Source organism: Vanessa tameamea, chromosome 3 (genome assembly GCF_037043105.1).
Source record: "Vanessa tameamea isolate UH-Manoa-2023 chromosome 3, ilVanTame1 primary haplotype, whole genome shotgun sequence".
In the NCBI taxonomy this organism is placed as follows: domain Eukaryota; kingdom Metazoa; phylum Arthropoda; class Insecta; order Lepidoptera; family Nymphalidae; genus Vanessa; species Vanessa tameamea.
Genome location: NC_087311.1, coordinates 478819 through 550907, shown reverse-complemented (window position 1 = coordinate 550907; position 72089 = coordinate 478819). Strand labels below are relative to the sequence as shown.

At 32.6% G+C, this 72089-nt stretch overlaps 6 protein-coding genes across 6 annotated transcripts in view; 4 read left to right on the top strand and 2 right to left on the bottom strand.

Annotated features, from left to right (window-relative positions):
- The window catches only part of LOC113397385 (protein O-mannosyl-transferase TMTC1-like), a 169153-nt gene extending 146463 nt beyond the window's left edge, over positions 1 to 22690 (top strand). The window contains exons 4-15 of the mRNA XM_026635701.2: positions 15349 to 15422; positions 16137 to 16271; positions 16449 to 16619; positions 16803 to 16992; positions 17219 to 17340; positions 18059 to 18223; positions 18298 to 18411; positions 18890 to 19033; positions 20615 to 20814; positions 21261 to 21414; positions 21839 to 21956; positions 22333 to 22690. Of these exons, the coding sequence (XP_026491486.1) occupies positions 15349 to 15422; positions 16137 to 16271; positions 16449 to 16619; positions 16803 to 16992; positions 17219 to 17340; positions 18059 to 18223; positions 18298 to 18411; positions 18890 to 19033; positions 20615 to 20814; positions 21261 to 21414; positions 21839 to 21956; positions 22333 to 22632 (1887 nt within the window). The 3' untranslated portion in view covers positions 22633 to 22690. The remainder of the gene's footprint in view (positions 1 to 15348; positions 15423 to 16136; positions 16272 to 16448; positions 16620 to 16802; positions 16993 to 17218; positions 17341 to 18058; positions 18224 to 18297; positions 18412 to 18889; positions 19034 to 20614; positions 20815 to 21260; positions 21415 to 21838; positions 21957 to 22332) is intronic.
- A 7380-nt stretch (positions 22691 to 30070) lies between these two features.
- On the top strand, positions 30071 to 38452 carry LOC113397214 (uncharacterized). Its single transcript, XM_026635456.2, has 4 exons — positions 30071 to 31134; positions 34432 to 34651; positions 37061 to 37253; positions 38218 to 38452. Exons 1-4 carry the CDS (start codon positions 30412 to 30414, stop codon positions 38351 to 38353), a joined length of 1272 nt encoding a protein of 423 aa, XP_026491241.2. The 5' UTR covers positions 30071 to 30411; the 3' UTR covers positions 38354 to 38452.
- A 1172-nt stretch (positions 38453 to 39624) lies between these two features.
- LOC113397108 (uncharacterized) lies at positions 39625 to 42201 on the bottom strand. Its single transcript, XM_026635260.2, has 5 exons — positions 41933 to 42201; positions 41412 to 41583; positions 40728 to 40948; positions 40027 to 40157; positions 39625 to 39899 (listed from the first exon to the last, which is right to left on the bottom strand). Exons 1-5 carry the CDS (start codon positions 42062 to 42064, stop codon positions 39716 to 39718), a joined length of 840 nt encoding a protein of 279 aa, XP_026491045.2. The 5' UTR covers positions 42065 to 42201; the 3' UTR covers positions 39625 to 39715.
- Positions 42202 to 42481: 280 nt separating this feature from the next.
- LOC113397109 (uncharacterized) lies at positions 42482 to 44858 on the top strand. The gene is made up of 5 exons (XM_026635261.2): positions 42482 to 42761; positions 43205 to 43391; positions 43833 to 44053; positions 44231 to 44364; positions 44598 to 44858. Exons 1-5 carry the CDS (start codon positions 42609 to 42611, stop codon positions 44770 to 44772), a joined length of 870 nt encoding a protein of 289 aa, XP_026491046.2. The 5' UTR covers positions 42482 to 42608; the 3' UTR covers positions 44773 to 44858.
- Positions 44859 to 47186: 2328 nt separating this feature from the next.
- Positions 47187 to 48629, top strand: LOC113397216 (uncharacterized). The gene is made up of 4 exons (XM_026635459.2): positions 47187 to 47356; positions 47716 to 47926; positions 48176 to 48257; positions 48463 to 48629. The coding sequence occupies exons 1-4, from the start codon at positions 47222 to 47224 to the stop codon at positions 48572 to 48574; spliced, it is 540 nt and encodes a 179-aa protein (XP_026491244.1). The 5' UTR covers positions 47187 to 47221; the 3' UTR covers positions 48575 to 48629.
- A 3678-nt stretch (positions 48630 to 52307) lies between these two features.
- On the bottom strand, positions 52308 to 56443 carry LOC113397215 (protein ARV1). The gene is made up of 7 exons (XM_064217807.1): positions 56287 to 56443; positions 55956 to 56075; positions 55665 to 55798; positions 54931 to 55067; positions 54492 to 54563; positions 53537 to 53704; positions 52308 to 52680 (listed from the first exon to the last, which is right to left on the bottom strand). The coding sequence occupies exons 1-7, from the start codon at positions 56374 to 56376 to the stop codon at positions 52568 to 52570; spliced, it is 834 nt and encodes a 277-aa protein (XP_064073877.1). The 5' UTR covers positions 56377 to 56443; the 3' UTR covers positions 52308 to 52567.
- Positions 56444 to 72089: the final 15646 nt, after the last annotated feature.

The window sequence follows — 72089 nt, the reverse complement described above, 5'->3', positions numbered from 1 at the left end:
GATAACCTGGTAGCCATCCGGATGGGAAGTCAGCAGAAGGTCCACCAGGGAAGGTGTATGACCCTCCAAGTCTGATATTCGCGTTGGCGAGGTGACCAGTTGTGTCAAATCATATGCTAAAGCGAAGTCGAGAACAGATCTACCCGCATGATCAGTAGTGCGTGATCCAAGCCATTCGGCATTAAAATCGCCAAGAATTACTATCTCTGCGAATGGGATCTGCTGCAGCAAGGAATTTGTAGCCATTTGGACGTGCTCAACCAGTCGGTCGGTTTCGGGATTACCGCTATGGGGCCTATAAAGGCACGCGTAGATTGAGTGCGGATGGTCGTCGCAGTCAACACGCAACCAGATAATCGATAGGTCCTGCCCTTCAAGGCTGCCGAGGCGTCGAGAGCAGATATAATCTCTGACGTAAACGCACACCCCAGCTCGTGGTACAAAGGAATGTTCCAATTTGTACCCGGGGTAAGAGAGAAAAGTTGTATCGGCAGGAGAGGATATCTGGGTCTCGGTAAGAAAGAGCAAGGCTGGCTTCGCCGTCTCAAGGTGAAAGTGAACGGCGTTCAAGTTGGAGTTGAGTCCCCTTATGTTGCAGAAGTCCACAGTAAGGGTGGTATGGGTTGCCTTATAATGCCTGCTCCGCTTGCCCCGAACAGTGGCGAGCGCAAAATTGCCCAAGAATTCGGAGGGCAGCCTGGGCATCCCTGCTCAGGTGGTGTACGTCCTGAGCATGGATGCCCAGAGAGGGATTCTCCACCGCAGTCGCTGATGGTACCTTCCTGGGGTAATAAAACCAAATTCTGCACAACCATTATGTTTTGGGGGGAGGGGGATTGGGCCTCCGGGACTCTCACATACCGGACGAAACGCGGTAGCATAGCTACCACTTTACGCCGATTTTAAGTGAGAGAGTGGTACTTCCGGGCGTGCCGGCCCACTCAGCTGCAACCCGAAGGTATGCAGTGTGGCACTACCATTATAAATGCACACTGTTAGTATAAATACCAATAATGGCAACCTTAAGAAGAGAATGGAAATCACCGCGATGGCCATCTTTTCAAATATTACTATTACAAGCTAGTTATAGTGTTATAAGATCTTAGCGCCAATCACTATCATGGTGGTGGGAAACTAACTCACCAGCAGAGTATTTTTAATGGGTACCAGAACAAAAAGTTCCCTGATTCCCGCTTACTGTAGTAATATAAAAAACACAGCGCAGATAGAACGAACTGTAATTATTAAAGCCATCTAATTATACCAAATACCTACTACAACAGCAATTTGTACAAAATATAATAACTTACAACGGTCCAAAAATTAGAAAAATCAACTCTATGAAATGAACAAAAATATATTAAAACGATCTCAAACCGTGGTAGCATTTTAGCGGTTCAGGGAATGCGCTTTCGTAATAAAAAACAACGTATTAAAAAATTCAAGTATAATGCGACTTGCCTGGCGCGCGGTCAGTGCAGCGGGCCAAGTGCCATGCTGGAGCAATAGTGCTCTCACCGCTGAGGACCGGCACAATAACGCGATTTGTAAGTTTGTTTTTGATACTACTCGTACTTTAATCTCACAAAAATATACAGTGGGTGCTTCGAAAAAATATTTTATTAATAACGTATCAGTCGTCGAGAATAATTTTAGTTTTTGCTTTGACTACCAATGGAAGCTGATTGTTTCCCAAGTAGTGGGGAGTATTTTTTTATTTTTGAATAAATAATAATAGCAATGGCCCACTATACGGAATTACTAATATTCCTATGTAGCCCAAAGTATGTGTTAAGAGTGGGGGTGACGATAGCCCAAGGGGTAAGGATCGAACGTGCAACTTTTTTCATCGCTAGGCGGTCATAAACCATTGCGCTATTGACGCTTTCATTTTAAGGTGGTAATGGAGGATAATATATATATAAATAACAGACACAATAGAATAAAATAACAACGTATCAAAATAATTAAATGATAATGAAAAAATCTAATTAGAAATCCCGCGTGAATTAAAAGCATAAGTTGAAATTATCTTATACAACCGTATGCAAGAGAGATAGAGGGAGCAAAGGTCGCCTGGAACATGGGCGTCCTGGACATAACGTTTATGCTTATGACGATTTCTACCAGTTCACCCAATGCCGCGTAAAAGAACTTCGCTCCAAAAATTAATGATATGTTTTTGTGTCATATCTAATAAATAGAAATATATGATACTACATAAAACTTATTCCAAAAGACGCAGCGTGTTCTGTAGTCAATTTTAGTACATGTATATATTCTTTTATAATATACGTAACTGCGCTTTTTAGTTTCACCCACTTTGAATTTTATGTTTTTGTCATTTTATATACCTTAAGGTTAATAAGTAAAAGTTAGTAAACACTTATTCGACAGATCGGCTCGTCCGCCTTCTTTAAATAATTTTGAAATATCTACCCTTACTCGAGAAAACTTGCATGTGTCGTGTGTAACTTTGTAAAATGTGTATCAAAGTGGCGTAGTGGAATTATGAATTAGCTACAACTATTCTGGGGTACTATATTTACGTGACATTTATAGCCTGTTAGCGAAATATCCCAGTGACTTTAATCCATGAATCATAACCGAAGATTACGGATTCGAACCAAGGCAGGCACCGTGTTCATGTGCTTGATTTGTTTCGATAATTCATCTCGTGCTGAGCGGTGAAGGTAAACATTATTAAGAAACCTGCAAAATGAAAAAACCAACACCATTGGGGCAGTATGTTGGAATGAGCTCAGAACCATCTTAAAAGTGGAGAAGGCGTTAGGCAGTGGACATTAACAGGTTTTAGTTACGTTTTTATTTACTTTTTGACCATCCCCTTGATATAATTTACCAATAGTGAATAGTTCAACTGATCGCTACTATGGTATTGAAACAATCATTTTACACTCGAGTCTAGTTGTAGGATGAAACTAGTTAAAATGCGAAAAAAGAACTTCATTGCAGTTAAGGCTAGTGCCATTGTTGGCTCAACAATCGTGCACTTTACCTATTGAGCTGGGCTGGATTAAAAATTTTATTCCAATACATTACGCAACTTTATAGCGGAAGGTACTCTTTGCATAATTTGTTGAAAGTGAAATTAAAATCCAACTGCATTTTAGATATAAGATTTTATTGTTTGTTTTACTGTTTTATTTTAAATATTGTATTTTATTAGTTTTATTTAATCGAAAATCCAAATAAGAAATCTTTGCGCAGTAATTATGTGTCTCGTAAGTTGGTCTCCTAGTTCCTATCTCTTGAAATCATATAAAGACGTATCAATATGGACACTTCTTACAAAGTATATCCAAGTTAAATGAAAAATGTTTTACTAATAGAACCGTAAGCATTAATCGCATAAAAAATGTATTGATAATATAAAATTCATAACTTACAGCGACCTCGTTGACTCAAGGACTGTACTGAGTACTGCCTATGGGGCATATACCTGAGTCCTGGGATTAAATTCAATATCGGGACTGTAACTTGTAAGGATTTGTGTATCGTTCAAATTGTAAGCATGCAGCAGAATAGAGTTCATCTGTATTTACACACATTTAGAAATGGAGTATTTTCACATTTCGAGGAAAAATTCTGTTAGGATGACATTGCCATCGACATTTGACATATTTCAATGTCATATTACGTCAAAAGAGTTCAGACGCGAAACTGGCAAAGTTTCACACAAAATGTTTGATTATATTAATCTTCTTCTTGCGTAAGACATACTTCATCTTTCGATAAATTAGCTCATAGTTTACGAGTAATTTAAGATCACCTTGAAAATTTAAACGGGGGTTGATAAGTTTTCCTTGTAATTTCTTGAAATATTCTTGCAGACTTTGTTTTCAAGTTGAAATAAGTAATTCATAGTGATTAATTTTATGATTGAAATTATTATATTGCTTATTATAATCAATATTCTTTAGGATATTTGATGTTTGTGGTACCGTCGTTACGTCTGATTTGCCATAACACAAGTGCTTTAGCTACTTACATTGGGATCAGAGTAATATATGTGATGTTTTCCAGTATTTATATTTATTTATTTATTCAATGTTAAAGTATTACTCATTTATTTACATGCGAACTTAATGTACAGCAAATCTATTATTACTAGAATTTTAGTTCATATTTTGATTGTTTTTTTGCGATATTTTAATTAATTAATAAACCTAAGCCGATATTGTATGGAACAGAAGACGTGAGGAGCAGCTCGGAGTCTTTTCAAGCACCACTGAATTTTCTTGTGCTCAATTAGTGGTTTTAATTCATCTCGTGCTCGTTGGTGATGAAACCTACCCGTATCGGGTTAACTTCTGAAACATGTGTATCTTAAGAAGACGGTGTCTCAAAGTGGGGTACTTTTAACTGGCTGTTACTATTTTTGCTCATTAGTACGCTCAGTTCTTATTTTCCCACCACACGATCAAAATTACCACTTAAAATAACATCATCATAAATACGTGTTCGAGATGATCGAGGTGATATTCAAAGCCTTCCTCCAACATGTAAATAAAGAGATCAACTTCGAGGTAAAACAAAATTAATGATATTTCTGTAAAAAGTAACAAAGCTTCAACACAACCATCAATCATTCCCGACGCAAATAGAACGAAGAAACGAAGCCCCGCTGATGAGTTTCACGCAATTTCTTCAGAGGCATTTAACGCCTGGCGTATAACAATCGAAATAAACGTTTGTTAGTTTTTTGTTATTATAACAATAACGACTTACGAGATGATGCAACAGATAATTAAGGAGATTTCCAATGAAACTTTTTTTGTTAAATACGTCACCACATTTTAGTTGGTCACTTCTGCTCATTACAGTTCCTATATATTTATACTAGTTCCCCGTCGCGGCGTCTCCTACGAGTACGATTAGTAGCAATTCGTTCCCTATGTTCTTTTTGGATCCCTGTTAACTATCTGTAAAATTTCATGACAAAAATTCTTACTCTCTCATATATAATTTTAGCTGGGATTGTAAAAAATATAGTACATGGTCTATATTTATATATGTATATATATGTAAATGTAATGCCAATCATGACACTTATAATATTATATAGCGTGATCTTAACCGATGATTGCGGATTCAAACCCAGGCAAGCACAACTGAATATGTGTTTATAATTCATCTCTTGCTCGGTGATGACGGAAATAATAGGGAGAAAACCTATATGTGTCTAATTTCAACGAAATTATGCCACATGTGGATCCACCAAACCGCATTGGAGCAGCGTTGTGGAATATGCTTTCCTTATCCTCAAAGGGAGAGAGAGTGTGACTCATGTTCTACGGCGAGATTCGAGTTCCTTTTTAGAGAACAGCCCTACTGGTCTTTTTACACAATGTTTATTTCATAACGATTTTAAATTGAGAATTTTTAAATTTATGAGTGAATATTGTAGTAGTAGTGAAACAAAAATAAATTAAACATATAATAATATTAATTATTATTTTTGATTTTATTGTAATTAAGTATTTTCATGCAATTAAAAGCTTAAATTTCGCCCTAGGATTAGAATCTCTTAGTCGCGTACATAAGGAGGTCCATGAACCTTTTTTGTGTAAAATATGTAGACGGACGGGCAAATGGATCTTTGGGTGGTAAGTGTAACAAGTTAAGTGGTAACAATTGCCCACAGCACCGATTGCTGTAATAAATATTAACCATTCCTTAGATTGCCAATGTACCGCCAACATCGGGAACTAAGATCTCCTTGTGCCTGTTACCCTGACTCGCTTGATCGGAACAGAACGATTCTGAATATTGCAATTTGGCTTTAAAATATGAGATGAGTAGGTGGTACAGAGAAGGGCTTGCACATAGCCCTATCACCAAGTGCTGCAACTAGGCTAATAAATCTAATGATCCACAGTAATCCCTGATTGATACAAACTATATATAACTAATGATCACAAATAAAACTGTTACGACTTCAGTAGTCAATGTTGTGACGTAGTCTACGTCCCAATATTACATAAATTCCCGTCACCGCTATAAGAGATTATTCTACTACATAGCGTGATACAGCTCGAGACGCATTATCTCGATTGCTTCTAGGTCATTGGCGATATTTCATAATGTCCGCCATCAAAACTTTATGTCTCCGTCCTCTTGAAATAAAGCCTCGATACAAATCGTAAACTATTTTACAGCCTCCCTTTATATATTGTTAAGGCGGGATTAGTTGGCTCGGCGACCATTCGGTTTCGAGATTTCATAAAATGTCTTTATGTCTTTTATCATTGTATGAGACCAATTCTTTCAGATTGTATTTTACATTTTGTGTAAATATTTGGTATGAAACATCTTGTCGTCGTGGAAAATATAAAAGATTTAATTTAAGTGGAGTTTAATTACCTATTTTTCTGTGTTATCAATCATATCGATTACAAATATAAGTATGAATATTAGTAGTAACCGTGCAAGGCTCAATTGCTGTGATGTGAAGTCACAAAAAACGCTTTTTCAATATAAAAGTCGAGTAAGATTGTAGCAACTTTTTTGTCCAGTGTCCTTATTCCAAGCATTTTGGTCTAATTCAAAATTTTTTTCATGTGTAATTTTTTGACTAAAGAAAATAAATTGTCTAACCTAACTTCATCTCAGTAGATTCAGTGTATGTACTGATAGAAAGCGGCTTTTTCCCATTTTGATTTAAAAAAATTGTAATGTTAGACAATTTAATAATACAAAATAATACCGATTCTAACAAACATTGCATAAAAATAAAAATAAGCTATTTCAGCGTTACTCCAGTATAATAGTAGTAGTCAAATTATTATACAAGAAACATTATCAACTTACCCATGTAAGAGTTCAATTCCCGAAGTGTTCGATTCTATAATAAAATCTTATGTGTTACTAACTCACTGTTTTACTCGAACACGGCAACAATCACTGTAAACTTTATCTTTCACGTACGTAGCGGACGTCGTTTCGGTGGAGCTCCAAGTTTACTGGTAACCAATTTCTAAAGAGTCATAAAAAGGCGGTACGATCGCAACTGAACCCCAAATAATTGTTTTGAAAATGTAGGTAGCACCAATGATTTCAACTTAAATATGACTATTTTCAGACTTGAAAAAATGGTCAGTCAGGAATTTACTAAAATTATTTTCTCTATTTAATACTACAGGTATTACAACAAATGAACTTCAAAATCCGTGCAAAGAAATAAGCAAGAGAGCATGTTAAAAAAGAAATATTCAGGCAAACATTGGCGGGCTTAATAAATGTCGGCTACAGATTAAGTACGCCATATTTCACATTTCTTTGTGTGGATATACCTTCGACGAATTTAAACGTAGCCTCCTAGCTTTATTGCGGCATATTTATCTAATTAATAGCTGAGCCCACGGAAATTTGTACTAATTTGTTTGACCCTTATTTGTCTTATTCATAGAATTATACGTTTGGTCACTGTTTCTTTAGTGTAGCCAACACGTTTTGTGATCAAATAGAACTACCTACATGGCTCGTAATGATAATTACTATTATTGTATAATACATGAATAATATATGTAAATATACGGCTATGTAATTTGACTAAAGTGTGTATATACCCTAATATAATCAAATAATATATTGTATTTAATAACAACAACTTGGACTTTCTATGGTAGGCAAAAATTAAATTTATTTCAAATATAGAAAAAATAACGTTAGGTTTTTTAATAAAATAAAATGGGAATATTTCGTATGCCAATATTTGATTTAGTAACATTATTTATATTATTAAATTAATAAATAACAATGATAGGAATATATAATTAGTGGTAAATACTTTAATCTTTATTATAATTAATGAATTTAAACTTCTAGTTATAAAATTTTTATTCTTCAGTTTGACTTTCTGAGTGCGCGTCTTATGTCTGTAAATACACATAACTTTTATTCTACTTGTCGTGGCTGGATTTTAATCGCGACCTTAAGGACTAGTAAACTACTTAAATAAATCATTGTGCACAAGCGTGTACTAAAATCAGATGTATTCTCAATTCCCTGACTCTCGTTTTGAAAAAGCAATCAGAGGCGTCTGAATCAACGGCTATGAGAACAACTTCTTCCTGCTACTGGAATTTCTTCATGGAAACAGTAATGACTTTTTAATATTGGAATTCAGAACCTCCGGGGTATCCTTGCAGACTAGCGACTACACTAATATTCGATATTTGACATACTCGTGTATTCGTATATGTTGGAGGAAGATATGAGTCGGGTTGATTGATGTTTGCATGTATAACACACAATATTATTTGTCTACATTATAATATCTTTTAAAATTTTTGAGTTAATTATATTTGATTTGTTATATTTTTTTAAGAAGTTATAAACCATATTAATTTTATAAAAGTTATGAATATTGTATTTCTTGTAACGACCAATCAGAGCGAAGCATTTGCCTCGAGCGGGGTCGAGGCGCCATCTGGTTGACAGAGGTTGAGACAGTTTTGACAGATACATTTTGTTTGATTAGAAAAAGGGACAGATCGAGTTGGATCTTGAAAAGTGTAGACGACTGCCTATAAAAGGTCAGATCGGTGCCCTGAACCCGCTGCTCGGTGTGGTTACTCGTTAAAGTGTTAATTTGTTGACTTTATATTAATTAAAATACTGTAATTACGTGATAGTTGTGTTTTGTGCTTGTTCTTTATCCTAATGACGCCCACTAAGCCCGTAACCATTGACGACGATGTCAACAAGAATGATGTTCCCCGACATATATATACTTTGTTTTACCTCACAATTATATCGCAATATAATTGAATCGAAATATTCATAATTTAGCAAAGTTTATCCGGTGTGAAATCCTAGTAAACAAGATTAGCGACTCCATCGCAGTTTCAAAACTAAGTTAATTAACTGTGTCTGAACGTTTATTGTTTTTAGCGTCACGGTTTGTGAAAGGATGAAAGCAGCATTTAAGGGTTTCTGAAGATTAAATCAAATATGCGGTTCGAATTTCTATTTGTGTTAGATGTTCTACGGTTTCTTTTGTTAATATGTTTTTTGTTTATTTTTCAGCAATTTTGTAATTCGTTGTGTGTTGTTTTTGAATTTAAATTTGGAAGGATAATTATGTTACATATAAAGAAGAGAACTGCTATATAAAAAACTGTCATAAAATATAATAACAAAACTTAATATTGTTAAAGAAAACGACGCAACTTAAATTGATTATTATGCTCTCTAATTAAGCAGATACCAATAAGAAAAATAATAACCTTTAATATAATATTATAATTATAACCAATCATAACTTTTAATGGTTATAATTGATTGTTTATTTTATAAATATTTTATCACTACTAATCTATATCTAAACAGATAATAAAATTGGAGTGTCTGTTCGTAATATTAAAATTATCGCTTTTTACTAAATGGATATGTATGTATACACGATAGATATATCAAAATATTTTTTTTTTCAATTTTTGCCTATCTGTCTGTTTGTCTATTTGTTCCGTCTAATCTCTGGAACGGCTGGACCGATTTTGACGGGACTTTCACTGACAGATAGCTGGTGTAATAAGGAGTAACTTAGGCAATTTTTAGAATTATGTATAAAATTAAAATAAAGTTACGCTGCAATGCCCAAATAAGTTAAATTCAAACGCGCACGAAATCGCGGGCACAGCTAGTATTATATATGTGAAAATACGAGTAACACTGTCTGTCTCCTCTTCATGTTTAAAACGCTGATCCGATTTAGATTAAATTAGGTACGGAGATAGCTTGAGACCCGGAGTTCATTTTTAACACGGAAATCGTAACTTAAGGGTGTAAAAAGGGGATAGGGGACTTGTATGGGGAATTTATCAATGTTTCTATGAGGGTAAAATAGGTTTTGAAGGTTTGTGTGCTATATAGTTTTCGCGCGGGTAAGGCCTAGAGCTTGGCTAGTTATTTTTATAAATGTCTGTAATGTTTCTGATTATTTAGAAAGCCTACTCATCGCCCTAATTTATTTTAACGTCCAATATGTTCTCTGGTTGGGTAATGTTTACTATAGATACTATAACGAAGCTATACGAAACTAGTTCCCGTGTAAGTTAGAGATACGATCTTGAATCTTCTTATATTTACTTAATTTTGTGAATATGCTGATATTGTATCTTAAATTAATAAATGGTATAGAACACGACGTCGAAGCTGCTGGATAGTAGTAAAGAGGAAACAATTTATAAAGCAGTAATTACAAAAAGCTGCTATCTCTTTCACTTTTAAAATTTCAAGTAACTTTTCTAGAGCGAGACAAAGACAAATAGAGGAAGCGAACAAACAATCTTAATGTGAACTATTGGAAGGCAATATTCTTAAACTTTTCCTATTAGTCGGCTGATTGCAGGACTTGTCTCTAGCTGGGCTTAATTTGAAAAGTTGCCACCGCTATGCAATTTATATCGGAACTCGAAGCGAGTAGCCTTCATTTTTCACTTGATTACTTGGCGTTCTTACAGACATAATAACTTTTGATAGAGATATATGCGAGTCATTTATTGATTAGGCTGAAACACGCTAAGATTATATCTTACTACCTTTTTTAATTTGATTATCAGCTTTATATAATAGGGCTTATTGTTCAGGTAGACGCATATGCGAATACAACCTTGAAATAAGCATAGCATGCTTAAAGGAAACTATAATGATTATGTGGGTAGTATGTGCCTGGAAAAAGAAGACATGCTGCTGCTAAAATTGGGATAAGGGCAGGAGGATGACGATGCTTAAATAAAACTATGAATAAGAGCAAGAATTACAAAATAAAAAAATTATAATTTTTGAGTAACGATTTTCTAGTACAATCTACTTAGCATTCACGAGAAAAAAGTGAAACCAGAACGCGTATTCGTTTCAGTATGAAAAACAAGAAAATGAAATGTTTTCATAAAGTATTTGGCAACACAGACGTTAATGAAAAAAACTTAAGGGGCGCAATTCAAAGGAATTAGATCAAAGCCATTATCCTTATTGGCGTCAATAGTAAGCTGGTATTTGTACACTTCTAAACTCACAGCAACGAAATGCTGATACTGCAAATGCAGCTCAATTGAAAATCGTACTACGTACGAAACATTTGGGGAGATTAAGGCCGCTCATTGTAAATCGAATGAAAACATTAAAAAAAATATGTTACATACTGATTATTCGCTGTCGATATACATTTTGTTGAGTTTAGATTATATTCGAGTTTAAAGTAAATGATTTACTTCGAAATGTTATTTTTTTTTAATACTCACGATTAATTCGTGATTGATTCTTTCAAATGTCAGTTTATCTCTTCTATTTTATGCTTCTTTTATATTCATAGTAATAATTAGCTTATAGGGGCCAACTTTAATTGGACTACGTGAAAACTGAACGCGATAATTATCACCTTTGATATCATCTGAGCAATTAATCATAATTGAGTTGAAGTCAATTCCGATTTCGTACCTATGCACACAAACATAAAGATTGTTCGAATGTGTATGTCTTCGCTTTGATGAAAACCTTTTACAAATCATTTTAACGTTTCTCAGATGTACAGAAAATTTCAATTGTATGAACAATACATTTAAATAAATCCTGAAGCGTAAATTAGTCTTTGATTCCGATTCTCTCTATAGAGTGTTTCTAAAATGAGAAGACTACCCTTTCATTAAATTATATATTTGAATAAATCAACCCGTACAGTAATCGCTTAACTCGATTGGAAGATTGAGGAACGAGATGATTAAAATGAGGTATGAAACCCATTACCAGATTTTGGGAGCCACGATGTGGAATATTAATGTCAATTCTAAGTAATAAATACAATTTAATTTAATACAGTATTTTGAAATTTACTTATTCTAACAAAACTACAGTCATATATTTAAAATCCACTAAAGCAACAAAACCCTGGTTTTAAATAACAAGTGTACAAATGTTGCTTTCAATTATGAAAGAAACTCATAATTATTCACATAACATAATATTTTTCTTTGGCGTCGCTTTCATTAACATCGGTAGTGCTGCAGAAACAGCTCGATGGATTAATTGTATTTATGGCACTGGTGTCGCAAAAGAAAGCACGATACGTTTTTGGGTTCAACGTTCTCGTTCTGGAAATTTCGACCTTCAGAACCAACCCCGTGGGCAGCCGGAGACCAAAGTGAAAAATGAAGAATTAAAGGCTATTGCGGAAGCGGATCCATCACAAAGCAATTAAGAGACAGCTACAGACTTCGGGGTAAGTGGTAAAACTGTATTAATCCAAATCTAAAATATACTTTATTCAAGTAGGCTTTTACAAGCACTTTTGAATCGTCATTTAACAAACTTTTTAAAGTAAAGCTACCACCGGGTCGGAATGTAGATTCTACCGAGAAGAACCGGCAAGAAACTTAGTAGATACTCTTTTTTTAATATCCACTTGAAGCAAATCGGGAAAGTGAAAAAATTTAACGATGGGTACCTCATGAATTGAGTGAATCGAACTTGCAAACACGCGTCGACTGCTGTGTTACTTTGCTCAACCGACACAATAATGAAGGGATTTTAAATCGAATCATTACTTGTGATGAAAGGTGGATACTGTACGATAATACGAAGTGCTCGTCGCAATGGCTGAACCCTGGAGACCCAGCCAAATCCTGCCCTAAACGAAAATTGACTCAGAAAACGTTACTTTTGAGCGTTTAGTTGACTACCGGTGTCGCCAAACGATTACGGCAGATATCTATTGTCAGCAACTGCAAACCATGAAGGAAGAACTAGCTTCTAAACAACCGAGATCCGTCAATCGCTCTAGGCCACTGCTGCTTGATGACAACGCAATACCACACATATCACAACAAACAACCACTAAGGTAGATAAGCTACAATTGGAATGTCTCTGACATCCAACCTTGCTCCAGCAGATTACCATTTTTTCCGGAATTTGGACTACTCTTACAAGGAAAAAATTCAACTCCGATGCGGCAGTCCAAATCGCCTTCAAAGAGTTTATTGATTCTCGTCCCGATGGCTTTTTTAGTAAAGGGATCAATTAACTACCCATGAGATGGCAAAAGTGCATAGATAACAACGGTGGATACTTTGATGAATTCAATATATTTTACAAAAGAAAAAAAACTTTACATTCCTCCCGTACAAAACGCCAATTTCATATGTAAGGACCTAATATTATATTAATCCTGACACGTTCTCATCTAATTAATCTTAATCCGATTCACGAATTGCTAATCGTCAACAATATATTTGACATAATATATAATATTGTGATTTATAGCAATTGCTCTTACCATAATAGACATTATAATCATAGAACAACTAAAGATTACGGTAGCTTATATGAATAGATTAGGAGACGAGCAGAATCAGAAACCAAAACCAGAGCTACGCTATCGTAGTTTACTTGGTGGTAGAACTTTGTGCAAGACTATCTGGGTAAGTGCCACCCACTCATCATTTGTTTTACCACCAAGCCGCAATACTTAGTATTGTTGTGTTCCGGTTTGAAGGTTTGACACTGTAACTACAGGCACAAGTCGTAAAATATCAGTTCTAAACGCTGGTGGCGATTTGGTTTTGTAAGAAATGGTTAAAATTTCAAATGTCGGTAATGTCTATGGGCGGTCCGCCTACCGATGCCATAAACAAACAAATCGTTCACGAAGGATGACATATATTATGTACTTAGTTTTTGTGTATCGATGACTTAACGTCGAAATGAACAATGTCGTTTGTATGTTACAGAACTGCTAGTTATACGAGTATGTAAGTGCGTATCGTTTTCGTGACTTACTGTGGGGGGTGGGTGTTGTGACGTTGAGGTGATGTTGATGGGGTATATTATGCTTTAATCTTAATTCAATTATTAATATACATATAACCAAGAGAAAACTTATATGTATATTGTAACAATGATAGTGTTCGTTAATTGCAACATTATTTGACAAAAACACCTTGTATTTGTGTACAGAAAAACGTTGCTGATGATAAAAAATACTCACCAAGGTCACTGTTTACAAATGCTGTTACCTTACACTTACCTAAGTGTCCTCATAGTAGATCTTATTAGAGAGTGTATAATAATATATATATATAAATGTTGAAAATTTATAATTAAAAATTGTCTATAGACAGAACTATAAACTACGGTTAAAACAAAATAATTGATCTGCAACAAAGGGCCGGGTAACGAGCGGTTCCGGCTCGCAATTAATTCGCCTGATTGTACTAATTGACGTCGCCGACTGTACATTATCGTTCGCTGAAATTATTCTCACGCCTACAGTCTGTCAGCCTGTACGTAATTAAAGGGATCGGATTAATGGCTATACAAAAATTTATCATTTCTTTTGTTTTATTATTTAATGTATATACATCCAGGCATAGGCATATTTACCTTATAAGTATGGAATTTGGCGTGACTTTATTTGGAAAAGGCACAATTACGAATGAAACGTCATAAGCTCTAAATTCGAAGGTCGTGGCGATTGACTCAATGAGAGGCTAGAATGTAAATTGAAGCTTAAGTTTTCGAGTTACCAAGTAAATATAATAATATAATAATTTCGAATTAAAAAAAATTTTTTTTTTTAGTTCGATAACCGAATATAATTTTTTCATTAAATAATTTAGAAGATTTGAAGCCTATTTAATACTAAGTCCAAAGGTGGGACTCTTACAGGCATTCTCTTAGATTTTAATTTCTACAGCATGAGCTTGAATTTTTTTTTTCAAATATCTACAATTGAATTAAAAATGACTGTTCAAGTTCAAGTTGGTCAAGTCGTAATTTTGATTGTTTGGACGTAAAATTAACTCGTCTCCTGTTCTCGACTTTCTTGGAATAGAAAGACCGTGCAAGCTGAAAAAGTCCGAAATTAATCATGTCTGTACCACAAAACGGTATAGACTTTATATTCGCCGGTAAGACACAGACGACCGGCTTAAATTAATAAAACCTTATACATAGGATATATCTTAATATATCCACATCTTATATAGAAATTCAAAAATAATAAACGAAATGGCCTGGACGTTAAGAAAGGCAATTCTTGACAATAAAGTAAATAAACTTTTATTGTATCTCGTTGGCCGTATTTTGGGCAATATTTAAATGCCTCTAGTTATATTCCTAATGGCCTTTTACAGATAAACTGTCCCGTTTGGAACGGATAAACGAAATCCTAATGCAGTTAGGGCCTCCTTAATTGCGCAGCAGGCGCTACGGGCTTAAATTAAATGTTTAGAGGCATTTACGTGGGTGTGTTGGCAGATATGTTGCCTAAGTGTAGATTAAGGAATTGGTTTTAAAAATTATGGTCTCATTTTTTTCTCTTTCAGGTTGCTGGAGTGGTGGGTCGTGCTGATGTTTTGGCTTGTGTTTTCTTCCTCTTGTCTCTTCTACTTTATCATGGGTCAGTATTTTGTATTTTCTTTATAAAATAGTATTTCGACTGAAAATTCAGAAAAATTATAAGAGAATATATTACAATACACATAAACTATTGCTACAGTTTCGTTCGCATGAATATGGCGATAGCGCGATTCACTATATTTTATTTTTCCCACACTAAAATATACTACGTATTCAGGGAATAAGCAATCACCATCCACTGTCTAGTGAAATTTACTATTTATTTTTTATTTTTACACAATGTTCCTTTATTGTAGTTTCTTTTTAAAAGAAATATTACATATTTATAAAAAGTTTAAATTATTTAATTTGTTTTTATATTGTTCCAGTGCAACTAACCAAGATACATTTTTTGGCCCAAGAATTCCCTCGTGATATTTAAAGACCTCATGCAAATAGACTTTTAATGTCGTACGAATAGTTTGCACAGTTACGACGACTTCCATAATATTGTTACCGACTTTGTCCCTTGTTTTCGAAACTTGTCAGGCAAAGGCGAAAGAATGTCAGGCATGGTGAAGGTTTATAAACTTTACTGACGCATTATATTAAGCCTCCCTAAAGGTTACAAATTACCAGTAATTGTATTACGAATTGGAACATTATGTCACGAAATCTTAATTACACCAAATAATATATGTTTTATGTTAATAAGATTATTACATTACATATAGGATTAAAAGTTAGCTAGTTATATAAAATGTAATAATTGCAGGTCGTCAAGCAGGAGAAGAGTTTGGTCAAGCGTAGTCTTGGCTGCTCTTAGTATGCTGGCTAAAGAGACAGGACTAACAGCACTCTTGTTCAACTTAGCTTTTGATATATATCGTAGTTGGAGCTCATTAACGAGGTATCCTTAGCTAAGATTTTAATTAAAAAATATGATATTATATTATATATTTTAAAGCTACTTAAGTTTTTTAATCATCAATTTACGTACAAATGAAAAAGTTCTTTTAAATTCACACTATCGTCAATTTTATCTCTGTTTTACCTTTAAGACATAATTAGATTTTCCCTCTTCCAGGTCACCGACGAAATGTCGCTGGAAAAGTGAGAATGTTTGGGGGAGAGTAGGAAAGGGCTTATTAGTTCTTCTGCTGTTGGCAATAGCTAGGTTAGCTTTGCTGCAAGGATCACTACCAGCTTTCTCCGCACAGGATAATCCTCCTGCTTTTCATCCTTCGATTACAATCAGGTAATTCAAGTATATAATGAGAAAATGATGAACAATTATATTATTGGTTAGAATGTTCAATGTTTTATGCAATTGCAGTATATCTATATAATTGTAAGTTTTAATGCAACGTTTAAAACTGAAAGAAGATAAGAAAAATTATCGAAAAATGAGTTGAATTAATTATTAAATATTTTGTTTCAGATTGATGACCTTCTGCTATTTAGCGGCGTTCAATTGGTGGTTGCTGCTTTGTCCGTGGACTCTTAGCCATGACTGGCAAATGGGATCAATACCATTGATTACTAGTGGGTGGGATCCAAGGAATTTGGTGACATGCGCAGCATTGATAGCACTGCTTGCTCTGTCTTATAGATGCCTAATGGACTTAGAGGTGATTTTAATGACAAATATATAGGAGATTGTTAAACCGTGTTCTCCTAATTAATTAATTTTTCAGAAGTATTTTTTTAATTCTTATGTTCAATTATTGTCTTTTTGTTTTTAATTAAGAGTAAATTAAACGCAGCACCAAAACTTTGTCTCCACGACTTACTATTTTTAATGACAATTCAAATTAATTTGGACAGTAAATTATGTTTTGATAATGTGTTTTTTAGCTTCAGCGTCACACGCCTCTGGTGGTTGGTCTGATGCTCTTAGTCATTCCTTACCTTCCTGCTTCCAATATGTTGGTTACCGTCGGCTTCGTAGTAGCTGAACGAGTACTCTATATACCAAGGTAATGCGGTTTTTAAAGTAATAATTTTGTAATTTGTTATCCATCAATTTTGTCTTAAATTTGAGTATAGCGTAATATACATTGTACTCAATGTCGCCTATGTAATAATGCGAATGTATTAAAGTGGAACTAGTTTTCTTATTGCTATATATATATTATTTTAAATGCAAAATATTCCTTTAATTATAAATAATCATAGATGATTACTATATTTACGAAACGATTCAATGTCAAAAGTCATGCCAGATATTTAGTGTATCAATAGATAAATGTAAATATTCATATAGTATCTGGGATTTAAATAAAAATTTCACGGATCGTGTTTTGATTAAAAATGTGGTGCCCATTTATTTTTCACTTCTTTTCTAACATAGAAAAGAGTAGAGTATCATTGTTATCATCTAGGATAGATAAACGATTTAAAAGAAAAGTAATAAAGATATACCTAATTGTTTAATACGAGTACCTTCACGTTACTACTGGACCAACGACCTGACTTATGGAATTTAATTCTATAAAGATTTTTAGCAATGTTAATTGAAACATCCAACATAATCTCAAATACTGTTTAACGTTGTTTTTAAAATCAATATTTATAAACCCTCTTAAATATACAAAGTAAACGATAGTGGTTTGAAGGCATTTTCATCAGACATCAAATTCTATCCGGCTTTTTTTGGTTTCAACTTTACCTAATATTATATCTGTCAAATTTCAGTTTTGGTTCAGTGGTCATCACGGTCTATGGAGTTCAGCTGATCTGGAAGCGAGGAGCGGGAGGTCGCAGGTTGCTGGTACTAAGTTTCGTGGTGCTCGTTGCTGCGAGTGCTGCAAGGACCTATCTGAGAAATCGAGATTGGAGAACCAGGGAAACTTTACTTAAGTAAGCTATTTTACAAATACCAAACTATAATTTATAAAATACACATTTAAATCACAATTCAATATTTCTTGCAGAGCTGATCTTGCGGTCCTGCCACATAACGCGAAATTACATTATAATTTCGCTAATTTCTTAAAAGACGTCGAACAGCAAGAAAATGCCATCCATCACTATAAGGAAGCACTCAAGTACGTTGAAAAGTTCTATAAGTAACATTACAAAATAGTTTTCACTAATATCCATACATATGACTGTGGGTACTTCTTTTTTTAAACTATCATTAAACCTCTTTCTATTATGTGCTTCATATAAGACTATATATAACAAAATAAACAATACCTATAGTGACAGTTTTAGGTGACAGTGACTTGTTTATATGTTTTACAGTAGCAGAGTTTGGCCGGTGACTTATAATAATGACTTATAATAATCATCTACCATATTACATTGGGGATATTTTATTACATGATTAGATAAACTGATCCACAATCTCTCCACCAAGTAGCTCATTTTATCTCGTATTATCTTATAATTATATATCTTATTATTAAGAGTGTTATTATTGTTAATAAAATGAGACAGTTGATTGATAAATAATAAACAATAAAATATTCTGCTAAGATGGTATTGACCGTTAATAATAAATCAGATCTTATCGAATTTCAGATTATGGCCAAGCTACGCAAGCGCTCACAATAATCTTGGCACGCTGGTGCTAGCTTCGGGGCGAGCTGAACACCATTTCCTACAAGCGTTAAAGTATAACAGAGACCACGTCAATGCTCATTATAATTTGGCTAAGCTTTACAGGTAAATAAGATTTTTTATTAGGTGAATAAGTCTAGGCATACACCTTATATGGTAAATTTAAAGCTTTTAATGCTATAGAAGTAAAAAAAAACATTCATAAAACATAAGTACGATTCTGTCAATGAAAGTCAGGAAAACGAATTATTTTTTTGGTCTGGAAAAAAAATATTAGTAGCTATTAGCGTCATAAGCTGTTATGAAACAACAAAGTAAGTATGTAACAGTCTGTTAATGTTGTATTGCTTGGCTAAGGCCTTTTCTTCCTTTGAGGTAAAGGGGTTTTAGCTATTTCCACAACGCTGCTCCAATACCTGTGGGTGGATGTGGCAGAATTTCATTCAAATTAGACCCATGCAGGTTTCTTTTTGCAGCTTGCTTTCCCACAATTTTTTCCTTAACCACCAAACGTATTATTATTCCTATATTCCAAAAACGATGATAAATTATTTTATGCACACAAATGCATTTCGTACAGTATATTATCGTACGACAAAAGCCACACGTTCTATTTACATTACATTGACGTCATTGAATTAACATTTATATTTATTTTCACTATAGTTGCAGGACATGACTGATAAAGGGAGCTCATTATCCTTGTTATCTGAACACTATAAAGGATTGTTATCTTATTCAATTTAAATTTCTTGCTCAATGATGGATATGTTTATGCTCAAAATTAAAACCAAGTTTAAAAATTTATGATATCTTCATAGATAATAAATATGTATTATCTAGTATATATTTTTCGACATGATGATTGTCTAAATAAAACAAGAAATAATCGGTCACTATCGAATTAAATTTTACACAAACGAGACTAATTAAACACACGTTATGAATTTGAGGTAGCCTTGTGACGTAATTGATCAGAAAAAAATATATTTCACGTGAAGTAAGTCTCAAAGAACATCTAGTCTTATCAAGTCTATCTAATGTTATAATTGCGAAAGTTTGGATGGATGGATGTTTGTACTCAATGAGCAGAACGGCAAAACGAATCTGAATGAAATTTGGCACAGAGATGAATTATTGTTTGCAATAGCAAATAGAATACTTTCACAAGCGAGCGAAGCCGCGTCCATAAGTTAGTTTGTAATAAATATGACGTTTATTTCAATTCTACCGGATATTATCTACTCGAATTAATTTGCAATTTTTCTGCAGGTGTGAAATTGCCTGTTTATTTTTAAACCACACTGATAGTTGATGAGAGATAAATCACTTTATTTTTTTTTTTTTATGTGAATGATTGAATTACGCTGTTGGCTCTGCTGGTCTATTCAACTTCAACAGTCGTGAGGACGAGTACTAGACTCCACCTTGAAAATCTTTATTTAAATCCGCTTTAACGTTAATACTATTCGAAAAGGTACAACAACAGCGCGATTCAGAGTACAATCTCTGTTGCTTTTTATATATTCGGAGAATTAAATTAACATGGAATAATTATTTTACATGCTATTAAACAGGCTGCCAATAATAATAATAATACATTTATTGAATGAATACATTCTTAAACTAAGAGACCTAAGATGAAATTTAAGGTTTCTGACAATGACGAAGTTTTTATTTTTTCAGGAAGAAGAATCGTATAGCGGAATGTTTGAAAATGCTAGAAAGATGCATATCATTAGAACCTCGTTTCGTACAAGCACATTTAGAGTTGTTGCACATCACTCCTGAAAGTGAAAAAAAAACGACTTTGGAAAAATTATTGGATTTGGAACCGAAAAATTGGGAACATTATCATCTTTATGGAAACTGGTTAAAAGGGAGAGGTAACTTATTCAAAAAAACATGTTCGTATGTAGATTAGTTCACGCTCGATTTTTATTTATTTTTATTCATCAATAACAGCTTGTCCTTTCAAGCAGAAAGCTTGGAACGAATTCCACCACGCTCTTAGCTCCAATGCGGGTTGGTTGTGCATGCAGGTTTCCTCACGATGTGTTCCTTTACCGCCGACCATGAGATGAATAAAACATATGAAAATTCAGTGATATATATAGATGAAAACATCAGTTAAGACGTACGCGTCGGCTCTCTTTTTATTTCTGCGCCAATTAAATTCATAGACGTATGAATTATGAGTGACTTATAAGGACAATGATGACCAACAACTGGATCTAAGATAATATATTCCTTGTATCTGTAATGATAACTTTAACTGACTCAGCATTCCAAGTATATTTTATAATGAAATATATTAAATTCATACTTTCAGGTCTCTGGCCACTATCACTCGCCTATTATACATCAGGTATACGGCTGTCCCTTGACAGAGATGGCGGGCGTGGTGCGCTGCCTTCTTTACGCGCAGCGTGCTTAATATTGAGGAGTGCGGGCCAAAGAGCTAGACTGTTGCAACTTCTTACGAGGTACGTATGAAAGAATACTTTCTGTGCGAGCACAGATAAGCAGAAACATGGGTGTACGAATAGATACTATACTTAAATTAACAACGTTTCAGAATTAAATGAAAACAAAAATAACTGTCATTAAAAATCTCGAATTAAAACAACAACATAAAATAACTTTATATAAAGCCATAATATATAAAAAAATGAGACAAAGAGAAAGAGAGGGAAACATCGTCTGAAAGGGCCGTAACGCTTTTTCCTTAAGTAACGATTTCTGACAGTTCACTCTACGAAACAACTTCCTTCCATAAATATGTTCCGAAATATATTATAAATACGCTAGTAAAATTATGTAAATATTATTTAGATTTGGATAATTTCTTCTCAATAATTCACTCAGTTCTGGCCAATTGAATGCTTCTATTCTACTTGCACGTTACAGATGGCAAGGCGCCGGCGGCGGCGCGGCGGCAGCGGAGAGGCGGCGCGCGGCGGCCGCGGCGTGGCGTCTGCGCACCGAGCTCGAAGGACGGGCTGCGAAATACGCACGCGCGCCGTTGGTATGTTTGCATTTATTATGTTGTAATTATCCTATTTCTACCCATAGACTTTATTCAATTTAATAGACCCGAGTTAGCTGGCGGTAAATGGGTTATATTATTTTTTCATTGATAATTTTGACTGACAATAATACCATTATATTTTATCCGATGGGCCGGAGACGATCGGTTTAGTCTTAAGGTGGTTTATCAACTAAATAATAGACTAGTTTTGTAATATCCTTTAACATACCAGGCTCCCGAATCGATATTTTTTAATTTTACGATTAAAAATTGCTGGTCTTGTTATAAAACTCATTGTCCCACAAAAGAGTTACTATTTCTGCGTGTTTCTGGGTTATATTTATTTACTTGAAGCATACACTTAATCTTTCAGGTAACATCGACTTGCCTTCATCACAGCCAGCTCGAAGTCCACGAGCCAGATGCTAAGCATCCGATAGTGAACGAACATTCCAGAACAATTGTTTCTACTCTAGACGATAAATTAAGAGCAAGTTGCCAAAAAAATGCTTATAATAAGAAAAGTGTATCCATATCTGCTCAGTATAAACCTATTCATAATAAATCGGAGGCTGGTATCAAACAGAAGAGTTGCCCTTTGCATAAGAAGAAGAAAATAAAAGATTCAGATACTCTGCCCTACGTGTCCGATCATTTGATAAAGACTTATTAATGTAAGATTTAAGTTATATGCAAGTATCAAATAGAAAAAACAGCTTAGTAAATAACATTAAAAATAATGTACATCAAACCGAAAATCCATCACCAATATATCAGGTAAAGAGTGAGGTGATAGATAATAAAAATTCATAAACAATCTGGGGGTACATATTACAAATCACAGCACAGAGTGCGCCTGTTTTCGCGAGTACGTTTATTTATTTTACATCTTATTCCAGTGAATGTAAAATAATAATTATCGCAGTTAATGTAATATCATAATATATCATTGATAGTATTAAATGCGTCGCGGTGTTTTGTAGCTGAGCGCGTGGCCTAATTCAGTTTCTGAACAAGAACCCCTCACCTTACAAGGCTCGGGTGCATCACATTGTTAATTTTGACTTTGTCCGAATAATTCGTTCCTATTAGTTGGAGCATCATTTTTAATTTTCCTTTTTACTTACTTTTTATACTGTTACATTGTTTAGTCTTAAAAAGACTTAGCTAGTCATTACATAGTATAAAACAAAGTCGCTTACCGCTGTCTGTCCATATGTATGCTTAGATCTTTAAAATTACATAACGGATTATAATGCAGTTTATGTAATAGATAGATCGATTCAAGAGGAAGGTTATTATGTGTAATACATGCTCAATATAGTAGAGAAACAGACAAATTTAGAGGTTTCTAAAGTGATGTCGTAAATAAACACATTTTTTGCGCTTTCTTTGCAAACGTTGGCTGAACCCTCCGAGATAGATTATAATAATGTACTACAGTATTGTACACCTTAAAAAGGTTTTCAAAAAAGTCCGTGCTGGTATATGTCTATCTTTTAGGGATAGCCCACAAAAAACATTTTTTATCCTTTACTTTTTACGAGAAATAATGGCTTATTTTCGAAGCGATTTTAAGCAATACAGCATTAATCGTTATCTAATTAAGTACCTTAAATACATTGTACATTTAGTGTAGATCATTATAACCCTTAACAGCAATTAATTTAAATGAATATTTTCGAAGATGTTACAGATTTAAAACGCAGGGACATAGCGGTTTGTATTGTCTAACGACTGAAAAACTGAACGCATTACACCCGTTTGCGAAGCCGGGGCGGATTATTAGTTTATTTATAAAACCAGTATTATTCTACCAAAATTGTAATATTAAATATTTTTTCAGTTTTGTATATAATATCTAAACACGAGCAAACATTTGGTTTAAAGCTATATTAATAAATTAATAACGAATTATTGCATCGCCGAAACAATATTCTTAATTATAATTTTTACTTGTAATATTGTAAATAAAAATATCGACTGCGTGCCATTCAGGAATTGTATAAACTGTTATGTATATATTATACCTATTTCAAGTGGTAGATCATATGATCATACAATTTATAGAAAATATATTTTACGAATAATCAGTTAGTAATAAATCCACCGCTTTTATTAATAATAATAATTATAATATCACGGTCGATACAGTTTATAAATTGTAAAGCGTTTATAAATTTCGTTTAGTCAAACTCTTTAGTTCTACGCAAAGTCGTTACGAAATTCTCCCACGGTCAGAAATTGTTATATTAAGATCGGGGGATCACCAGTATAAATTTGTTCAAGAAATTCTGGTTTTAAATGACTTAAATTGGTTTACCATGTGGTTAGCTGAGAATGGAAATATTGCTAGAGAACCTGCTCTTATCTCTCCAATCAAAGGATTTCTCCATCGTTTACCGAAGGAGGAAATATTTGCCCAACATATCACTGCTTCTGTACAGTCTGCACAAAGTGAGTGCCCAAAAAAAAAAAAACAAACGCACTTTTGGATTTCTGAGTAAAGTAAAACGTATCATCTATTTTACTGTTTGCTTCATTGCGCAAACCGATTTGGACATCTTTTACGAACGAATAAATAAATCGTAAGCTTATGCCTACCAATGATTCACTAATAATAAAAAGTAAAATTTTATGAAACGTTTTGAAATACCGGTACCGTTGCCTCAACAGCTAACTCACTCGAGTTATGCTTTGTTTTATTAAATAAAATAGGTGGATTTTTCTGATTAACTGTATAGTCACAACGTATATTCAATTAGTTAATAACTATATCTGTATGCAACGAAAATTAAAAAAAAAAAATCTACTTAAGACACATAGGAGACACTTTTGTTGATACTTGAATTTAGTCAAATTATTGTTCAGTTTAAAGTATTCTAAACCATTTCAACTATAGCTATTGTAAATATTGTAGAAAACTATATGTAAGGATTACAATGTAATTGATAAAAGTATTGATATGCGAAGCCTATCGTTGTAATGATAAGATTATTGTACTTCCATTGGACAAACTATTGGCTCGGATTATTTCATACTTTACTTTTTACTGGTCAGACCTCGGGTGTAATAGTGACAGCAAACGTAAGTATCTACTGTAAAATAAGATATTAAGTTAAAAATTAATTCATTTTATAAGCAAGCTTTTATTTAGTTAATGAACTAAAACGAATGCAATATAATTTTAATTAATTTTATATAAAATAGGTGTAACGGGAAAATGGGCAACCTGGTGGAAACTGATCACCACCACCCATGAATATTGGCATAAAAAATTAGTATACATTTATAAACAGTTAGTTGAAATTAAATAAAAGCTTGTGAATATCATGGATTATTAAATAAAATCAGGCACATATGAATTCAACTAACATGACCTTGTTCTAAGGAAACCTAACATTACTATAATAATTATGAATTACAAATTATAATGCTGAATTGACTAACACATAATTGCGCATGAGTTCGATATTCTGATTGAGGGCCAAAAATAAAATTCATGTGTTGCAGTTTATGTGCACGCGAGGTTTTCGTGGACTTTGAATAGTATACTGTCACCTTCTACTGAAAGCCTCTTCGTTCCATATAAATTATTTTTTTAGTAAAGTGGCGGAGTAGTCTGATCAAAATGTCCAACATTACCGTTTCTCGAGATGGTATGACCATCATCGCGGAACTGTTCACGTTAGCTCGAAACACTTTAAAAACGTAATAGATTTTGCTTAACGAGATTTTATTTCAGGATGATCATAATTTATTACTAAAGAACTTGTAACGCGTGCCAATAGCTCGTGCGTAGATATGGGTTAGCGATTCAAATATAAATTGACGAATAAGCATTTATTGCTGTAAATGTAAAGAATTGTTTACGTATTTGAAATAAACAGATGTTTGAGGATATTTGGTTTTTATTAGAGTTTAATCCTGTCGTGTCATAATGATGAAGAAGTTCTTCTGAACGAATTATAACAAAGAGTCGAGATGGCCCAGTGGTTAGAACGTACACTTAACCGTTGATGGGTTCAAACACAGGCACCACTAAAAAAATTCATGTGCTTAATTTGTGTTTATAAATCGTGCTAGGCGATGAAGCAAAACATCGTGAGGAAACCTGCATGTGTCTAATTTCAACGAAATTCTGCCACATTTGACACAAATATCCACCAACCCGCATTGAAGCGTGGTGGAATATGCTTCTAACCTTCTCCTAAGGGACAGGAGGCCTTAGCCCAGCAGTGAGAAATTTACAGGCTGTACATGTTGTTGTTGATTGTAACACTGCTGACTTATTATCTTCGAACTGCTACTGATAATTTTATAGCAGACTAACTCAACAAGCTTTTCCCACATATTTACATAATATGGATAGACACGCTCGACTACCGAGGCACTATGATCTGGCTTATAAAAAATCAATCAGTGCCTGTCTTTGGTAAACTTTCGAGGTCGATTGTATTGTCACCCATCTTGTGTAAATGAATTTATTTCAACTAAAACCGTTAATAGATTTTCGAAATATATAATCGCAATTAATTAATAATTCTCTTTGCGGCAACATAAAACAAAAAAAAATATAAGCGAGAGTTGCTCAAAGATCGACGTTATGACAAATCCCGGAGATAATTTAATAGTTTGAACTTTCTAATTTGTTTTTAATTTGGTAAAAGTGTTATTACGTATTGTTATTTTATGCTATTGTGTTATTATTGTTTTCTATGTCATATTTACATTTATCTCATTTACTGTTCCTTGTTCGGAAATATAAACGTTTTTGTTCAATATCGTATCGCAATGTTTATTTCATGCACAGTATTGTATGTTGATCACAAAAGAAAATTGTTTTTTTTTTTGCATTTTTTGTCTCTGTATGACTTATACGTATATGTTTTTCTATGATTATCATCGATTTTATTAATTATTACTTTGACGACCGCCGTGGTCGAGTAGTGTGTACACCGGTTTTCATGGGTACGCCACTCCGAGGTCCCGGGCTTAATTCCCGGCCGAGGCGATGTAGAAAAAGTTCATTAATTTTCTATGTTGTCTTGGTTATGGCCGTTTGTGGTACCGTCGTTACTTCTGATCTTCCATAACACAAGTGCTTTAGCTACTTACATTGGGATCGGAGTAATGTATGTGATGTTGTCCAATATTTATTTATTTATATTTATAAAGAACACTCGTGCGTCATTATCTTAAAGTTTTAAGACATTAATATATTAAGCAGTTTTTGTGTAAATATCAATTAAAGCTTATGATAAATATTCATTTATTTAATCTTAATGAGGTGATACCCATATAATACTCAAAAATATCTATCATTACAATGATTACTAAAGTACACATATAGCACTAACGTAATCTAATAAACCAAGTTTGACATTGCGAAAGTTTAACTCTGAAATAACTTATCAATCTCAACAATAGATCTAAAACTTTACAAAATATTATATTAATTACAATTGTAAAATTTAATTTGCACCATTCGAAATAAATGAATTCTTGTTGTAATATAATTGTTGATAAAAGTTACGTCAACATTCTTATGGATACTCTAAAGATAAATCGGAATTCGTAACGTACAGTCTTTCTTTAACTCATCATTCATCATCTATCCTTTTCTGTCAGATGTCATCTATTTATGAGAAAGTAGGACAGCATTAAATTTAAATCGATTTCTAAGTCCGTGACCCTTGACAATACACAATTTATTTAAATACAAAACCTCATTACGATATTATTATTGTGGTCAAGGATTATTACGGAATATCGAATAAATATTTTAATTAATTTCTTATCATTCGAAACATTTAAAAGAAACAAATTATTTTCATAACATTGTTAGGATTTTTTTTAAATTAATTATTTATATTTCAATGAAAATAACAAAAGTAACAAAACTTACGCTATTGATCGGCGTTTTGTCGGCTAAGTTAGTGTTGTCATCACAAGGCATTTAATAGGCTCATCACAATGGGTTTGAATATTTATCATAGTAATAGACCTTACCAACTATTCTAATAAAAAAAAAATATATACACACTCGATAATAGCACTCTAATTTTAAGCGTTATATATTTAAACGAATGTAGTACACAATCAACACGGAAATAGCATACTGATAAAAAGCACATTATTTAATCAGGTGGTATTAAACTGTATCATGATGCAGCTGTGTTTTCTTTATAGTAGAGTAGGTCGGCGGACGTGCACATGGGTTATATGGCATTGGACCTGTAAAAAATGTTAAACATTCCTCACATATTCACTGCGCCACCAACCTTGGGAACTAAGTTGTTATGTCCCTTGTACCTGTAGTTACATCAGTATGAGTTTAGGTGAAGCCCTACCAAGTAAGGTGTAATTGCAAGTTAGGTGCCAGCAAGCCATTTCATTAAAAGTAAAGTAATATTTAGCTTCTCACAAATCGAAATAGCAAAGCACTTCTCAAATCGAATAAGCAAATAATTATTGCAATTCAATTATATTTATAAAAACGAGTAAATCCTCAGTTTATCGTCGGTTATTTCGAGTTAGTTAGAATCTGAATTGAATATTATAATATTATGACTTAAAAAGTGCTCGTAAGAGTCATATTGAATAAAAAATATTTTCGATTATGTTAAAGATTGATATATTAAAAGATTTAGTTAATTAGCAGATTGAGTAACAGATATTTTGAGCTGAAAAGAATAGCACCGATCGGAGATAGTATTCCATTAAATAATAACGTAACCGAAACGTTATTACAGATTAAATAATTACTAGTGAAATACAGTTTACCTATGCGTTCACTCGACTGGTAAACTGGTATTATAATATAGAAAAGCAGAGACTATTTTTGATAGAACAAAATAGATTATCCTTCAACACAACAATGAAAATTGTTAAATTATAATAACGATTGGTATCAATATTATGTATATTTATTCAAACTATCCTCTAGTGCTGGGCAAAGACCTATCTTCTCAAAACTAGGGGTTGTCGTTTATTCCAACACACTATGCAATTGGCAGAATATCTTGCTAAACGTGCAAGTATTTAAAAAATTTTTTCAACATTGCACTAAGAAGCGAAAAGCAATTGCATGGTGCAATCAAAGTCATCCAAAGACATACTCACGCATATACGAATATCTTTGATTTATTTAGATTAAATATAGTTCAGATCTTGTTTTGTAATATTTACTTATATGTTATTTTTTCTTATTTTACTCGTTTCGAACGCACGGTTCATACTAGTTCGGAAGTCAGGGCTGTACTATTTTAATACTGGTTATTATTATTTATTATTAGGCAAAGATGATTTGATCCCTTTATCTTCGGTTAACAAATAAGTCTTCAGTCCATTGGGCTACCAAGCCTTATTATTGCCAACAAATCCAAAATATTTAAATGGAAAACAATTTTAAACGAATTGGAAACGGTTAACCTAAAAATTAAATACGGTCGTATCTTAAATAATAAAAATCACTTTGGATATTTAATTTTTTTTGCCGTGTATATATTGTATATATTTAAATGATATTCTGTGTATTTATAAACAAAATTATCTCATTTATTAAAAAAAAAGAAAAATATTCCTTTTTTGTTTGAGCGCGCTTCTCGTAGCGACCGCTCAATATTTTGACATGACAATTTTACGTGTTTCTGAAAAGGTTTTTAGCTAAATATTATCATAGGTATAATTCAACGTGTAACGTAGTCACAGCAACGCGTTGCCGCGTCTGCTAGTATTAATATAATATATGAAGTGACTCATCATCGCGCCACTTTAAAGCAAATAAAGTAGGTAATCTCAAGTTTGTAAAGAGTAAAGATTGTTTCATACGGATAATTCTCAAAGCGTCTGCATGTTTTATGTACGTAAATAGTATTTTTATTCCGCATCTTGAACAATATTGAAGTAGTCTCATTGTAAATAAAAGGGAAATGAAGTCACTTAAAAACAATACAGCTGTTTAAATGCCTTGTATGCCATTCATTATAATAAATCGTAAAACAAAACATATACCTACATACTGACACACATGTTTTTTTAAATTAAAAAATCATGACGGTACTTTTGAAATTGTGAAGAACCGAAGCTAAACTGTAGAAACTGGCCAAAAATTAGAATTACATCACTTTCGTCACAAGTAAAAGTCGTAAGATTCACGGTCATCGTTTTTACTTATCGTAAAATCGCGAAAATAATCAAGAGGGGAAGCGATTTGTGCCGAGTTATGAACGCTTTCTATGCCGGCGAGTGCGCGCAGTTCCTCCAACGCGCTTATCCCGTACGAACGTAATTCTGTAAACATTACGGACAAAATGTTAGCACACCCCGCGATATAAAGTCACGACGCTTCTGTTCACGAGCAATACTAAAGTTAGCAACGATTTGCCAACAGTGAAAGGCTTCGTTAGAACTATATAACAAAAAACGTTTCGAAGTAGCTCAGTCCGAGATGAGAACAGCCATCTGGGTGTTGACCCTCGCGGCGATCGCGGCCGCCGAAATCGCTGATGAACCCTGGGTTGAAGAGGAGGACTTAGAAGAACCATACTCGAATGACAGAGAGTACGACCATGATAGAAGAAAGCGAGAAGCGTATGTCGAAGGTCCTTTTGAAGAACACGTTAGGGTTAAGAGAGGTTGCAATGACGAACCAAAATATAGAGTACGGCGTTCGGCTGATCACCTAAGGAAACCACGTCAGGTTCATCAGTATGAAGTACACGAGTTCAATGATGAAGCATCATTCCCTTTGCCTCCTTACGAGGAAATGTTAGCAGCCAGTGCTGAGCATTACCACAGAGTATACGCTCCAGCTCCCCAAGCTCGTAGTTTGAATAGAGAAGTGAGTGCCGGTCCACTTACCTTTGGCGTCCCTAGGGCGTATGAACCTGTACAAGTTGTCGCTGCACCAGATCTTGGACCGTTACCTGTGTCTAACATTGCTCATGCTAATCCTAATCCTAATCAGGCAGACAGTCTTGCTTCTGTTTCTTTACCGAATGCGGAACCTGTCGCTTTTGTCCCGTTATCTTCAGAGCCTTTAAGAGTAGCGGATGATTTGTCAACGGCAGCTGGTCACCACAAGGAGAAACATCATCCTAAGTCTCGAGGGCATTCTAGAGGTGGTGGTCACCAGCAGCATGGTATCTACAATGCCGAACACGGTGTAAAGGTAATAAAATAATATTGTATATTTTTTACCCTTTAGAATTCAAATTTGACTAATTTAACAAAATTGAATTGAATAGTACTTATTTCAGCATATGCATAATATGGTATAAACCTAACAAATTTAAAACCATAGTAAATAGTGTAATTTACATCGTTTGTTCGGTAAATATATTTGAAGAAATAGCTATATATCTGGATAAGCTGGAATTTTCGAAGTCGATTATCGATTTTCGAACGAACGCTTGATTATACTAGGTTAGTCAATTAAAAAAGACTAAATACGATTCATTTAAGTATGCCCAGCACTTCGGCACTTCTGACTAAAAATAAAACAATATATTATATAAATAAAAAAATGTAATTTACATAAATCTGTTATTCTCTAAATAATTTTCGTAATAAACTTTTGGTTTATGAATAATATATATAATAATATATTCAAATAATATTCATTGTTTTGCTTCGACGTCGGACTTTTTGCTGTGGTTAATAATAATTATACACTTTACGTCTTTGCTTCCTATTAAGCTAAAGACGTTTCTAAGATAAGGTCAAGTTCAAGTTGAACGTCTTTATTATGAGAAATGTTGAAAACATTTTAATAATATTGTTATTCATATGTATTTTTTCAAAGTCTAGTTAGGCAGATAGACAAATTAGCCACTTGATGGTAAATGGTCACCAGCACCCATAGACATTAGCATTGTAAAAAATATTAAACATTCCTTATATCGCCAATGCACTACCAACTTTGGAAACGAAGGTACTATCTCCCTGGTGTCTGTAGTTATACTGCCTCACTCCTATGACTTGAAGGGTTTCAAACAAAAAAATATTAAATATTACTGTTTTCCGGTAGAGTATGAATATCTAATAAGTGGTTGGTACGTATCCATACGGGTTTACACAAAGACCTACCACCAAGTACATTTATAATTAGCTTATAAAATCTTCCTTAGAAGATAACCTTAACGTAGAAAGCAATAGGTACTTACCTAAACAGCACAGCGTAACTTTTGTACGAATTGTTGCAAAGTTAGTATTTCGCATAAAGTGACTGTTTATTTTTATCATAATATTTTATAATTAAAAAAATATAGTTACAATGATAATAATAATCTTCATAACAAATTTATCAATTGTTTTTTTACATCAAAGAAGTAAACTGGAATTGGACCGTCGGATGTTTTGTTATCACCTCCGCTCTTAATATAGACAATATAGCTCTATACAATCTATTATTTTCGACAAATTCAGTATCAACTTTTGATAACTAAAATGCTATGTCTTAGTGTCTTTAATTACACTGACTCACCTTTCAAAACTTTACACCGAATATAATATCAATCCAAACCATAACTGACTAACCAGACTGATTATCATTAAAAGGTCTATGTATTAATATTTTAAACAAATTACTATAGGTATTTAAATAAACAAATAAAATAATATATGAAACTATATTTTAAGAACATGTATCAATCTGTAATTGTTGGGCACTACTGGGCTAAGGGTCTTCTTGATAGGTCAGGAGCTCAATCCACTAAACTTTACTTTACCACCGAGCAATAAATGATTTAAATATACAAATGAAGTAAAGGAAAGTTTAAATCCTAACCAAATATAACTAATCCAATCTATTTAACATTAACAGCCTGTAAATTTCCCACTTGCTGAGCTAAGGCCTCTTCTCTCTTTGAGGATAAGTTTTGAAGCATGTTCTATAACGCTGCTCCAATGCGGGTTATAAACACAAATTAAGCATATGAAAATTGCTCAAAAAGGTGCTCGCCTGGGTTTGAACTCGCAATCATCGGTTAAGATGCACGCGTTATAACCACTGGGCCATCTCGGCTCAATCCAATCTATTTGTTATCCACATTTAAGCCATTTTCCAGAACTAACATATCGATAATATGAAGAATAATTGTCCGGTGAAAAAAGACTAAAATTTTTGTAAATCATCCATACTAATGTTATAATAAGGTAAAATTTGTTTGTATGTAGCGGTAATCTCCGGAACTAAGGATCCAATTCTAAAATCTAATTCATTGACGCAAAAAAGAAAGCTACTTTATTCCTAAGTACTGTAAGGTTTAAATTATATGTCTATCTTAATATTTTCTTTATTAAAAATTGCACGCATGGAAAGTTGGGGCGGGTCGCTAGTATTTAATTATGTGAGTAATTCTTAATTAATAATTAGTATATAATATCTTAATTTTTCATGGTAGGGCTTTGTGCAAGCCCGTCTGGGTAGGTACCACCCACTCATTAGATATTCTACCGTCAAACAGCAGTACTCAGTATTGTTGTGCCCCGGTTTGAAGGGTGAGTGATCCAGTGTAACTACAGGCACAAGGGACATAACAACTTAGTTCCCAAGGTTGGTGGCGCATTTGTGATGTAAGGAATGGTTAATATGTCTTATAGTGCAATTGTCTATGGGCGGTGGTAACTTACCATCAGAAGGTCGTCCACCTACTGATACCATAAAAAAAAAAAACATAAAAATGAGTGTAATCATTATATATAAAAAAGAAACCCAATTATAAAAGTGACGTCATATATTTAATCATACAGTTATATATTAATAATCAATTATTTATTTTATACTAAACAATGGCATACCTTTCTATGAATTATAAATTCGTAATACGTTTATAATATACCAAAGATAATTAATTAGGTACTTTGTTTAATTCATAATTATATTCGGTAATTGCGTGGCTTAATTTATTAAGTGCATTTATATAATATCAATGATAACAATTATTTGATGACGTAAAATGCCTTCATATATGTCTGCTTTTAGTAAATCTCATTAGGTAACACCATTCTCAATAACCGAATTAAAACCTCATTTAAAATTTGGTTAATTTAATTAATCATACCGTTGATGTAAGTTGACCATATTTTTAATTAATAAATGAATTGATTTGAAAAAAAAATAAATTTCGTTTCGTCGATTTTTTTAATCATAAAATCGAACAATGTTCTTGAAATATTAATCATTCTAAAAACAATATTTATATAATCGTTTCGAAATTTCATTTGTATTTTCCCAATCATTATTTTCTATTGATTGTCCAGTGAAAACAATATGTAGGTAGTAGAAATGACGTTTAATTAAAACACAAGTTTTTTTGTTTCCAATAAGTATTTCAATTAATAATTAACTTTTTATTCAAACGACGTTCCAGTCCAGAACGTATCACTGTCTAGTGACACTTTATCGTATGAGTAAAAGAATTTCTTTTATAACATTTATATAATGAATTATTTCAAACAATTTCAGAGCACAAAGAAATCGAACTCGGATCATCATTTAGATAAGGGCGCTAAAGGCTTCAAGACAGACGAACTTCATCGCAAGGAATACGAAGAAGCTGGTGGTCAGAAGAAGAAACACCACGACAGAGCCGATCACAAAGGTGATCATGAAGAAGAGGCCTTCGGTTCCAGAGGAGCACATTTCGGCGAAAAGAAGGGACACAAAAAGGGTCACAAAACTAAAGGTATGATATATGCTTAAATGAAACACTAGGCGGTGTCCATATGTATGTACAGATTTTTAATTAATGAACTATCAGATCCATGTCTATGATATGCTACTTACACTAGCACTTACTCTGCAAGCCGAAACATAGCAATGAAGTACCCATCTATTGTCTTTACTCAAACGAGCAAACGAGCAACTAAAAATATAATAATGGTATTTTTATAAACTGCTCATTTAGTCTCAAGATGTGGCCCTAGCTTTACATTAAGTCACTTCAACTTTGGTAAGCTAGCTTAGATGTTTAGCCCGTTGAGTTCATAACATTCTTATCATTGCATTTTAAATAAATGCTACACGAAATACCGATGCCAAAATACAACGAAGCCAATGATTTACAAAGAATAGAATATGTGGTTAATAATTTTCCATTTTTAAATATATTTTTTTCTATAAGATGATAACCCTCACTAATATTATAAATAAGATTTGTTAGTTTTTCACATTTTAACTAATCAAGCGATCATCGTGTAATTTTGCATACACGTATCCGTGGTACAAAAAAAGACGTAGCGTACCTAACATCCGAAACCCTCATGCGAGGGCGAAACCGTTGGCAGAAACTATTTGTTGATATTATTTACCTCATTTCACAAAACACAAGTTTTATCATTGAGATGGCCTATATGGCCCAATGGTTAGAATGCGTACATTTTAACCAATGATTGCGGGTTCAAACCCAGGCAAGCACTACTGAATTTTCATATTCTTAATAATTTGTGTTTATTAAACATCGTTAGGAAATCTGCATGTGTCTATCGCAATGAAGCAGCGTAGTGGAATATATTTCCTAACCTTCTCCTCAAAGGGAGACGAGCTCTTAGCCCAGTAGTGGGAAATTTACAGTCTGTTACTATTATTATTTATATAAGCATTATCATAATTGATAAAGATATTCCAATTTAAATAATTCACGTTACGCGTAATATGAAAAACAAGAGAATATAGAAATCACTTTTGATTAATAGACAGCATAGCGAAGATAATTTATTTAAAATTACGATAAGGTCAAGTGATCAATAGCAAACGAATAACTTTATGTAACAAATCTAACGACGTTCGCTTTCACTTGACCGCAAAATACTTATTTTTTCTCGAACAATAGCCAGTGACGGACGTATTGAGACATACTAACAATCAATTCAACATTAGTAATTTCGTCATTTAATTTACCTTTATCTGTAACAAGTTAAATTCCTAGTCACTGTTGTTTTTCTTTTCGTTTTTATGTTAAGCAAACAAACGGTTTTGACTTATGAAATTTTTTATGCAAATATTTATGAATGTAATTAATATATTCCTAGGTTATGTTTACTAGTAGTTACTTAAACGGTATAGAATTTGTGTATAGTTTGAAGTTAGTTTCTTTGATATGTTATCGTTGAGTTGTTGTCACTTGAATTGTAATTAAATGGTAACTCAATTATTGGTGAAATATCACCTATATAAACCCCTATAATTGATACCTCTCAGACTGTCTTTGCATGCCCATCATTGTCGTATTTTGTTGGTGATTTTAATAAAAAAATAAGATAGTTAATAGACAATGCGTATTATCCCACACAAGATAAAAAAATTCAGACATAATACATGAAATATTTCATCTAGTATAATTAAATGATACTATAATATTATTACTTGGTTTTAGAGCTTTGTGCTAGCCCGTCTGGGTAGGTATCACGTAATCACATTGTTGTCTTCCGGTTTGAAGGGTGAGTGAGCCAGTGTAACTACAGGTCCCAAGTTTGGTTGCGAATTGCTGATGAAAGGAATGGTTAATATTTTTTACAGCGCCGATGTCTAGCCCGCCTACCTATATAATAAACACAAATCAAAAGGATTAATTATTTAACAGTTTATAATATTTTATAATTGATATTTAAAATAGATATAACACGTGCATATTGAAGGCAGTAGGTTCAAATCTGAGAATCATCGAGATTGTATGTGCTTAGTTCTTATTTATAATAATTCATCTCGTGCTCAACGTTGAAGGAAAGCATCGTGAGGTAGCTTACATGACGTATTGTTTCTGTCAACAGGCGAGAACAACTAATGGCTATCAATTGCAAAAAATAAATATAACAAAATCCAAAAATGCTTTTCGAGTAAGCTTACTCGAATAAAATAAATGTTGTTTTGAACTGTCGGTTTTTTTTCGTACATAATGAAAATCTGAAATCATTTGCACATACGTCCATAAAGTTAGGGAACAGTAAGCGCGCATGTGTTAGCACGCACACTTGAACAATATGTTAGCTATTCTCTGTGACAATGGACACAATATTATACTAAAAATAAAAATAAAGCCCTATATAATAATGATCAATAACATCATTAAGTAACAGCTATACTATTTATGTTTAAGGATTCCACAATAAATATCACAAGGATGAATTACATAAAGAGCACAAATTCTACGACGACTTCCACAAGGGTGGTGAACACCACCGATATGGCAAGTTCAATGCCAAGCACGCCAGCAACGAGAGCGGTAAGAAGAAAGTGCACCACGTCAACGCTGGACATGACTTCTTAGAACATGGCAAGAAGGGCTACAGGTAGAGAATTATATCATTATTACTTTAATAACCCATTTAGCCCATTGAGCCGAGATGGCCCAGTGGTTATAACGCGTGCTTCTTAACCGATAATTTCCGGTTCAAACCCAGGCAGGCACCACTGAATTTTCATGTGCTTAGTTTGTGTTTATGATTCATCTCGTGCTCGGCGGTGAAGGAAAACATCGTGAGGAAACCTGCATGTGTCTAATTTCAACGAAATTCTGCCACATATGTATTCTACCAACCCGCATTGGAGCAGTGTGGTGGAATATGCTCCGAACCTTCTCCTCAAAGAGAGAGGAGGCCTTAGCCCAGCAGTGGGAAATTTACAGGCTGTTAATGTAAAAATGTAATGTAATGTAACCCATTTAGCATGTTATACTGACTTACATAGCCCAAAGAACGGAAAACATGGATCTTGATTAAAAGTCCTGTAGTTAGTCACTAGACCGAACCTATGTTACACTGAAATAAGTGTAACATTTGTGTCTATGGTTAATCTGTGTTCGGAGTTAAACTTCGTGACAAAACTTAAACGTTTAAAAGGTTACACGTAAACAGTGTTATGGAAAAAATCTGTGAAATAATCTACATAAAAGAAAAAAGCTTTTGTCCAAACAGAACATAGAGTTTTTATTATAATTTTATCTGACTAAAAGTTCTACAGCTTAACTTTAAAAGATTGCCAAAAACATCTTCAAATTATATTTCCATTTCATGATCATGAATTAACTAGAACCTACCTTTGATACTGAATCAAATTTGGTATTTTCTATTTGTATTCGTTTCCAATTATTTAGTCTTGAACGTTGAAGCTAAGGACAATAATTCCATAAATATTTATACTCTTTTCAAATAATTATATGCATCGTATTTAAAAATCATAACTGACAATACATCCAAAATAAAATAAGTAAACAATATTTAGACGCCAAACTTATAATATTTTGTGATTTTTCAGCAACAAAGGGCATTTAGACGCTGATCACAAAGGTCACAAGGGAAAATCAGGTCATGAAGAACACAATCAGCATTATGCCCAGCATGGAAAGAAGGGTGGCAAGGAAGGCGGGTCCCATTGGGCATATGCAAACTAATCCTAAGGAACGTTAATATAAGAGCCATAGTTGTGCTTGGGGCGTTTTAAAGTTATAAATATTGTTAAATGGTACTGAATTGTTATAACCTTAGCTTTACTGTATTTTGTTTTATTTACGATTTTGCTGATACTAAAATATTATACCATCGCAATTATGTTCTATTCATGTAAGATATATTTATAAGTATTATTCGAAATCTAAATAAAATAGTCTCTAAGTGAGCTCAAGCACTTTTGATTTGTCATTTAAAAGCAATAAACTAAACGTAAAGCTAACTCTGCCAACCGGTTCCGATAGTAGAATCTAAGAAAAAACTTTCTTAGAATCATTGATAAGTAAGTTTATTGATGATTTTGATGAATTATAATCTTAATGGAGACAAGATATTCCGTCAAACACAGCAATATGTGTTGCATTGCCAGATATGAAAAAACTAATTTCACAGTGAATTGTGAATTAAACAGTAATTTATGTAAAAAGTTCTCTCTATCAGTTCTTTTCACAATCATCGGAACAAATCAGTAAGTTGTTGTAACCGTTTTAAGGTCGTTTGGACTTTTCATTTGAGCTCGCGTTTTAACATAAATTCCTTATTTGATGTGGACTGTTTAGCTTCTATTGAATTCAATTTATGTTTACTATTATACACTAATAAATATCAGCAAAATCCATTTATAGATTTGTAATTTTTTTAAACCGTTGTACAATTCCAACTTTAAAATTTCTTAAAAATCTTATCTGTCGTTTAATTCAATTTGTGGTGTTTATTTTTCCGTCCTGAATTCTATTATCTTCGTTGCGATTACTAATATCATACTGTAATGAATACATCAACAATTTTTTTATTGTTTGAGATGGTAAGAAATTCTTACTTATAGAAATAAAAATTGTTACATGGGTTATTATAACTTTATAATGTTTGTAATAAATGTACATATTAATCGTGTTTTTTTAAACAGAGTAACATGCTCTGAGATTTTGCAATGATGCAGTTAAGTTTGCAGTATGTGTAAGACAAATTTTCCAACTATATTATAAACGTATTTGTTTATTTTGCACACACTTGTTGGTTAGTGCTGGTGACAATACAATCTTGAATATAAAATTTGATTCATTTCATGATATCCATTTAATTAAACCTTGTTAGTTAAAATTGACAAAATATTTTAAATAGAAAAGACCAAACTCATTAATAAGAATATTATATCTAAGATTTTCAAATTTATATGTTCAACCAAATTATAAGTCAATTGTACATTTTTTAAAGATTTTTATTTCCATTTGTTTGTTATCTTAAATAATTTATGACTTTTAAAATTATTACAAAGAGCAGACCATGAGGAAGCTTGGAAGCAAATGCTAAAGATTAAGAGGTTTGCGAGGTTCCCGTCCACCAGCTGCGGGATTAAAATGTTTGGTATAGATGCTCACAGTGTGATGAGGTCTTCGAGGAAAGAATACCCTTTGCCCAGCATCGTCAATAAAGTCACTAAAATCCATCGACCATTCTCGCTTCATTCCACATTTTTCACAGATTTTTGACCTACAAATAAATAAAATATGATACGGAGATAATATTTGATGAAGACATTTTTTGTAAGCTTGGAGAATTATTATCCAATCAAAAATACCTTAAATCCTTGAAAATACTAGCAGTTGAAAATACTTACGTATATTGACTGACTGCTATGACTTGAACGAGAGGATGACGGAGTTCCTCAGCGTGATCGAGAACAGTACGCAATAGAAGTGTTCCTACACCTTGACCAGCTACATCGGAAGCGGTCCCCAGTATCTCCACCTTAATTGAATATAATAATAACAACACATTTGTTAAGTAAGCTATATATTTATTTTTATATATTTCTAGTTCATTGAGCCAAATATCTTGTAACCTTCGGTTGATTCGTCATAGTCTCACCCCGATACGTTCAGTAGTTTTCAAGGGATTGACGCATAAAGAAAACCAAAATCATTATATTTAACTTATATAGATATATTTTGACGATAATATTATTAATTTATATTTTGTAACTTTTTTCGGGTTAAATATTTTTAATTATACCTACATTTTGCTTAAAAATTTTCGACTTAGTTTAAGTTTAGTGATTGTTATTCATTATATATATTACATAATAGCAGGCCGGGTCCCGCATTACAATGTTTAGTCAAAAACCTTATGTAAAACACGCTGAATATAATGGTACAAATATCAGGTGTTTTATTGCGTCATGAGCATTCAAAAAGTAAACCGTTATCTTTTTATAGATATAGATAGAAGACTATTGGGATTTCAAGTAGAATCATATTTATGAAATTAAATATATGAGTAAATCATTATCGTATTTACAGTTTTAAGATGAACACTTACATCATAAAGATAGTTAACATTGTACTTGTTAAACAAATTGGGAGTTTTCAAGCAGTGTGCTATGAAGTACATTCGGTTCCTCTCAGGTCTAGACGATGTAAAATGCGCCCACTCCTCTAACTCATTTACCATCCAAGGGTATGTTTTGTTAGCAACGCTTACACCAACCAGCTTTCTCTCTTTTGTGCGTTGAATGTATTCATATGCCAAAAGTCGGTCACCTACGACAAAGCAATAAAACCTTTTTTGAAAGATTTCAGAGAAGAAGAGTTTTTTTTTATAATATGGTTTAATATGCTGGTACTTTTTGTTTAAAACTGGCAAAAAGCCCATATTTTGGTAAGTGGCAATTAGCACTGAAAAAAATATGTATCATCTCTTAAATATGTCCCTTGTGCCTTTTGTGAAACTGGTTCACTTACTCTTCAAACCGTAACACAACTATTCTATGTATTGCTGTTTGACGTTGAAATAGGTGATGAGTTTTTAACTGACAAGGAATTCCCTCTTTTTAAGTTCATTTTGATTTTAATACGCTTTATTGATTGATTGATAGATTGATTGAGTCTAAGAATTTATTTCAATAAAGTGCAGTATTTTTTCAGAAACCTTAGATTAAACTATGTTTATTATATTTGCAAGGCCCTCTCGGTATAAAGTATATAAATTTAATAACATAAGTACCAGAATTAGAATACTTGTCTGTAAGGACTTCAAGATAGGAACAGTTGAGACACATCCAGAGACCCACGACGCTCGGTTCCCTCGGCCAGTAATGAGAATAGAGAAATGATTTAATTAATTTCGCATGACTTGCATTACCACGTTCCACCGAGACGGTGTTAATATTAAAACACTGAAAAATTAACTTCATATTATTCCTACTGATAGTTAAAATTTAAGAACATTCCGTCACCAGTCTCCGGAACTTAGAAGCATACTATGCTCAAAATGTTCAATTAAATTTTATGATGAATTAAAATTAAAATACAGATAACATTATATACGTTCTATTAATATTGGTTGTGTCTTAATATGTTGTATTTATCTATCGAACTGTTGTCTTACTGTTTTAAAAATATTCGAATCTTATGTAACGTTAGTAGGTGATGAAAATGAGGTCAAACAGCAGCCTAGTGTGTAATAATTTGACCTAAGGTGATGATGATGGTCAAATCTGATTTGAAAGATTAATTATTTCATACCGGCTTTCTATCGGGGATAAAGCACTCATCACATGCTGACGACTTGGTAAATCGTTTGATTTGTAAATTGATGCGGGGCTTTGCACACCGCTCAGCTAGCATGGCGTACTTTAATATTTTAAAGCAATTCATTGTTGCAAATTTTCGATCATTGCTGGGAGTTCTGTCCTCATTTTTTATGTTAGTTTATGAAATTTTGTTTTTAACTGAATATTTTTGCTAAATCATTTTGTGACTTCTTTCGTCATGTTTAATAATAATTTTTGTCATTATAGTGTCATTTAAAAACTTTGAAAATAGTATCATATTAAGCAAAACATTCTTCATTGACAAATATTATTCTGGAAATATTCTGTATTCAAAGAATACAAACATAACAGTAAGAATATCACAATATTTTTAATAAAAATATATTCAATAGGGACTTCAATTCTAAAGAATTATTTATTAAAAATTTTGATATTACTTAATAAAATTTTATATACAATCTTTAAAGACTGTTTGATAATTTATAGACCCATTCAAATTCATAAAAAAAAATCAGTCAGATCAGCTGTCACCAAGCGGCCATGTCATATTAAATAATTATTTATATCAAACCTAATATTAAAAAAAGCTGAAAATGTTACACCGAAAACATAAATAGTTATAATTAAACCCCCCATCAACACTTACAATGACGTTAATAATCAGTTACCTGAAATTGTTATCAACAAAGAATTTTTTTACAAAGATGCCATCATATAAAGTTAAAACGATCAATTTTTATGAATTCAAGCGAAATTACGCCGATAAGCCCAAAACTGATTCAAAATCGAAGCAAATAATGGTCAGTTGATAATTATTATTCTCCTAACATTTGACAAAATTTACTTAGTAATTTCGGTAGAATAATTGTAACATATTGCCCACTATAGGGATGTAGTAACTCCCTCCACAGCAAATAATAGGCAATATTATATGTATCTCCCCTGTAAGCAACCCAGTTTATTAAATTCGGTATTGAATTTTCTAATAAAGCAACGGGGTTGTGTTAATCCATACTTACATTTACTAAATTTTAAATACTCAATATTAAAAGTAGTGTTAAATACATTTAAAATATACATTTGGATCATGCTATTATGATGAACAAGAAACCAAAAAACTTAAATTTTATATATATTTCCGGAACGATTTATATAACCTTATTCATAAGTCAATAATTTTCTATACGATTTATTATGCCCTCACACTTAATATGTTGTTAAAGTTATGGTATTCTTTGACAAGGTACAAGGTACAGAAGACGAGCCCCGGATGCGAGTACGCCGTGCCCGACCCGCAGATGTGCCTCGTATCCTTCGATTTGTGCGAGAAAACTCTCGGCTGGCATGGCCAGGACTCATTAACAAGACACCTGGCTCCAATAGTTATAATGTCGTGTTATCTGATTACATCGCCAGAACCTTAGCTCAAGGTATTATCTTTCGTTAACCGAAAACAAAAAATAAGAATCAATTTAAAAATTGTATTTTTTTTTTTTGTTTAGGAGGGGTATACTTCCAGTTTGGTCCCGTTAAAATGAAAATGTCGGAATTTTTTGTTAGATTCTCTTATTATATTATCTCTTTTCAATGATGTCTGTAAGTGATAGAGGTGATTTAAAAATGTATATGAGCGGAAGTGACCATCACTATATGAGGCGTCTATTTTTCCATCTTCTTAATTTAAATTATAATAAAAATATTTTAAATAATATTGCAGTCAAATATTTAAAATTTTATGTCCAAACGCTTTGCATCTGCTTTTGTTGATCCTAGCAACGATGAACAATTAACTCAGTAAAATATTAGATTATATGTATATACGAGTAAATTTACATTTGGAACATTCCATCTTACCAAATGCATTATACCAGGTCACTCAATGCTAGCTGAACAACAAGAAGCCAAGCGCGGCTGGTCACAAATCCGAGGTCTCGCAATAAGTACTTCAGTGTGTCCTTGGGACGCGACGATGTTGGAAAAATGGGCTCGCTGTATGCGTTGCTCTCGATCACGAAAACTGATGTTGTTTACAGCTCATTGCTTGAGAGCGCCAGCCTTACATGAGAAATACAGTGTGCATAATATATTACAAGTAAGTTAATTTGCCTACTGTAAAAAATGCTCAAAAGAAAACGAAACAGTATAAAATCGATTTATTTTAAGTGCAAGACTCAATAAACGAATGTTCATCTCAACGCTCGCAGAGCGTTTTTATTGCCGCTTGAAATTGTTGAAACAATAAATCATATTCATTTTATTTTATTTATAGGTAATATTGATGGTACCGCCAGATGTCCCACGAGCGTCTGAGATTATTCATATGCTCGCCAAAAACTCCATTCAGAGAGGACGAGATTCAGGATTTCCAGTGCTACGCTTTGATGTGGCTGACAATAAGCTTATGTTAGTAGCCAAAACACCCATTATGTTTTTTTCTTAAATACAATAAGGTGTCGTAAGATAAAGACATTTTTTTTTGTAATTATGTTTGATCTGGTCTTACGTTCAAAAAAATAAAATTAAAACTTGGCAAATCATACTTCGTTTAAGTCAGACGAATAGCTAATTATTACAATAAGGCACATTCGGGCATATTTAACTCTGCAAGTTACTTTTATAAAGCATTTTCTTTACAGAGCAAAAGTGTTGGATGAACTACGATTAAAAAAAGAATATGAATTAAACCTTGAAGTTCTTCCGAATGCTATAAAATTAGCGTTGAACGATACGCCAAATAGTGAAGAAGCGGTTGAAAACAAAGAAAAAACTATTAAAGTTTATACAGCGTTTCCTAAGACAGGAAAAACATGACACTTAATATGGCAACTTGTTTGAATCTTAATTGGAACTGACGGTTTGGTGATAGCTGAAAATATACAGAATTTACTGAATACAAATACATTTGTTTTATTTCTGTACGAGACTAAACTAAGAAGTACTCATTTAAACAATATACATATCACAATGATATCTATTATCATAATACTGATATCTATTATTAACGTAATCTATTATATATAAGCAATTTAATGACATTATGATAGTTAAATTAAATGATTTTACACAATTTTCATTTATTTTCAATGTAATTAAATAACGTGTTAGGATGCCATTTAAAAATAAATTTAAAATTTAGACTCACCTTTCGTTTGTATCATATTTGTAAATATATTTAATATAAATTAATATTTATTATTCATTTCTTTTTCACATGTTAACACAAATACTTATTAACTTTTTTCTAAGGCAATTCTCAAGAAAATAGGTTCGTTTAAAATACGGCTAATAGAAGATAAATTTCCGCAGAATTCAAATTCGTTGCTTTTTATTGTTATAAAAGGCTACCATAACGGTTGTAGCTAATCTTCAAGCATAATATTGCCTCACACGATTAATAGTTAATTTTTAAAATGATGTTTCATTTGCTTTCACCTAAGTAAATAAAGTGAGTTCAAACTCGATAAGAAATTAACGAAAACGTCCATTTACATGCGTAAGCCTGTCAAAAGTGTTACTCGTACTACCAAAATGTCGAAAACCGCCCGTTATTTCGACTTCAAACTCGATAACGTTAATTATAAAATCTCGTGATTTTAGTTTAAACGCAGAGGGTTTGCGCTTGGGGAACTGATAGGATTTGTATGAAAAGAAAACCGAAAGTAAATTACTTGAAGTTAACTGTCAAACTCGTACTAAGGGTACTGATATCAAATAAGGAAGGCATTCGTTTCATATCGAAATCAAAATATACTTTATTCAAGTATGCTTTTATGACCATTTTTGAATCGTAATTTTAAAGAATATAAATTATAATATGTTAAATTAAACCAGCGTCACAGCTACTGGTTTTCTTCTAAATGGCTGATCCCTTAGATTGTTGTTATACAAAAGTCATTGAAATTGTCGAATAATATTTGAATAAATAAACATGAAAATTTGTGAATATGTACTCTATGCGTTCCTAGACTATTTCATCACATCCGATGGTTATGAAACTGGTGAGGTTTCTGTGTTCGCTAGAGGCCCTGACCCAAAAAATACAAGATTGTTTTCTATGTATTTTTGTCCTTCAATATAAAACCATTTTATGTAGACCCTTATTTATCCGCGCGAAGCCTGGTTTAAAAAGTAAAAAAAAAAAAACAGCATGGCCAAAAATCACGAATGAAGCCGCGAGTTTTATTATAACATCGACGTAAAATATAATCGTTTATATAATACGTAATAAAAACCACATAATTTTTATGCACCGCATTAATCATAGATACAATATTTAAATGGACTACGTAACATGAGACAGTTCACGGATCACTGCACACGGTAAAGAACCACAAGTACGTTTTCAATAAGCTATTTGCGACATATTATCAGTTCGTGCTTTCTGTTCTTTAAATCTTGATTACAAAATTAAATCACGTCTATATTTATGATTTGCCTTTCGCAACAATGGGTATCCGGTGAAATTTTGCCCTCGAAATATTTTGGCAACGGCTATAGATTTTACAACAATTATTGAAATTGTTCATAAAATTGCAAATTATATTTGATAATTAAATAAAAATTCTATTTATATCCTGGTCAATATCCAAATTAAGATTTCGAAAACGAATCTCGAAAAAAAAGATACAAATTCCAACCACGAAAAGTACGTGTAGTATTTAATATATACCAAAGCCCAAACTATACTGACTAATAAACGAGGAGACCTTTTTTTATAAAATACAAAACTAAAACAAAACAACTACACCAATAGAAAAAACTAATATCCGAAGGTGCCGCACGCAATTTTTGAGGTTTTAGTATATTTTAAACGAGATAGGTCTGTATTACCAACCTACTGTAGCAATATTTCAATGCGTTTGAGTAATAAGATTAAAAGAAAATTGTAAATAAAATAGTTAGTCTATAAACAATAGGTAAGAAGTAAGTGAGAAGCATTGTACTAGAGCTGGCGTTATGTTGTGAAAGACTTCGCGGTTGCGATCAACCGTTATATAAAATACAAGAATTGAACTACAATGTGGAGTTCGTAAACGGTGCGCTACGAACGGACGGAACAGTTTTTGTCAATTTTTAAGTAAAAACTCATAAACGTGTCAGAGATTTATGTGGTTAACATCGTTTTTGTTTAAATTTAAAAATTACATAAGTAATTCAAGAACAATTATTTTTAAATCGAGTTTTTGTTGAGGATAAATAAAAACACAAATTTTTAGTAGCGGATAATATTTTTTAGACTTTTAATTATTTTAGAGCAATCATGGAATTAAAGCTACTTGCATTGGGTTTTTTGCACTTGGCTATAGCTATGCCGGCTATAACACTCCATGATTTGGAAATGGTCGATGACACGATGTCAATTGGGTCATATGTCCGGGAAACCAGGGCTGCACCAGTAAGTACCTAATTTTAATTATTTCAACTTAATACTTTTAACTATTATATATATATTTACATTGAAAAGCATTAAAAATAATATGTTATGTCTTATATCTCATAAAAACAGTGTTCTTGTGTGATTGAATGGCTAGATCGTGCGTAGGTATTTGGAGATTAGATGGTACCTAACCGTTCTTTGTAAGAACTATAATTATTATGTTATATTCAACCTACCAAAAAAAACGAAAATAAAATCAAAAATTTTCAACTCGAAAAGCATCTTTTTTATAATTTTATTAGTACCCTAATTTATTAAACAAATAAACTATCTCTTTTGTATTTAATTGTCACAAATATTTTTAAAAAATCTTTCAGCCTGAAAATTTTCACAAAACTTACCAAAGCGAAGGTGACGGAGAGATCGGATATTCCAGAAAGAAGACTGGCGGTGGCAAAAAAGGTTACCAACATTTCGACTCCTACCACAAAAAGGCCGGAGACAACTATGAGCTTGAAACACAAGACTCGTTTGGACTAGATGACGAAGGTCACGATGGAGCCCACAGTCATCCTCAAGAGAAAAGAGGTGAATTGAGCGCAAGATTCGTTTTACGACCATTTAAAATCAATTAAATTCCTGAAGACGATATTTTAGATTATTTTCTTAGTATATTTATAAATAAATATTTGTCTCAGTCCAAAATATGCATCGCATTATGTAGGTATTAGGGGAACGAAAGATACAAGTAGTGTGTTAAAATTAATTAGGTGTCTTAAATGTTTAATGTTTTATTTTCAAAATTAATTTATTCTCTTATAATATATCTAATTCTAGAAAGATATCGCGAAGAGGAACCAGAAGCTGAAGAAGAAGTAGAAAAAGTTGAAAAGTCATCGAATGATCACGAAGAACTAAGGTATAATTAAAAAAATATTTATTATATACGAGATTTTATAATTTTCACTGCATATAACCATAGCTAACGTTTTTTTTATGCGTAGATTATTTAAGAAACTTAGAGTTAATTAATGTCGTTTATAAAATATTAAACGGTTGCAATAAAAATACACTAGTACTGACACTGTAGACTGTTTACTAATTTTTTTTTTTTTTTTAAACAGAGAGGGCCCTCAAGATGGCAATGGCGGAGTGGAAGCTGTAGGTCATGATCCTGCTGACTACGTTCTTCCAGAAAAGTACACCTATGGTACTGGGGATGAATATAATTTCTAAATTAAATAAAAAGTGTATCTAATAAGAGAAGGCAAATAATTTATACACAATCAAATTAACCAAAGACTTAAAATTTGTTATTATTATTTAATATATAAATTAAGTACATTGTTTGAAGGTGAAATTTAATATATTATTTGCTATAATTCAAAATGTGTTTTTTAAAAATTGTAATAGAGTAAAATCAATTTAATATCGTTTATAAATAAAGTATAACGTATATAATATTATTGTTTTATTTTTGCTCAGCAGTAACAAAACGTTATTCCAAATTTAAAAAAAACGCAGACTGAATAACTGTAGATTTAAGCCAGAGAAGAAAAAAAAAAACTTTAGACAGTCAGTTCAGTGACATTTTGATTTTGACAATGTGACAATTGACATTTGTTTTGCTTGCGCGACGAAGTCGAATAAAGATTCACCGAAAGCAAAATAGACAAAAACTGCATAATCCCGTGAAAATTTGTGATGTGAGTCCTCGAGAGACCTATACAGAGAAATATGGGTATCAAAATCGTTGATATTATTGCAACAATAATAATAAATTTCGTATCTTACGCATACACGGGTAAGTACCTACCTAAACAATTATTTAATTGAATCAATTCATTCAGGACGTGATATTCGAGAACTTTATTCTTTTTAACAGAGCATATCCTGTTCTGCAACACAAGCCAGTTGAATAGCTGCCCAGGGAATAATCAAGTATGCAATGGAACTTCACATGAATGCTATTGTTTAGAACAGTATGTCAGGAATGGAGACGACTGCGTAGCTGAATCAGAGTCATCGTCGAATCACGATGCTACAGCCGCCGTTGTTTCAATATTCACAATAGCTCTCGTTGTGTCTGGCCTGGTGTTAGTTATTAGGAAATATAATTTGATCGAATATATTCATCAAAAGATTAATTTAAAAAGAAGTAATGATGTTATGTATGAGGATGTTATGATAGGTCAAGACGATCCACCGTTGGTTCCGTAATCTCTCAGTTGATCGGTCATAATTTATTTGTTTAGATATTAATAGCAACAAAGTTTAAATATTTATTTACCAAGCTTTGTATCGTGTAATATAATTTATTCTATCATTTTCCTGTTTGTTGATATTGAATATAAACTGATTATTATAAATTTAGATTATATTGTTGAAGCTGATTGGGTATTATTTATTTCTATTTCTTTGGAAAGTTGCATTATAATTTATGGCATAAATTTACTAGACAACTTTAACGATATAACAGTAAAACCATAGATTAATTTATAAATTAAATCCTTTGTTACAGTAGTTTTACAAACAATGATATACATTATTGCTCAAATTATGTTTGCTATGCTAATTAATGTAATAATACTTATGCTAACTTTTTTAATAACAAATTTCCAATTCTTATGAAATTGTTATGCCCTATATATTTAAATACAAGACTATCAGAGGAATATAAGTATGTTACAAATTAATATTAAAAAACGAATACTTTATAAATTACAATTGTGTACAACAATTAGAATCACTGTAAGAATGTTAGTAACATTTTCCTGTTGGAAAGCAATTCTGATTATATAGCTGAAAAAATAACCTGAGTGCCCAACACCAGAGGCATACTTGTTATTTGCTTGGTAAATAAATATTTAATCCTTTGTACGTAAGTGTTATGTAAAACAAATGTAATTAAAAAAAGATAAAAAGGGTTGTTCACATTCTTAAATAAATTTAAAATAGATCTGTTGAATCTTTAATAATTTATAAATTATATGATGAAATAAGCTATAATAATTTATAATAATTATACACTTGCCACTTCCTTAACCTTCATTAATGTATTTAGTGTAGTGATTGTAACATTAGCTTCTATTATAATGGTGATTATTATACTTTTTTGCTTGAGCTCAATTTCACCAAAGACTGTTGTGGTAACGATAATCCACTTTGTTCCTTATAATTTTTAGTAAAGAATAATTTTAACATTAAAAACTATTATATGTTTTCCCTTTATCATTTTCAATGAACAGAATTTAACATACTCAAATTACGCATTCATAATTATTCAAGTATTTTCGACAGCTTGTATAGAAGGGCCACCTCTTTCGTTATGAATGATAATAATTTTGGCAAAATCACAAAACTGCCTCAAACATAATGCCTAATCTGATTTTATTTATATGTTGTGAATGATAAGCAGCTAGTTAATTCTTTTAAGACATTTTTTAAAATATATTATGTTATCATACAGTTGTGATTTTTTTTTAATTTAATATAGTCAAACATGCACAAAATATTATGCCAAGCATAGATCTTAGTTGTATAATTTTGTTTTTATCCATCTTTAGGAATACTAAATAACATTTTGATGATGAAACACATATTGAAGGTGACTTGTGACATTGGAAGTGTTAAAAATAGATTCTTTGTCTTACATGTAATGTAATAAAGTCTGCACATTGTTTACGTAGAATGTAAACTCATTTAATACTTTGCTTTGAAATTTAATATTCTTTTATCAACACTTGTCTATATATACATGAATGACTGTCACCTAGTCTAATATTACAATGATTAGTATTGATATTATGAACATTAATGCATGTTTACTATATTTAAGAAACAATAAATTTTACTTATAATTGTCATTTTTATAGCCAATGGTAGCTTCAGTATGTTGCCTAATTGACAATTCTTCTATCTGTAAGGAAAAAAATAGTTTCTTTAATAAAGTATCTTAGCATTGATCTCTTGCATAGTCTGTGATGAGTGAAAATTTTGAGTCATCTTTAACATTTAAACTTGTCATGTGTAAAATTTCAAAAAATATTTAAAAGAAAAACACAGTATAAAATGATAACATTCAACATCATCATTACATAAGTATAATAATAAATTTTATTTTAGGTTTATGGTATTTTAAGTAAAGAACTCAAGGGCAATTTGAAATGTAAAATAAGGTTATTTAACATTCCTTTATTAATGCTAAGCCTTAATTGTATTTGAAAGTTTTTTTTTTTTAAATAGCATGCTTGCAATTCAATTTGAGGTGTCTTCCAGATTTAAAAAAATCCATGACTTTGATTATATTTTGTTTAGCTTTGATAAAAAATAATAATGATCGATATGTATATTTCTATGTTAGTATAAGTACAGTTTTAATAAAGGATATGATTACCAAGATGTAAATTGAATGTCAGATATATTTTGCAAAATAAATACTCTGTGATATTGCAAATATATTTATTTTATTTATGACAATTATGACAATTCTAGTGTTCACTGGTGGCCTTTGTGCAGGTCTGAGTAACACTCACATATCAATTCTAGCAATAAAAATGTAAACAAAGTTGATGTTTTTAAAGTAAGTGAGCCAGTATACTCGAAGGCCTTTTAAAGGTTGGCAAACCACCAGGTGGCAATTTTTCACATCCATAAATAAAATAAAAAAGCTAGTAAAATACACAAATAAGTTTGTTTATTTCGATTTGTACTTATGATAGGATCCTTTAAATAATCTATCCTAATTCCTTATCTATCACAAATAATATGGAGTATATTTAGGGTTTTAGTTTTCTAAACTCATGAGGTACTAATTTGGTTTGAATATTACTTAGGTTAAGATGTGTGTCAGTCGTTATGTAAAGATAATATATTAAAAATGTGTGAAATTTTCATTGTATGCACATTTATTTACGTAATTAAAAGAAAAAACAAACTTATTAGGAAATTCATGTTAGTTTGCTTGTAAGTCACAAATTCATTATTTTTTGACATTGTCTGCTACATGAATAGGCTTTTAGCACAAACATATAATTGATGTTGGAATTATACAGTATATTATTTATTAAACAATCATTTTAGGCTGCATCAAATGCTAAATTTAATTAATACTTTTATTATTTTATTGTCTCTGCTTATTACTGCATTAGGGTTATGGACTAACAGATATGTTCAGATATCTGTGTAGTAACCAATACTTTGTTACACAAGTCTAATTTTCATTTGCTGCTATCTTGTTATTTTTCTTATAAACGGCGTCATATGGAACGTAGTCAAGTATTTGATACAGTAACTGATAGTGAGAACTATTGCAGTCACTATTTTAGGGCTCTCATATAAAACTGAAACGAGATAAGTTTTTATTATGAATTAAACATCAATACATTTCATTTCATAATATTATAATATGCTCATAACTTTTAAAACAATAGGCTATTTGACTGGTTTTTAAAATGCATTTTATATTATTTAGTAGAGGTTAAGGAACCATGTAAAAGTTGTTTTTTTAATTCTAGTACAAATTTGCTGAAAAATATCAAAATAAAAATAACATATTTAAATAGCGCGCGAAAACGCGACTTTGACAATATGGCGCTGCAATGGGGTCGGTGACGTCACTTGCCTGTATTTTAATCTGTGGCACATATAATCCAGAATAATAGAGTAGGCAAACGAAGTTAATAAGCAAGTGACTTCATCATAAGCCCGTCCAATCAGGAGCGTTTTTTGTGACGTGACAAACGTTTAAAAAAACTCATTTTTATTTATGGATTTTTGAATAAATTAATTATTATTTTCAACTTTCGTTGATAAATAACGATTTTTAAACTCATAATATATACTGATTACAATAATTGACACTTTATTTTTCGCATTGTCAAATAGCCTATTGTGAGTTGTTTATGCGCATTGTATAGATTAGCTGAACCCAGTGTGCAAGCCCCTCTTAGTGAAAAGGAGTAGAAACTTTTATACCCTGGTTTCATGCCTCTGAAGGTTGATGGTGAATGTGCCAAATATAATCTAGTGTGTAAATAGTGACTACTTCTAATCAGCTGGCCTATTTGTTATTCAAATAATCGAATTACAAAAACAATAACGAATATCTGAAATAACAATGACATTTCAAAGTTTCACGATATTGTGCTCTATTTTGAAAACGATTTTATATGACAAAATGCACGTAAGTTCTCTCACCTCGGAATGTGTTATAGAAGAAGATGAAGCTGTACAAGAAGACCATCAAGTAATGCAACAGCCTGGTGCCGGGCGGCGTGTCGGAGTTGCCCCACACCAGCATGGGCAACGTGAACAGCAGGCTCATGTTGGCCAACGAAAACGACTTCAGCACTCTTGCTAACGAAACTAGAAACATGCAATTAAATAATTATCATTTTTCTAACTAAATTAAAATAATACTACTTTTTAGAATTTTTATGGGGTCGAATATGTGTGGCACCCTAATATTGCTCCTACAAGTAACAAGAAGTATGATTTAAGTACAATTATTATGTACATTATATGCATTACTTTATAGAAAAAAAAAAACCAAAATCTTTTTATTTGCTCCGTTCTAGCCGGGAACTCGGGATGCGCAGCCGTATAAGCTACTAGTGCAACAAAAGTATCTATTTATAGTATGAGGACTTCCATAGCTATCAAAATTTGCTTTTGAATGACTTATGGAGTGTAGAGTTAAGGTAAAAAACATTTGGCCAAAAATTAAATTAGACAAGGGTTACATAAATTGGTAGGATATGGATACGATACCTACTTGAAATTAGTAGTAAAGCATTTATTGATTTCATTGAAGTAGATGTTTAGACACTTTATAATTCCGTTTTATATAGAAGAATATCCTTACCTGTAAACTCCATAAAATTACTGTAAAACTAATAACTTCTCGGTAAGGCTTTATTTAAGCCTGTCTTGGTAAGTACCGCCATGAGTTGGTGGTACCCAGACAGGTTTACATTTGAGATATTCTACCGCCAATAAGCAATACTTAAAAATTCCGCTGTTTTTTTTTTTAAAACAGTTAGCCTATTTGTACTAACATCTTGTGAAACATACAAAAAAAAGTTAACTTATCTGGTTACACAAGGTAAGTTAATTTGCTTTTACAAAAAAATAGTATAAAAAATCTTATTACCTTCATTTTGAAAACAAAATTTCTTAAATAGCTTCATTAACAAGTGAACTATTGTGATGAATACTATTATACCTGAAACAGATTATGTTAAAATGCATGATGTACACATAGTATCACATTAAGAGATACATAAATCAGTATGGGTCGTTGCTAAATGCTAGGGGATGGCCAAACGGGAGAGGGCACTGGCATAAATAAAATAAACCTGAACTTAGATTACAAATAGCTCTAATATCAACCATGCTGTGTTCCAGTGGGTGAGTGAGTCATTGTAACTACATAAGAAACATAATTTCAGTTCCCAATGTTGATGGCACATTGATGGTGTTAATTTTTTTTTTTTAATTTCTTATAATGTCAGTGTGTATAGGCAAAGGTGACCACTTACCGGTTGGTACATTGGGCAGTCCCTATGCTGTAAAAATATATGTTTACATACCAGTAAATATGGATAAGAATTGAATGTAGAAGTCTTTCTCCCATATAAAGAGATCCAAGGATTCCTTCTCCTCATATGCCCAGCCTTTGCAATCGCTCATCCAAGGCTCTGGTACTGATATATTTATCGGCAAAGTACTGAAAAATATACAGAAACACATTAAAATATTAGACAGTAGTTCTTTATCACTGTTATATAGTGTTTAATAAAGTAATAGTATAACAGCCTATAAATGTCCCACTGCTTGGCTAAGGCCTCTTCCATCCCACTGCTACGATGCAGGTTGGTGGATTACAAATTTCATTGAAATTAGACACAAGCAGGTAACCTCACAATTTTTTCCTTCATTGTACCAGTTGCGCTATTATGGTTAGAGCATAGCAAAATTTATCAATCCACAACCAATATTTGATAGCAACAGTTGCTATGCTATAAACATAATAACCCCACAGATATAATATAATAATATGTATAACACAAATTAAGAGCTACAAAATTAAGTAGTGTGAACCCACTATCATTGGTTAAGTTGCATACTTTCTAACCATTTAGACACATATATATAATGGCTAAATTTTGAGACAACAAATGCAGACATTAAAAACTCTTTTGGAACTACTTCTGCAAATTGTAACAAATGGAAAAAAAAACTATTAAACAGAGTACAAATTGTATATTCAAAAATGTATCAGTATTATAATTATTACTAATATATTGTAAAAAATAATACTTACATATAAGTAGAATTAATTGTACTATTATTTTTGATATTACATACTGTATTAATAGCTATATTAAAGAGACTATCATTTCTCCATACTCCATATGTTTCCAACATTATGAGAATTATAAATAACTTCCAATATGACTGTAAAGGATTAAAAATTATCAAGAAACTTTTATACAATCTTTTTAGTTAAAAATCTAAGTAATTTAGTATACATTTACATAATTTTAGCTTAACTGATTGCTGTAATTTTGACTGAACCTGTTGACCAGTGAAATCAAATATTTTCACTACCCACCTTAAATTCAGTGTTGTAAATAATATGCCGCTGTGCTTCCTTAGACATTAGAACTAGATCAATCATCACAATAACTGGATCATATTCTATGTATTTATCTATCACTCCTTTACAACTATCCTGAAATCAAATTAATATTTTTTTATTTCTTTCCCTATAGATAAAAGTGAGTGTTTTTATAGTCTGTATACAATATCCTTTTTTTAAGCATATTACATGCCAGAATGTCTTTTTTTTTATAGTATACCAACCATCATAAATCTGTTTCAAATATGGGAAAATATTTTACAATTCTATATTAAGTTAAAAAAGAAATGTTGAGAGAACTTACACATTTTGTTAATTTCAAAACAGAAGGCCCATACGTTTTGTATAGGGCACTGGCACCAACGCCACAATTAACACATTTATATGAATTCATCTTAATAACATTAAATATTTTCTTACTTAAATAAGTATTAATCTCTTTGTCTACAATTTAATTCGAAAATGTTCAATTATTAAGTATGTTTTGTACTATCATAAGACAGTGAAAACATCTTTATAAGCTTCTTTTATATGAATTTAGAATTATGAAACAAGGGCTTACGATGAGTTGTTAACACTCATTTTAAACAAATTTTACTTGGTTTGTTGATATTTTCGACCACAGGTTTTTGACAATGACAATACATAATAGAGTTGTCAACATGAAAAAAATCCGATTTTATTCTGATAAGCATAATTATAATATCTAACAATGATATTTTACTTGAACATCATTGATATCTAATTAATGTATGATTTTTTTGTCACAATGTTAATTGCCATAAATTAAAAATATAAATAATTAAAAATATTCTCAAATCAGTCATCAACAGTTTTTAAGAAGTATTATTATTATTATTTTTACAATCGAAGGAAATAAAAAAGTCTATGGTTTTTTATTCGATCGCCTTTTTGGTTAGTTTTATGTAGGTAACCATTTTTTGGTAAATTATGAAGGAATATAACATCTATTTCTATATGTATTATACTAATATTATAAACGGAGAGCGCGAATTTTGTCAGCTTGAAACCTTTGGATTTGGCGAAATAATTTATACTTTTTTTGACACAAATAAAAGCCAAAAAAATAATAATTAAGAAACATCTGGAACCGAACCACGACTTCTATTTTAAAAATTCTTTCATTAATTGAAACGTACATTAGGTATTAAGATAGTATATTATAAATTAGTTATATTCATAACAAAATATTCGTCAGTGGACGAAGTCAGAAAACGTCGTGCATTTTAAAAGCTTTCATGGCGTGCTTTGCGTAAGTATTTAAAGTTACGCGAAACTAATGGCTGAATTTTTCCTCCGTGAAAAGTTCTAAGACAAAGCCCGCAATGGCATATACCTATATTTTATAGAGAACTCAATGTTTTTATTTCTACTGTTACAATAAGGAAAAAAATACAATTGTACCTAGTGAAAATAAATATTATAATACCTATGAAATTTATGCTACCCATACATAAAACGGAGCCATATGTGGTACGACTGGTTATTAAGTACAGTTCTCGATAAAGATTAATTATATAGTCGGTATACAACTGTCGGCCGTCGGACGAATATTTAGAAACCTAGCAACTATTCAGTACTACCAAATCTCACTAATTGGTTTTAGTTATAAGCTGATGAAATAATTTGTTCAAAATGTCGGTAATTTTTTTGCGTTAGCTCAAAAATGTAAATAATAGTGGATTTGATAAAACAATATATATTAAAAATTGATTATATTAAACAGAGGTAAGTTTTTCTTTTTATATATGTATGTTTAATGTTTATTTAATTGTACACGATGCTGATGATTATGTGACCAATGTCACCTGATGGAAAATGACTACCACCACCCGTGAACATTTGCAACACTGGGGGACTTACAGGTGCGTTACGGGCATTTAAGTAATGTGTACGTTTTTTTAAAGAATCCCAAGATGTATCCGTTTGGAAAAACCGCCGGTCAAAACTGCTTCTACAGAGTGGTTGCGCGACGAGAGCAGATATCATCTCTGAGGTAAACGCACACCCCAGCTCATGGTACAAAGGCACGTTTTAATTTCTACTCTGGGTAAGAAAGAAAAGTAGTATCGTCCGGAGAGGACATCTGGGTCTCGGTAAGAAAGAGCAAGGCCGTCCTAAAGATAAAGATTGTCAAATTGTGTTGTTGTGATGAATATCATTAATAATGAATTACATTTCATCTTTATCCTTTATGCAAATCCGTAAAACCGTTGAAACACAACAAATACGTAGTCTATGTAGTGAATAAAACATTCCGTTACAAGTTTATGTTTATTTTTTTATTAAATATAAATAACATTTTGCTTTTAACGACAACCCTATTTAAAAATTTTTTTTTTATAAAATACCACAAGGTTTAATCCATTTGGAGAGGATAAGCCGTGTAAGCCTGTTTTTGTGTAGTTTTAAGGTTTTATAAAACACATCTAGGGAAGTATTTTTTCATTAAAATGCTTTTACTAAAATCTAGGGCTATTCATACCTGTTTTAAGAACAACACGACATATTATTACACTGTTATTAGCTGCGTAGAGCGGACAGGTGCAGTACCTCAGAACATCAAACTAAATGGCAAAATGTTTTATTGTTATCTGATTCGTTTCTTATTTATTATTTATTATTAAATTTTCTTTTAAGCGACCCGTATTTATCATTTTAAAGGCTGACGTAAAGCATAAACCACGTGTTAAGTGAGGTTATCGACATAACTAAGCCACTGATTATTCTTTTGTTTTTGTTTGTGTGTGGTCCAAATCTATCTCTATAGCTATGTAACAAAACAAGCTCTGTTAACTGTTACTGTAGACAGTGTACAGGTTTATTTTAATAGGAATATTAAAACTTTTTAGCAGGCAGGTATTCAAACGTACGCATTAACTGCGCCATCAAGCATCCAACACTTTAATTGCTCTCTCATATCAAATGCATGCCCGTAAACTCTATTAAACTATTCGTAGCAGAATAAACTTCATATAATATAATATAATATGAATTATCAGTAGTAAAAGTTATTTGCTAGCTTGATGAGACTGATGTTTCAAGGACGAATTGAATTAAATGTTTTTATATTCATAAATTTTTTGTCGAAAAAAAAACATCATAATTAATTTATCGAAGGTCCTTATTATTATTAATTTTGATTGAACAACTAGCTCACTCGATCCTAAGGATGCTCCACAACACTAATGTTTTACTATTAAAACTATTAGTTGCCACTGGTTTGCCAACCATGTTTATTCATGAGATGTGAGTCTCGTGAGGATGTACGCTTTGTATACGCACAATTTCACACGGAGTGGTAGGCGTGACGCCAGAAGGGGATGCAGGAGGGTTCTCGCTCTCGTTCTTAACATGGTGTCGCATTGAGAGCTTCCTGTCGATGGTCACGCCCAGGTACTTGGCAATCGGGGACCACTCGACCGGCTCTCCCAGGAGCGACATCAGTAGCCGCGGGGCTAGTGACCGCCCTATGTGTAGCGCCTGAGTCTTCGCAACGTTGACCTTCAGCCTCCAGCGCTCCAGCCAAGAGGGAAGTGCGTCCAGTGCTCGCTACATTTTGGTCGTTGCGTGCGAGGCATTCATGGATGTAGTAACAAAAGCAGCGTCGTCAGCGTACAGTGCTAAGATGGCACCGTCCGCAACTGGAATGTCATCCGTGTATCTGCTGTAGCAGACGGGTGACGGGCAGCTTCCCTGGGGTGCACCGACTCGGATGGAGTGTTCCGTGGACAGGATGTCTTCAACCGCCACTTGAAAGCGCGTCTTCTAGGAAGCTGGCCACAGTCTTAACTACTCGACGGGGAGTAGTAGATGTGGACAGCTTGTATATGAGTCCGGAATGCCAGACACGATCGAACGCTTTCACCATATCAAAGAATACTGCGACGGAGTGCTCTCGCTTGTTATAGTAGACAGCGAGAAGATGCAGTACCCTTGAGACTTGCAGCGTGGTGGAGTTTTCGGCACGGAAACCAAACTGTTCGTCGCGTGGTTGAAGATGGGGTATGATGTGCAGCAGAAGCAGTTTCTCGAAGACTTTCGAGGTCGATGACAGGTGACAGCAGGGTGATGGGGCGACAGTTCCCGGGAAGCATTATATTCTTCCCCTGCATGGGAATGAGGATGACTAGACCGAGTTTCTACGATGTTGGAAAGTGCCCGATACATGTTTATTCAAAAATTTTCAAAGTGCTATATGCTATACAATCAATTAGCGAATCTTGCCATCGCGATTTAGAATTGTCTACAATTTGACATAACGCCATCTAGTATTCATAAGTTGAAATATATACATTAATTAAGTGTACATTTATTTTTGCCGAGATCATTAAAATAGTCGAAGCAACCAATGAAATATTAGGTATGTGTACTATGCTTTCGGTAGATTATAATATAATTATTGAATTATATTATCTACCTTCTGATAATAAGAAAGAATAATTTATGAAGGATAATCCTTTAATAATGGATGTGGAATATATATTCTAGTATACGGTACAGGAGACGTCGGCTTTTGGTAAGAAGTATTTTTTTATTTATATTTTTGGAAGGCAATCAAATGGACCATTAGGTAGTATTTAGCCCTCCTTTCTCTAAAACCTTAGTACTATAAACTGTTTTCACAATCTTCTTTACAGTCATGGCATGCTAAAAAATGTATTTTGCGTAACGTTCTAGCATGCTAGCAATTAAGTTATCCATTTAACTGCTATATTTATAAACTAAAACACTACAATACAAATTATTGTTGTATGGCGAGGTGGTGATACTTAGACGTGCTTAAGCAACGCCCTACCACCAGCTTACCATCGGCAACCCGATATTAAAATAATTTAAGAGATACTTGGCGTTTAGATATAGTGTACTGGACATCAACCTTAACCTCGAACTTGTTAACAAGTTGATAGCTGTCGTAATCCTCAAACTGCAAACACACATTGTACTCAAACTTAGCGCAGTTACCAACAAAGCACTTAACAGCTTTACGTCTTGTTTCGCCAATAAACCCTTTTGTAATTTGACTAACGTTACTTCGGTACTTTGTTTGACAATCCAAATTATAATAGTAAGCTGTGAGCTAAGGGCGATGACCACAGAGTGTTCTTAGTATCAGTATTCAAAGTACCTTTCGTGGTAAGAGACGAAAAAAGTTTATGTTTCGTGATAGCATACATTCCCGACAATGTTGTATACAGAAAGTGAAACTACTAAATAACTAATACTAAAAAGACGAGAACAATTATTTAAAACCAGACAAGACTTACATACATGACATTAAAAAAAATACTTCACAAGCTTGTCCGATAATAAGGGGACCGTAGTCACCGCTCGTAGTTAGACACACAATCTCTCACATTCGGGGACCTCAACTCAGACTTTTTGTTCAATTTTAATGTCATTTTTATTTTCTTCGTTTATGTAGAAGTTACCAAATAATATAATACCAAATGACGATCTAAAATAAATATATTTCTACCAATACATTTGTCTAGACAGTCATTTATTTTTTTGATTTGATTAAATTTACGGTTTGAAAATTTTTATATTGTTAATTATTTCTATTTAGTTTTTTTTTATATAATAAATAATATTAGTAGACTTCATTAAATTGTTATTGGCATTTAAAGAGCATCGAGTAATATGAGTAAGAAATAACCTGTTTTTAAAATGCATCTCGAAGCCGTTATTGGTCGTCGCTGACCGCAATATTAATTTCGTATTTCATGAAAACCATTTTTCAAAAGACCGAGCTTTGCTATTAACTTAAACTATGCTTTATACTTCGCGTTACGATGCCCTGGACGATTTTTTTTATTTTAAAGTGCTGATCGAGACTTAGAAGTTAATATATTTTTTAAGCATAAATTAGGAAAATTCTAGACCTCGTGTTTAACGTTTTTTAAGTCTCTAACTCCAGAAGGGTAGTTACAAGTATGTTGTACAAGTGTATTTACTTATGAACTTATCGCTGGAACGATAATATTTTCAAAATCTATTGAGTTTTGATCATTTTGGATCAAATGTCAATCAATTAAAATGTTCTTTGTTCAAATAAACTCATAAATGCACTTGAATTGTCATGTTACAGTATTGAATTCAATTTAATGCTATCACTGGTTCGGAAAGTAGATTCTACCGAGGAGAACCGGCAAGAAACTCCTTAGTTACTCTATTTAATTACAGAGTATGTCAGTAACAAATAAATTTACCTATGACTTCTATTAGTACAATTATTATTATTATATTGTAAAAAGTATAACTTAATATAATAAACCAGCTGATTCGTTCTTCAAATATCCACACAGTATTATAAAGTGGTAATGCTGTAATTAGCTGGTGAGTATAGTACCAAATATGAGGGGTCTGCCATCGGTACTTATATTACGTAGCATCAAATCAAATGCATATTAATTAACCACGATGTAAAATAGCTAACATGCTTAAATTAAATGAGACCCTGAACGCTCCTACACAGCGTTTTGCCTACTTATTTTTCTTGCGTATCGCGCGCGGGACGTCCTTAAAGCGTCTTTGTTGTATATGTATATTTTGTGTGCTGGGGTTCTCAGACTTAATTAGTAATTATACCATTAGGTAAAAAATATATCGTATAATATAAAAGTCCTTCCAGTATAAGCGCAGGTTATTCCATTAGCGTAGTGCTTGGTTGCGGAGCGACGCAGCGCTCTTTCGGGCCGATTTTAAAATAATTGGACGAATAACTGAATCAGATCGGCGCTACGTGGGCTGCCTGGCTGTCTAGTTAACGGAAAATTGGTTTAATCCGTCAAAGAACGTTCGGTATTATATGTTCAATACAAAGTTTATGTTGTAAATTTTCATTGCTTATAAACATAGTATAGACGCTATGCTAACGTTCTATTTGAGAATTGAAATAATTAATTGGGGAAAATAAAGTATTAATTAATATCAATGTTTCTTTTTTAACTTTATTAACTAACGCTGGTAATATTTTTTTTTACTTATTTACTTGGTACGAAATTTATTGCTTATTCATATTTTCGCTTTTTGTTGGAATTAAAATAATTTCGAATAGATGCAAGAAATATATTATATAGATTATTATTGTAATATTTTATTTTACGTGAGAAGGCTAATAATTGATTTAATTAGACATTCTTTCGACTAATACTTAATTACATCTTAAAATTAATAAAGTAATTACTAAGACTTCAATTTAAGTAATAATCTGATTGAAGCATATTGTTTAATGAATTTCTAAATTGAAAATATTATGACTGATTTTACAGTTTGCCTTGGCGGTATGGCTTTGTGCTGGCCGTTAGGTAGGTTGTGTACTCATCGTGCATTCTGTTGTGTTCCGGTTTAAACCATGAGCGAATCAGTGTAACTACAGGCACAATGGAAATAACATCCTTATTCTTAAAGTTCACAGCGCATTGCTGATATGAGAGATGGCTAATATTTCTGTATCAACGCCTGTGGCCATTTAACCATCGCCATTTAAATAAACCGACCGGACCGGACCGGACAAACTTATCTGAGAACAATAAATAACGCTATCTGATATGACAGCTTCGTGATGTCGTTGCGATCGGCAGTAAAAAGATTTTAACTTGAGGTTGGCACACCTATCTGTTGATTTTTGGAGAATAAATATTGTACGTAGATTATATACTCGTTGTCATTCATCAATGTTTTACTCGTGATATTTAATAAGCGTTAATTAAATCTCTTTCACTGGTTTAAATGTTGGGTCTTTCGTAAAGCCATATTTCAAATAATAACCACCCGTGTATTTTCGACCACATACGCGACGTAGTATATATCACATACATGGTCAACACATCACATATATATTAGAACGAAAGTATATGAAACTGTAAATAAAATAAAGATATAACAAACTTTTAATATGAAATTCAATAATCTTGATTATCTCTTATTTGCAAATAAAAAATTAAACCATTTTGATATATTACGTGTTACTATTATTTTAATTGTTTATCATAATTAATTATTATATAAATTTAATTAAAGCTACGCACTTTAGATGAAATATATTTTATTATAGTCTTAATAAAGTAGACCTAAGCCTTAAGGTGCTTCATTGCGCTCAATATCATTAGAATATTATGCTCCTGAAATAAGGGTAAGGGAAATTAGGTTGCGGTCATATTAATATTTTAAAATATAACTTATTTAAATAATTTTAAATTATTAATTATATACTTCGATTAAATATGATTTATTATGTTTTTTCTAATTTTACAGTGAAAGTAGTAATGTCTGCCCTGTAAATCAACCTGTGAATGACCCATAAGATTATATTCCCCCACGCCGCTCCGTTGTCGGTCTGCGGACACCAATGTGACAAATGTTCGCCTTGCAGGCAAGTTTACTCAGCGAGTAAACTCTAAACAAGCAAAATATACATATGCGACCTTACTGAATACCTAACTGCTCACCGCGAGAAGCAAAACTGAATACTAAACAAGCTAACAATTTACCTAAATGGTTTTAAAATTTTCTATTATTTCTATTCTGAGATACTAACGCAATATTGATAATAATAGCCAATTTCAAGGGAGACCAGTCAATTGCACAGAACATATCATAATGCCCAAGTGTATGCAAATACAGGTACAGAGTGAACCTCTTCCCTCACTTTCATGATGCGATGGGACGAAAAATCCAACGTGACCAGAAATAGTTCAAGGACCAACGGATTTACGTGCTTCCCAAGGCACGGGAGAGTGTACACTTCCACAACCAGACTCTGGTTTGCTATTAAGAATTTTTATCATAACTTTTTATCGACCCGGCTTGGGGTTTGAATCCAGAACCTTAAGATCTAGCCACTGTCAGTCAATGGTATATTACACCACATATTTACCGCCATTCGTGTACGCTAAGTTTGCATAAAAAAATACTCCTGGTTCAACAAAATGTGCCGCAAAAGCCGAGGGACATCGGTGGCGATTGTGATTCAATATATTTTTTTCAACCTGTTACAAGAATAGTGCGGTGGATGACATTTATACATATTCTTCTTAATTCTTGTTGAATTAAAGTCCAATTTTTTTTCTAAAAATCTACCTAATGTAAGGCTCAATGAAATATATTCGCGTATTTCACCATAACAGTAAAATATTTTGTGTAATAGAAAATCGACTTATTAACATTCGCCTTCTCAAGTACTAATTGAAGTAAATCAAGCCTTTTACTCTTAATATTCATTCTGAATACTTCACAGAGGGCCAATGAGAGTTCAGACTAAAGTTACCAAATTAATCTGGGTTGGCCAACATTTTGGAAGATGGAGATAAGTGTATTATAATATTTCAGGTCATTGGATTAAAAAATGAAGCGTAAACCTGCGTAAACCACTGAATATTAGGGTACTATGTCAACGTAATGTTCACAGTTTCTATTCAAATATCGAGTAGATATATTCATAAGCATTAATATTCATAATAGGCCCCTTTCTTACAGCGGTCGCTCCCTAAAGTAGCTTACACCCCATTACTCTCTCACTAACCTAGGATTATGTTAGGTTATCCAGAATTTGTGGCCTAGATAAAGCCGGTGGTTCCGTATAATTAGATTATTCTAAGATTAAACTTGAATAGATTCACACCAAATTGTAATTACTTGGTTATTTTTCATTGACATATTTACGTCATGGTTAAAAATAGAAATTACTAAGTACTGCGATACTAATTTACTAATAATATAACAGAAAAGGAACGAAATTTATATCCAATGTAGATAAAATAATGAAGTGTTAATGAATGTGAATTTTTTTTGTCAAAATTTTTACTTCTTCAAATGGATAAATATGCTTTTTGTAGTTATCTATTTAATATCTTGAAGCGAAGACGGGCGGTAAATTTTAGTCAGGAATTGACTAATCAAGAATCAAGGTGTAGCTCCTAAAGCCGTTGAAGTAAAATATAAATGTTTTATTATAAACGAAAGACTAAGAGACTAAGACAAGGTACTGAAATACAACGATGACATAACATTTCAGGTCAATGATGTGATGACAATGGTAATAGCAAGAATAATAAATAAAATAAGAAGTCACAGTCCCACAGCCAAACATGTTACAATGTTACAATACAGTCTAGTTATAATTTATATTGTGATGTTCAATGAAAGTTAAAGAATGATGAACCCAATGGAATAGATACACCAAAGGCTCCGACAAATCTCCGTTGAAGCTAGCTCTATATTACAGGTATTAAGTTTCATTGTTGATTGTTTTTTGAGTACGTCAATAAACTCTTCATAGATCTGGCTTTGTTCAACAAAATAATTTCTCAGTTAATCAAAGCCCTCTCGAGGTAAAGAGTTACTGTTAATAAATCCGATGGCCCTCCAAACGCTTCTAAGTACCCCATCGTGAACGATTACGAGATTTACTAAATAAATAACACTCATTTAATAGGGCTTAGAGAGAACCATCCACATCCAGTGGCTATTAAAAACATAAACGATTTCAATTATATAGGTATAAATCTCTATTTAAAATTCAACATCATTTTATTTTCGATTTATCATAGTTTAAGGTTGGAAGTGAAGTATTACAAAATATATTAATAATAAATAATAATGAATTAAATTAATTAAAAAAATGTTTTTCTTTTTTTATATAAATGTTGAAGAAACCACAAAGACTAGTCTTATTTTTACTACCTATAAGCTCTTATATCGCCTAGATTTAGTTGTATATTTAGGAATATGCTCCAAACCTTCTCCTCAAAGGAAGAGAAGGCCTTAGCCCAGCAGTGGGAAATTTACAGGCTGCTAATATAATTGTTTTTAATATAATATAGAACCGGTACAGACTGTAGATTCTTCCGAAAACAACCGATAAGATATTTAGTAGTTAACCTTTTCCTTCAATTAAATTACTTAAAGCCTCTGTAAATATTAATAATATTAATTTCCTCTTGGCCAATTAACTTGATCAGGTATTCTGTGTCTTTGAGATTGGCTACGGAAGCTGAAAATAGCTACTATTGATAATAATGTTTTTTTTTTTTAATCATATATTTCGATGATGGTTTTAACTTAGGGGTCGACCACTAGATTCGGCAAAAGATCGACGTAACATGCTTTATGAGGCACGAGATTTTAATAATACCAATTTACTTTTTGCAATCTACTGGATTCCTTATAAGAAAAATATAACTTATAATTGGTCTCAGAATTCGAAGCTATTAGCTCTTAATGGCAGTCAACCTTAATGTATAAACCGACCGCTCTTATATTGAATAGTCATGAATTAAATTTTCTGATAAAGCTAAACCACACAATGTAGAGTAAATTAATTAATGGATTGTAAAACTAACTGTACAGCTGTAACTGTATTCAATTAATTTAATCTAGACCACGTTCAACTTCGTTTTCACTGTTTCATGAGAATATCATGAATTTCAAAGATATTCCTTTTTAATATTGTTCAATCTTTTATTCTTCATTTATAAAATGTTAAAAGTCGGATTTTTATATTGAGATTACTGAAAATGTGCATATACATTTAAATTTCGTTCATAATTGTATGTCTAGGTTGTATTTGACGTACGTGTAACATATATTTCTATGATCGAAGAAGGAATGAAGATAGACAAACCTTAGATCTACGTATTCCACGCGATTTTCTGATCCCTGAGATGTGATCTGATGAAGTTCTTGATTGATATATCTTCATTTTTAAAACAACATTACTCTTCACTACTTATATCCACTTTAATTTCATTTCCTAAGTTCAGATAAAACTTTCGTCAATTTTCAAAACGCCATTTTTCACGCCATAGTGGAATGAGCTTCAAACGTTCTCATTTAAAAGAGAGGAAACCATACCTGAGGAACATTTACAGGCTATTACCTACATACCATGTATTTTGACATAACCATATCATTTCTCAAGGTAAGAAACGCTAAAAAAATATTTTCAGCGCTAATATTTATGGGCAGTGGTGACCACTAACCACCAGGTGATCTTTTTGTCCGTCTGTCTATGCCATAAAAAAAAAATTCATCATCATATAAAATATCATCCTGTTAAAGAATTAATTATTAAGTCTTTGCTCAGAATTGTTTTTTATAATGTTCACTAATTGAATTAAGTTGTAGGTAATAAAGATGGTTGTTTGCGAGGGTCGTTTGATTGATGCATCCCTTATGTATTGCCTGTTAAGAGCGTCTTTATGTACAAACAATACTTACCTCATTTCATGTAAACTAAACCTTACCTTTCCGTTTCTATTGGAAGTATTTATTAATTTATCTGACTGACCTTTATCTGTAAGTAGACACTTGAAACTCGACTTATATAATAATACAATTTATAGGACATACGTATCAGAATGGCATATCACCGAAAGTCGATTGTCGAGTCAGATATGAAGTATTTTTTTACAGAATCGTACTGCTGCTATAAAATTGAGAAGTAATATTTGACAGGATTTTTTTTAACGTAAATATACTTTATTCAAATACGAGGGGAGATTTTAAAGTTCACGGAATCGAAGAGATGGAGTGATGGTAGAAATATTTGCTGTCCATCATTAATTGCGATTAATTTTTGATACACATATTACGTTTCAACTCTATAGTCTCATTCGTTTACGAGTAATCGTTCGACAAACAAGTCAATCTGTGAGAAAATTGCAACTATGCAGAAAGTTTAACATCACACAAAGTTTCTAACTAAACGAGGAAAATCCACTCAAACAATACTAAGCGAAATCGAAGCTGTTTAGGGCGATCGGTATCCTGATTACATAACGATTTGCAAGTGGGACGGTCAGACTAACACGACAGCTTAGTCGTATCTTTAAACCAAAATCAAATAAAACGTCTACTTTGAAGTTAATATGTCATGTATATTCCTAATGTACCACAATTTGCAATTGCATTATTACACTCACCTTTGCCTACATATTCATATCTCTAAGCTAAACAGAGCTTTGTGTCCAAATACACTTCATATTGGCACTACGTGTCGACTAGATTGCTGTTATGAAGTTAGTTCTAGCCGTGCTTTGTGATATTGTACGAAGCTTTTGTTATTGACTGCCTCGTTATTGTAGTGGCTAGCTTTGAAAGCTTTGTTGAATCTGTTCTCCACCGTTATAACTGTCGCCAAGTCTAGGGGTTTTCTTTGTATACCAGGAACCCTCTTAGGGATGGAAGCTCGTAAGGGTGGGAGCTTACCGTCGTGGTGACATGGTTATATGCGCAAGCGATTTTGTGACGCTCTTTCAAGAGATGGAATTGGTACCGCTGGTTTTTTAGTTGGTATTCCATTGCACCCACTGCTGGGCTAAGGCCTCCTCTCCCTTTGAGGAGAAGGTTTGGAGCATATTCCACCAGGCCGCTCCAATGCGGGTTAGTGGAATACATACGTGGCTGAATTTCGTTTAAATTAGATACATGCAGGTTTCCTCACAATGTTCTCGCACGAGATGAATTATAAACACAAATTAAGCACATGAAAATTCAGAGGTGCTTGCCTGGGTTTGAACCCGAAATCATCGGTTAAGATGCATGCGTTCTAACCATTGATATACTTACACGTAATAATATATTATAATGTAATGTAAGTAATTCCATATTATCATAATTGAATATCTGCGTTCTCTCTTACACAATGAATACATTCTGCATTCAAAACTTATTCCAATAATGTCACACCGAAGCACAGATGTTAAAGTTGACACTTCGGGTTAAACCTCGTCTGCAATTTCACCTAAAGTTGGTAACAATTTCGAACTACAGAATTGAACTTTACATCTCTTTGTTAAAACTAGGAAAGTTTTAGATGATATGTGAAATAAGAGAAAAGAAATTTACACGTATAAGGTTACCTTCACTGATACAAGTGAAGTTGTATTAGAATATGTTTGTATATTTAAAGTAAGTAACAATGTAAATATTCCCCTGCTGGTTTAAGGCCGTTGGAGAAGGTGAGAAGGTTAATCTACCACGTTTCTCCATGGATTTGAAATGTGGTCATCTGACTCATGCAGGTTTCCTCACCATGTTTTTTTTCTTCACGACCGATTACCAGATGAACTTTATAAGCACGAGTATAAAATATTATATTCGATATATTTTTATATGGAATCTGTTATTTACGGAATCGGTTTATTTATATAAAAGGAAATTACTTAAATAATAACATATTACGTTATTTAAGACTGCCCGGCGTGAAAGATTGGCGGTAATTTTACCGCGTCATGTATACCGACTAACTCGCCGTTGAGCACATCGGAATGAGTTTAGGTGTTACTTAAACATAAAGAACGGTCTTCAAACAGTTGAAATATTTACGGGCTCTTACTGTAAATAATAGTGATTGTAATCTATACTGTCTCAGCTTGTTACGTTTTATTTGAAGTGTCTATCTGAGAAAACTTATACCACAGCATGTAGGGCGTTTCGTAAAGTGTTTAAATATAATAGATATTATAATAACATTATAGTAAACTCAGCAGTTTCATCCGCTTAAAATGTAGACTATTGACGTAAGAAGCGTGAACTCCATGTGCATGTATTATATGTAAATATAAAATCTAGTATAAAGGGAGTTTAACAATGAACTTGGACCTACTTTAACAGAAATAAACCTCTGCTAACCTTAGATTTACATATTGTGACGATAATTTTTATTAAAGTTTAAATATTTTATTTCTACGGAATTATTGCATATAGTGTACAGTTTAACGCAACCGTTTTGGAATTTTTAAGCCATCATACGAGCTATGACATAGGGGATTTTAAGGCCCAGTGGTTAAAACGTGTGAATCATACAAAGTAATGTTTTCAAACCCGGGCGAGCATCACTACGTTTTGGTGTGCTTCATTTGTTTTTATAATTACCTTATGTCTTATTTATAGATACCTACGTGTATCCGAAGAAAATATGTGTTCTCACTAACCAGAATTTGAACAGAGTGGTGCAATCGGCTCCAAGCCATCTCTTCAAAAAAGGAGATTATGCCTCAGCTCAGCATTGAGATATTTACACGGTATTACTTTTTACTTTATTCAGAACACATTTGCCATTTGTAACTAGATTAAGAGCTACACTGGAACAGTAAAACATACTTATAATATAGAAACAAATCCGTATCGACTGCTATAATATTTTTCACATTTTCCTATTTTAGTCAATTCATAATAACATAACATTGACTAGCGTTTAGTCTTAGTTTCGCTCGCGGTGTACCTGGTGTAAGGTTGGCGTGTAATTTATATGTAAATGGCTGAGGTGGGCTACAATTTTGGCGCAGCAACAATCTCACGTGCAGTAAATCTACCTAATGAGACGTTACAGTCTATAATTCAGGAAGGATTTCCTTGAGTGCTTGCTTTTCGCGAATGTACCATTAAGCCTACGGAGGAGTCGTGCTCTGCATAAAACGTCGCTTCATTTATTCGACAAGATCTCTTCTCTCTCAATAAAACAAACGATTCTCTTAATGTTACAGTAAATTCAATGTGCGCAATACTAATTAATAAGTATCCGTTCTTGTTGGAAACCTGTATCAATTAATTTGAAAATCGATTCTATGCGATGTACACGAAGCTTGATTAATGCTGCAATTACGGCCTTTATGGAACCACCTTGTTGGCTAAATGGTTAGCTTATGCAGTATCGAGGTCCTGAGTTTAAAGTCTGGGTTGGACATAAAAATTGTTTTTGGTCAAGGAATTATCAGCGAGTTAGGCCGAAGTGAGTCAGGTTAAAGTGTTTGATAGTCGATGGTGGTTACACTTTCCGTGTCTCGGAATAAATCTTATCCAGTTAACGCCTTATGTTACTCGAATCGAATATCGCCACTCTTTTTTATAGGACCAGTGGTTACAAGATGTGAATCTTAACCGACGATTCTAAGTTCAAACCCAAGGCAAGCACGACTGAATTCATGTGTCTTATTAGTATTTATAATTCATCTCGTGCACGGTGGTAAAGCAAACATCACACGTGAGGAAACTGCACGTGATTGATGTAAATCTGCCACATGTATCTACCAACCGGCATTTGAGGAGCTTGGTATATTAGGTTCCAATTCATAATATTCG

Excerpts from the sequence above, each read along its gene's own strand:
- LOC113397214 (XM_026635456.2), top strand. The coding sequence starts at position 30,412 with ATGAGAACAGCCATCTGGGTGTTGACCCTCGCGGCGATCGCGGCCGCC. Across the intron at positions 34,652-37,060 it reads AAAGGGTCACAAAACTAAAG|GATTCCACAATAAATATCAC; the intron begins GTATGATATATG and ends TTTATGTTTAAG. Across the intron at positions 37,254-38,217 it reads CATGGCAAGAAGGGCTACAG|CAACAAAGGGCATTTAGACG; the intron begins GTAGAGAATTAT and ends GTGATTTTTCAG.
- LOC113397108 (XM_026635260.2), bottom strand. The coding sequence starts at position 42,064 with ATGAATTGCTTTAAAATATTAAAGTACGCCATGCTAGCTGAGCGGTGT. Across the intron at positions 40,949-41,411 it reads AGACAAGTATTCTAATTCTG|GTGACCGACTTTTGGCATAT; the intron begins GTACTTATGTTA and ends GCTTTGTCGTAG. Across the intron at positions 40,158-40,727 it reads ATGTTAACTATCTTTATGAT|GTGGAGATACTGGGGACCGC; the intron begins GTAAGTGTTCAT and ends TATTCAATTAAG.
- LOC113397109 (XM_026635261.2), top strand. The coding sequence starts at position 42,609 with ATGACGTTAATAATCAGTTACCTGAAATTGTTATCAACAAAGAATTTT. Across the intron at positions 44,054-44,230 it reads GTGTGCATAATATATTACAA|GTAATATTGATGGTACCGCC; the intron begins GTAAGTTAATTT and ends TTTTATTTATAG. Across the intron at positions 44,365-44,597 it reads GTGGCTGACAATAAGCTTAT|AGCAAAAGTGTTGGATGAAC; the intron begins GTTAGTAGCCAA and ends TTTTCTTTACAG.
- LOC113397216 (XM_026635459.2), top strand. The coding sequence starts at position 47,222 with ATGGAATTAAAGCTACTTGCATTGGGTTTTTTGCACTTGGCTATAGCT. Across the intron at positions 47,357-47,715 it reads GGGAAACCAGGGCTGCACCA|CCTGAAAATTTTCACAAAAC; the intron begins GTAAGTACCTAA and ends AAAATCTTTCAG. Across the intron at positions 47,927-48,175 it reads TCATCCTCAAGAGAAAAGAG|AAAGATATCGCGAAGAGGAA; the intron begins GTGAATTGAGCG and ends ATCTAATTCTAG.
- LOC113397215 (XM_064217807.1), bottom strand. The coding sequence starts at position 56,376 with ATGAATTCATATAAATGTGTTAATTGTGGCGTTGGTGCCAGTGCCCTA. Across the intron at positions 55,799-55,955 it reads TTTACAACACTGAATTTAAG|TCATATTGGAAGTTATTTAT; the intron begins GTGGGTAGTGAA and ends AATCCTTTACAG. Across the intron at positions 53,705-54,491 it reads ATTTTGTTTTCAAAATGAAG|TTTCGTTAGCAAGAGTGCTG; the intron begins GTAATAAGATTT and ends GCATGTTTCTAG.